Source organism: Engystomops pustulosus, chromosome 8 (assembly GCF_040894005.1).
Source record: "Engystomops pustulosus chromosome 8, aEngPut4.maternal, whole genome shotgun sequence".
NCBI lineage: Eukaryota > Metazoa > Chordata > Amphibia > Anura > Leptodactylidae > Engystomops > Engystomops pustulosus.
The window spans coordinates 73,536,192-73,597,139 of record NC_092418.1 but is presented as its reverse complement, the minus strand read 5'-3'; the positions used below and the strand labels follow the sequence as shown (position 1 = coordinate 73,597,139).

General features: G+C 42.2%; 3 protein-coding genes across 5 annotated transcripts; 2 read left to right on the top strand and 1 right to left on the bottom strand.

Moving 5' to 3' along the window:
• Positions 1-442: 442 nt before the first annotated feature.
• Positions 443-14,940, bottom strand: TMEM41A (transmembrane protein 41A). Of its 3 annotated transcripts, none has more exons than XM_072121244.1 (5): positions 14,718-14,940; positions 9,643-9,796; positions 8,849-9,010; positions 4,920-5,058; positions 443-4,840 (listed from the first exon to the last, which is right to left on the bottom strand). In XM_072121244.1, the coding sequence occupies exons 1-5, from the start codon at positions 14,774-14,776 to the stop codon at positions 4,632-4,634; spliced, it is 723 nt and encodes a 240-aa protein (XP_071977345.1). In that variant the 5' UTR covers positions 14,777-14,940; the 3' UTR covers positions 443-4,631. The 3 variants fall into 3 exon arrangements, with proteins under 3 accessions (XP_071977345.1, XP_071977347.1, XP_071977344.1); XM_072121246.1 differs by having other exon boundaries at positions 14,772-14,936; XM_072121243.1 differs by lacking the exon at positions 14,718-14,940 and adding an exon at positions 14,104-14,467.
• Positions 14,941-16,723: 1,783 nt separating this feature from the next.
• EHHADH (enoyl-CoA hydratase and 3-hydroxyacyl CoA dehydrogenase) lies at positions 16,724-48,698 on the top strand. Its single transcript, XM_072121242.1, has 7 exons — positions 16,724-16,876; positions 25,189-25,292; positions 25,832-26,004; positions 28,972-29,083; positions 29,562-29,666; positions 40,598-40,939; positions 47,149-48,698. Exons 1-7 carry the CDS (start codon positions 16,803-16,805, stop codon positions 48,414-48,416), a joined length of 2,178 nt encoding a protein of 725 aa, XP_071977343.1. The 5' UTR covers positions 16,724-16,802; the 3' UTR covers positions 48,417-48,698.
• Positions 21,381-24,293, top strand: LOC140075404 (uncharacterized). Its single transcript, XM_072121241.1, has one exon. It carries the CDS (start codon positions 21,409-21,411, stop codon positions 23,641-23,643), a length of 2,235 nt encoding a protein of 744 aa, XP_071977342.1. The 5' UTR covers positions 21,381-21,408; the 3' UTR covers positions 23,644-24,293.
• Positions 48,699-60,948: the final 12,250 nt, after the last annotated feature.

Below are 60,948 nucleotides of genomic sequence, written 5' to 3'. Positions count from 1 at the left end.
CAGTAAGGTGGAATTTCTTAAGGCTGCTGTATCTTTTGCCAGTCTTAACAATCCCCCTTCCAGTGCACAACACGCCCATAAAAGTGTCATGGCCATGCACCAGGAATTGTGACTGTGCAATGCCTTGTATGCCATGAAACTGGTTCACAAGGTATAATAAAGGCTCTCCAAGTATTTAGTATATTTCTCAAAGTATCACCAGAATAGTTTGGCAGGTTTAGACAGTACTGAGAATACATAACAGGAAAGAAGCAAAAGAATGTCTGGTGAGACATATTTTAGCGTTATCTCCACCAAGATGTCATGGATTGTATTCTGCCCTCCCTCTCACTGGAGACAGATATAAGCAGTTTAGCAGAAAGAATATAGGGAGCCAACAAGGAGTTATTGCCAAGATTCAGATATTAACTCAAATAATTCTATTACAAAAAAAGTATTTGAAATGAATTATTTATCCCCCTAATTTTCTGATCAACATTTTGGCGATAGTTACACACTTCATCTTCTACGCTTCTTAGGCTTTTTGTATTCCCAAAAAAATTCCCACTTGCATCTTTTAAAGGAACGCTCCAGTCAAAGCCTATTCATTGAATAATGCATGGTGCAGGGTCTGAAGGGAGGAGCAGGACTCATTTTCATTGTATTCCTACAACCTTGCTAGGACCCAAGAGTCACGATCCTTCCTTCAGGCCCTAAACAAGGTATAACACAATGGGGCTTATTAAGTAAGGGTGAGCGGACGCACTTTCATCAGACTTTCCAACTTTTTCGGGTTTTGCTCAGCTGTGACAAGTGTTTAACAGGGGATTGTGTCGCAAGCGATCAAATTTTGGCACAGCTTTCATGCAAAAGAAATCATGGGGGGGGAGGGCTGTGCGACTAATTGAGACAGAGCGAGGGATTTAACTTTCAAATTGTGTCACAAGATCAAGCACTTAAATGCACCAGAAAGAAGAAGGTGAAGGGTAGCGACACATGCAGGATATTGGGCACACCATCTTCTGTGAACTCCTCCGCACGGGTAAGTAAATGAGCACCACTGAATCAGCTGTGACTGGAGTGTTGCTTTAAATCCCTTTCTAAGCAATAACATTTTTTACAACAAAATATTACACACAACCATGGTAACGTACAATGAACATGACTTCACATAAATAGCAGCTGGTTTAACATAAATGTATATGGATTGGGCAGCTTTGTTACAACCCAGCTTTGTTAGCTAGGTTACAATGCCTCCGAGTCACACTTGGTTTATATGTTTGGTGGCTTTAGAATCCAACAGAATTAAAATAGTCTAACATCTTTTATAAAATCTACTAAGGCTGGACAGGCGTACTGTAAAGACTCCATCTATCCCAGTAAAGAAACAGCGACAAGGGACCAGGAATCGGCATGAAAGACGCGGGGGTTGTAAACTTCAGTTTGAATTTTTTTGTCATTTTAAATCTTGTTCTGTGCCTTGTAAGAAATTTTATCCCCTCGTATCCCCTCACAGCAGCGTTCAAGACTGCATTTTCAAGGTCACATTGTGGTTACTATATGAAAGATTTTCTGGAGATGTAGTGTTTTTTTTTAAATAAACGGTTGTTGCAGAAGGTCCACTGCCCCAAGTACTGTCAGAATCCTATGTAACCAGTAAGATTATACAGAAAAAGTACAACATTCAAAAGTAGTAGATTTTGTTAACACTGGAATATTTCAGGTGAATACACACATATTCCCTTATTCCTCCTAGACACATGCCTAGTAAACGTAAAAGGACATTACCTACAGAATAGGAGTCTGATTTCCTCATATGTTATTCCATATAAGAATTATAGAGTTCTCTACGAGACAGTTGCCCATTTGTCCATATGACAGGAGTAAAGTCCTGTGCAGTCTCAAATACATTCTTATTCTGGAATATATTCTAGTTTATTTTCCATACTTTAAGCTGGTTCTGGTTCCTGCAGTACAGAGTTAAAGGACATCTACCACCAGTTTACTAGTTAGACTGCTCGTTCAGTCTATGGCAGTGATGGAGAACCTTTTAGAGACCGAGTGCCCAAACTACAACTAAAATCCACTTATTTAGCGTGAAGTGCCAACATGGAAATTTAAGCAGTAACTTATTGCTACCTGTTCTTCCACATATTTAAATCATATCAGCCCCTGAGGCCACCAATATAGTTGAAAGAAGGATGAAAAATTCTGACTATCATTGTAGCTTCTCTCCAGAGGAAGAATGAAGGGTCCAGCAGGATGACCTCCAAAGATAATGCAGCCCCTTCCACACCTTCTTTTCCCACATATCCAAACAGCCAATGGAGTGTTGCTTTAAAGTAGCGCTGAGAGCAGCATCTCTTAAGTTTCCTGGGACTACAGGAAGATTTGGTGGATTTGTTCCTCTCTGGTGAACTCTGTCCTGGGGTTAGAACCTGAGTGCCCACAGAAATGGCCCTGTGCCATAGGTTCGTCACCACTGGTCTAGGGGGTGGGGGGACCATTTTTAACATGTTTTCTGGCATCTTTATTAATGAAATATGAACTTTATAAAAGTGCCAGAGGCACTCAGGCTGACGGCACCCAAGCACCTCTTGGCTTCCCCCTCTTTTGATATATGCAAGCACCCGAGCAAGCCTTCTCCTGCTCCCAGCTGGGGAAATACGATCTGGCCGGTGACGTCAGTGCCGGAGCGTGGAGAGAGCAGGTTGTGTGCTCTCTCCTAGTTCTCCAGCCGGGAACACGAGGCGGCTTGCAACAGGGGCATGGATATATTAAAAACCAAGAGGTGCTCGGGTGCCGTCAGCCTGAGTGCCTCTGGCACCTTTACAAAGTTCATATTAATAAAGATTCCTGAAAACATGTTAAAAATGGTCCCCCCCCCCATCCTGTAAACTGAACAAGTGTAAACTGGTGGTAGATGTCCTTTAAATATGCTGTATTATGTGTATTACCCAAACCCACTGCTACAGTGTAGAAAACACTTCCACATAAATCACAGGTTTACAACAGCTGAGGGTTAAAAAAAACCGAAAGGTTTCAGTTTTATAAAAAAATATAGCAAAATCTGCCCCACTGTACATAAATATTGTCACACAAATTCCCTTGTATATCCAAGTCTAGAAAGACATCAGATAATTTGTACAATAAATTAACATACACATGAGATCTACAGCTGCAAATCTCATTCACTGTGGAGTCTACAACTATAAGACACTACACTTAAAGAGCATTTGTCACCTGATGCAGGTATTTTAATGCCTTGACCAGGGGCCGGTTATAGTTTAGTGGGTGGAACCTGCAAAGCCATCCCGTGTCTTCTGACGGCAAGACAGTGAAGGCACGTGAGTAATTTTAGTGTGCAGTACAAATCTTCATTACATTAGGGAATCAAAAGATTCTAGGCCTGTTGCAGATTTTTGGGGGTAGTAATTTGTAAAGTAGGAAACTAGACCAAGATGTTCTTAATTACAGGGAACCTGTAAACTGGATAGAGGAACTAAATTGCAAGCATGTTGTTAAGAAACTTAGCAAAGCATGCGCACTGTGCCCAACATGCAGTACTCTGTGATAAACAGGGTGCACCAACTGCACCATCAACAGACACAATGGTCAAGTGCATTCCCTTAAATCTACCATGATTAACCAGGGACATTTACACATCAATCCAGGCACTGTGACTGCGGTAATCATCTTTGAACATGATGCTAATGAGCCAGAGGGGCTACCTTAACCCCTCTGTGATCTGGCTTTTCAAACTGTTACACTGTCTCACCCTCTCCACTGCTTCCTCTACACTTTTCTTCTGTATTCTCAGTGCGGTGGGAGAGGGGACTGACGGTGAGACGTGTAACAGTCTGAAAAGCCAGATCACTGAGGTGCTAAGGTAGCCCCCCAGATTCATAAATATTATTTTAAGAGTTGAAGTTAGTAGGAAGGAGGCCATTGATAACAAATAGAAGAATAATATAACAGTCATGGTGCCTGGATCTATGAGCAAGGATCCTTGGTTTATCATGCTTGAATTTGACATCAGATTTTCTTTAAGCCCCTTAAAGGGGTTGTCCAGAAACAAGGGTTTTTACATTTAGGGCCCGAGGGGTATACAAATAACAATCACAGTACACTCTCCCCTGTCTGTATACATTGGAGGATGTTGGTGATGAACAGTTCCACGCTGAGCTGATGCACCAGATTTTTGTTATTTTTATACCTCCTCTGCCTTTTATGTATACCCCTTGATCCAGGTCAACTTCTTTAACCTCTCTTGCAAACAAGCTGCAAGGTTTCTTGAATTTTCCTCAGGTGACAGATGTTCTTCAAAAATGTATTTTCCATTTTGGCAAACATAGAGTAGATCTCTATAAAATCAATAAGAAATAGATCAGACTATAAACAAGAGGTATAAATACATAGATTCTTACCAAACACTAAATATAAAAGGATTGTTAAAAAGAGACTGGTCACCACCGAGACCTCCAGGTGACTTAAGACTGCACAAGAGAAGATACAAATACCTGACTTTAGACAAAATGATCCAATACTATATCCATATGGTACGAGATGTGCCACCTGCCTACAGATAGAAGAGTTTTATTAGAGTCTCTGAGATACTTTGATATAAGGATTGTGCACGGATGGACAAGTCTTCACGTGGATTTTCTCCCATTCACTATGAGCTCTTTCCCTTCCAGCTTGTTGTGACTAAACCTTTTGACAATGGTGCCAGGGATCAGAGCAACAAGCGCTATTGCCAGTAACTTCAGTAGTGTTCCCCATGAAAACATGTCATCCAGAGATTTGATCTGTGACAAAATGGAACCAGTCTGGACGCAGATGAAGTTATATGGCAGAAGACCTAGGAGTGAAAAAGATTTGGTTCAGTTCTAGGTAGCGCACCTGCACAGCCTATATGGAATATATCATCATTTACATACCGATGAGAACGGAGAAGAAGAACTGTCCTACTGGGACGTTCAGGATGGGAGAGGAAAGGTTCAGGAACCAGTTAGGCGTCATCGGAAACAAACGCAGGAAAAGTAGGAAAAAGAACAGGCCGCTGCGGTTTTCTTCAATCTACAGAAAAAATACAAATGACAAAAACCAACTCCCTTATCTGCATTTCCAATGTAAATCCCATCTTTCAATCTATGGCTTCATTTACATGTTCACTGTGGGACACTGCTTCCTGGTGGCACCATTTACTATTTCATGCAATGTCATTAGAAACTTGTCAAAAATATTCCATATGCAGAAATGTCTGCACTATTCTTCCAGGTTAAGTTTCTATGGCTGTCATTGTCCAAGTGAATTATTGGGGGACATTTATCACAACATACTAGTATAAAAGCCCTGAAATAATCACAATTACTAGTACGGTAATTACCATATTTACTCCCTTACAGCATTCTCCACACCAAATGGGGTCGAGCGTCGACATATGATAATTGTACCTTTTGATCCCATTCAGTCAAATGTTATGGATTACCCAAAATGTTCGTGTTTCTTTATTGTTTTGTACATTTGAGGTTGGGGGGGGGGGGGTTATTAAAAATATTTTTCTTGTACACAAGGCTTTTTTTTTTTTTTTCAATCTATGAATCTACAAATTTGTTAACCCATATGATCATACCGTATCAAAGAATAAAGGAAAGGTGTTATCTGCACAATGAAAGCCCTAAAACAGTGCCCAAAAGAAAATGCTACAAAATTTCACCACTTTTTGTATCTTTTTACCAGTTCCCAGTACATGGCATGGGTTATAAAATAATGACACTAAGAAGTATTTGTTACACAGAAAACAAGCCTCCTACAGTTCTGTACATGGAAAATACAAGTCGCAAATTTTTGAAGTTGAGGAGCAAAAAATGGCAACACAAAAACAAGAAAGTTGTCAGGTTGTAAAGGGGTTAAAGCCTCAATGGGCACCATTTACTGAGCCCTCTCAATAGAGCTTGAATAATATAACACGCATCGTTAAGTGATTCATTATTATTGCACAATATAAACCTTAACATGTACAGTCATACATTGTCTACATAGTATTTCACATGTCTGTGTGTCACCAAAACAGAGCAATATCATATTAATAACTCTCTAGCAGGACTTGAGACACGTATAGTTACGATGACCATTAAGCAAAGATCCCGAAAGACAACCAATCTAAACATCTAACACAGGAACTAGGAAAGAACCAAGACAAGTCACATAGACACAAACAGTAAAGCATAGTCCACATTCACACGGTAGACGCAGAAGGGATACCAAATACAGGTGTAAGCACACCAGAAACAACAGGGATACACAAGAGGGATAAAGATATAAGGAGAACAGCTAACATCCTAGTGGTCAGGACGAAGAATAGATAGTGGCCCCCTGTAAGTATGCACCTGTCAGAATCAACATTCTATTCAGGCTCCAAACTCTTGAGAGCTCCGGAAATCCATCGATTGCGACCAAATTCTAGTGTACCTCAAAATCTGGAGGTCTACCATGCGGTCCATGGCTCTTATCTCCTATATTCGCATTATATGATTAAGTTTTTCCGCCAACTGGGCCTTTGTGGGGCCCGCCGAGGATTTCCATAGTGTGGGAATAATCTGACGCATCGCTCAAAGGCATTGCCTGAAGAAGCCCTTCTTGATGGAGGACATGGAGCTGGAGAGCAAGGCAATCTGATGGGAATGGAGTATGTTATAAAGGATGAACCAGAGATCGCATTAACGCCTCTCCACTTGTCATAGACGCATGATGAGGCGCAATTACCCCCCAAATAATTGCCATGCGTAAAAGTACGCTTGGCAATTATTCCCTGTAGTGCGCAGGTTAAGCGGTTCAGCGCGCGCTGCAAAAGAGGGAAATGTCAGTAGTTTGATCGCAGAGACCCGGAGCGATAGCCCCGGGGGAGACATGTGGGCTGAGGGGCTCCCTGCCTATTTTGCAGCAGCCAATATGATGTCGGAGAGCAGTGTTAGATGAGTGCGAGGCCCACCCGGGGAGTAAGCCACCCACACTGTGCACACTGCACTCTATGTATAGTGAGCGTGCTGTGCGTGTTCTGTGTGTAGTGAGAGTGCCGTGTGTTTTGAGTGTCCGTCCTGTGTAGGGCTTTTTTGTGTGTGCATTGTGCGTACTGTGAGTAGTGAGTGTGTATCGTTTCCAGGCCGCTATATAGGAAGCAGTAGAGGCCTTAGTTCTTTTGTCCATCTGTTCATTTGATCAATGAAATCAAATGGCGAGGCGTTGGTGTAATATTGAGTACGTGTTCTAGCAGTGTCAGATCCCTACACCCAGCCTAGTGAGTGTTTGCAAGGGCCCAAGTGACTCAATAAAGCACCTCCACTGAGAACCATGATTGAAGAGTATCCATTTCCCTACCCTCAAGAGCGTGTCTGACCTGTATGACCCCATCAGCCGTTCGTTGAAAAGTCGATGGATCTTAGTGTGGCAAAGTGGAAGAAGGATTATGTGAGATAGACGAGAACGTGCCTGGGATCGTAGTCAGCTCATATTTGCGCCAAGTTACGTCCCAATTAATCAACAATGTTCTATAGAGAGGTGAAAACAGCGAAGAATTATCACGCGCCCTAGGACATGTACAGTACAATGGGACACCATCAAGGGACAGGGATTAAGGGAGGCCTCCAAGGAGACCCAGAGCCTGGAGGAGGGGCTCCTCATTCCGTCCACCGAGCATGCCAACAGCGATGCTTTATGGTAAAGCAACATAACTAGAAGACCAACTCCCTCCCCCCGCACACTTTTTGATTGTAGTCAATAAGTTATACAACATGCAGGGGCGAGAGGCACCTAAAACAAAAGCCACAGATGAGCCTGCTCAATTTAGCAGAGAAAGCGTCTGGAAGATTTAGTGGAATTGTGTGGAATACATTTAAAATCTTAGGCAGTATATCCATCTTTATTACGTTCATTTTACGGAACCAAGACAATGGTAATTTAGCCCAAGCTAGAAGATCTTTTTCTATACCTTCCACCAAAAGTTTAAAAGTTAAGGCAGAAGAGCTTGGATGGATCTGAAGGCATTTGTAGTCCCAGATATTTAATGGCCCTATAGCCCATTTAAACGAGAAATGTTGTTCTAATGCATATTTTTTTAATTATTGTTTTTCTGCCCCATTATGATCTATGTGATTCACACACACGTATGCATATGGCAGTATGCTGGGATGGGCGCTGTTCAGCCCTTTCTTCTTGTCCTGGTTTACAGTGCAGTACATACCGCCGCCGGATCGCCATAACCGTCTATGGGGATGTACACGTCCCCACGATGGCTGTGGCAATGGGGCCTAAGGAATGAGTAGCATTCAGCCAAAGACCATTTTTTTTTAATGAGAAGATTTTTCGGTGTTACCTGAGCATACCACAATTTTTTTCTGGCTTTACAAATTATGAAAGTATAGCTTTGCACCTATTTATACATGTCTTCATTCAGGGAGGGAGGAGGCAGGCACAAATGCCAAAAGGAGGGGAGAATAATTAGCACACGACGGAGCCAGAAGTGTTTTCTGTGACACACTAGGAGCCCCTGAGACTCATTTGCATAATTAAATTTCTATTTTATTTTTTCTAAAAAACTAAGCTTTTAGAAGCAAAAAAGAAGTACTGGTCCTGTTTCAGAAGACACATACCTGCATGTAAGTGTGCTTTGTTTAGAAGCACTGCACCCATGTGGTAGATTTTCTTTAAAGTCACAATTTGGTAACATTCTGAATTTTTCCCAACACTTTGTCAACTTTTAAAAAATTGATAGGAAAGTGGGTGTAGTTATCCTGTGTAGATGTACGTACAATATATTAATCACATGATATGAAAGGACTTTAAATATCGGAAAGCGAGGGCTAGTCACCTTATTCTGCATCATGGAGACCTTCTCAGGGAAATACAGGATTAAGATCTGTTTGCCAAATGCTTGAGACAGAAAGTAACAGAATGTGGCACCCAGAGAGGTGAGTGTGCAGCAAAGAAACAGGCCTGTCCATGGACCAAACAACGCTCCAGCCAGCAGGTTCTACAAAGACATAAGAAAACTGTAATTACAGGAAATGAGGAAAGCCAAGGCAACACCATGAACACAACTACACTTTGGAATACAGCTGCATTTTAACAACCTGACACTCCTAATATCACATTTCATATATACAAGTTTATATCTGGTGGATATTCCGTGTGGAACATGCAGCACAAATTTGCAGAAAATATGATTGTAAAAGATGCACATTTGCAGAAATTTTCCATATGGAAAAAACATCCTGCAGATATAAAAGTAGCAGCAAGTGTTCGATGTATAGTAATAGAGTGTGTATACTCGGGCTGCACTAGAGACAGTAGAGACTGCCTGAGCAGTAATATGGACAGTAATAGGACCTGCGGCTCGGGCAGTCAGCTCATACACGAGGCTGTGGCCACCCCAGCTGTGTGTATAAGCCCAAAGGAGTGAATTTGTCTGCCAACGGATAACATACAGGCAAAAGTGTTCCAAGAACACTGACTATGCAGATACTTGTAATAACAAATCACTGACAAATCACAACTGGGGATGAGGGAAATAAAAAGTGCCCTCGTTTCCAGTAACAAAGTAACTCTTATTAGAATTTTACAGCACTTCCAAAATACATCCTACGAATACCAGAGCTAAATTACCAGAAAGCTGGATCCAGGGATTGCAAAGGCTTGCTTATATAGGTAAGCGCTACAGAACAGGAGGGTGACATAGGATTGGTGCTCCCTCTTATAATCCTGCAAGAAGTCGGCCAATTCACGGAGTTCATCCAGATCTGAGGGAAACACTAAAGACCTGTAATGGCAACAAAATGAAGACATGCGTAAGATAAGGTACAGCTTTACAAAAGCTAAGAATAAGTAGTTAGTATCAAATAAGAAAATTTTCTCTTTCACTTCTTTCATGATTGAAAATGTTTCCTTGCATAAAGTCTAAAAGCAACTATATTGTGAGACGGCCCATGACATTTACTTGAGAAAAACACATTATTGTCCTTGAACAACAATTTCAAGACCGAGTTTAAGAGTACAGCTACCTCTAGGACTCTGTTCAGATAATGGTGTCAAATTTGTGTCAAGCTGGGAATAGTGCAGCCGTGACATAAATGAGTGGAGACATATTTGTGTCTCGGACACTTCTTAAAGGGCACCTACCACCACAAATCTACCTATAAAGGTAGATTGGGTGGTAGGTGCATCAATGGGATGTGAGGATAGCCCTTTTAAGGGCTAATCCTCACGTCCCCTCACTTTTTTGGTAACTTTTATTCCATATATATTTAAATTTACTTATGTGGCTACCGGGGCATGGAGTAGTCGCATATGAGATTACATGAGGCGGCTACTCCACGCCCCGGTACCCACTTTACCCCTCCTACTCACCCATCATCGGCGCGCAGCTCCGCGTAGCTGCGCGCCCTCGTCCGGCGACCCTGCCGTCTGCGCATGCGCAGAAGAGCAGGCCCGCGCCTGCGCGGTCACTGCTCCGAAACAGGCGCGGGCCTGCTCTTCTGCGCATGCGCAGACGGCAGGGTCGCCGGACGAGGGCGCGCAGCTACGCGGAGCTGCGCGCCGAAGATGGGTGAGTAGGAGGGGTAAAGTGGGTACCGGGGCGTGGAGTAGCCGCCTCATGTAATCTCATATGCGGCTACTCCACGCCCCGGTAGCCACATAAGTAAATTTAAATATATATGGAATAAAAGTTACCAAAAAAGTGAGGGGACGTGAGGATTAGCCCTTAAAAGGTCTATCCTCATGTCCCATTGATGCACCTACCACCCAATCTACCTTTATAGGTAGATTTGTGGTGGTAGGTTTCCTTTAAATACATGTGCAAGCATTTTCCACAAAAAAGAACAAGCAAAGTCAGACAGAAAACTGGTGCAGGGGTTTTAATAAATCTGGACCAATGTGAAAAAAGACCCACATGCCCGATTTTGTGGAAAGAGGGGAAAGAAAAAAATGTTCATGTTCAAGGGGCCTAAGTATGTGTACTGCATGGGGAGAGGGGAGTTACTCCGTTTATAGTGGAGGTAATACACGTCACTCCTCAATTGAAGAAATGTATTTTATTCCGGTATAGACGTTTTAGTCTTAGTAAATCAGACGTTCATCAGGCACGGATTGCAAGGTACATCAGAGTTTTAGTACAGCTCCTGTGACCGCTCAAGCGCAGGTTGATAGGGGAAAGAGTCGGAGCTCCCGCTTTAGAAGAAAGACTGTCACACTGAAGATCTAATTTACCAAGACCGAAACGTTGCATGTGTTATTAGGATTCCCATACCCTGATCATCGGAATAAAATAAAATGTCTTCAATTTTCTCTATTGAGGAGTGCCAAGTTTTTCTTCATTTGAACATCCGTTTATAGTAACTTAGGCTATGCTATCCTGCCAACCAAAAGCATTTGCAATCTGATGGAAAGACATCTAATTCTAGGAATGGACATTTCCCTACACTGAGTCACCGCTGTCTAATGAGACGTAGAAGTGATAGTAAAACAATCTAAGTAGTAAACAGCTTAGCTGTCCAGTCTGCAGACGGCTCCCCTCCCTCCAATACCTAACGTGTAAATAGCTATCTGATTTCACACACACAGGCTCCTACTAAACTTAGCTCTGCCACACCATGTTATCTGCATGGCTTTCAAGCCTAGGGTTATGCTTGTGATCTGATACTTTTATTTTGGGGAGAACGGTGGTACAGATGATCCGAGCAGCGCTTACAATATGACCTCTCTTCATACACTGGATTGCTACCAGATAGGTTTCCCTCCATATGATTTCAAGGGTTTTTCTATAAAAGACATGTACTTGATTCATTCCCAGGATGAGAAGGATAGCCATGTTCAGTCACTTTTCATAAGAGCTCATACAGTTATATGGAACTGTCATGTAGCACTAACAGGTAATTATGGAACCATGCAGTAACTATGTGATTTAGCATATGGTGATACATGCACTAGCACTTGGCAACCACATAGGGTGTTGTTTTCATTACACAAAGGCAGGGGCAGATTAAGACTACCATGGGCCCAGGGCTGTATGAATATTATAGTCCCTACAAATCTGGAAAGCACTTCCTACATGGCATTAGAATGAAGCCTTTGGGGAAATGGAGGATGCTTGCTTTCAATCTGTAGTTTTAGGACCTTTGGAGGACAGGAACAGATGTAAGAGGATTTCATGGGTGAAGGCCCTTCTCTGTATAAAATTTGGTGGGTGGTTTGCGTAGCCATGGGCCACCTAGAACAGTGGTGGCGAACCTATGGCACGGGTGCCAAAGGTGGCACTTGGAGCCCTCTCTGTGGGCACCCAGGCTGTTACCCTAGCACATTGTTCACTAGACAAGACTCAAGGCCTCCTCCTGAAGTCCATGGAAACCTAGGATATGCCGTGCTCAGTACTATTTTCAAACACACATCCTGATCTGCCTGAGACTACTGGAGGAGCGAGAAGGTGTGGACAGCACTGGATTTGCGCCAGGCCCCACCATTCTTCCTGTTCTGGGGATCCTGGAGGGAAGCTACAATGATACATAGAATTTATCCACTTTCTTTCTACTGTATTAGTGTCCTCAGGATGCTGATACAATTGAAAGCTGTGATAGAGCAGTGAGAAATAAGTTACTGCTTAAATTGTGATGTTGGCACTTTTCGGTAAGGAAGCAGGTTATTGCTTTGGCACTCTATAAAAGGTTCGCCATCACTTCCCTAGAAGGTTTGGGCCTCAGGCTTTTGTCCAAACCGCCTCCTACTGCCAAAAGGGTGTTTAAAAGAATGTAAACTGCAATCTCATTGGTTGATATAGGCAAGCACTCAATACAACCTGTTGTTCAGTCATGGCCATAGTGACAGAGGTGGATGTGCTATGCAATACATGACTAAGCATGTCAGGTCAGAGCGCGACGTGAGCTGGAAAACCCTACCAAAACACAGGCCGAGGTTCACAATCTTTGGTGTTTAGAATGCAGACTTTGGAACCTTCTCACAGACTTGATGATGAACTCTGACCACTCTGTGCAGCAGCTCTTGGACACTTGGAAACATTGCCCCTAATCTGGCCACTGTTTCACTATGTTTTAATACTGGGAATTTGTTACATTATCAAATACAAGCAAAAAAAAAGGATGATGTTTCAGATCATCTCTCTGTTCACATCTATATCATGGTTTCCATTTTGAAAGGGAGCCACCAGCTATAAGGATCTGTCTTATGCCACCAATTCCCACTGATTTATAATGGGACCTGTCATGTTCCACGATTCTACAGCTACATGTGAAGAAATCTCTGAGACGGATGAGAAAACATCTATTTATTTAGGTCTGCCCAATATCACACCACATTTATCCTGTAGTGTCTGGGTAACGCTGCCTATGTCTGAGCTTCTGTCACAGGAACTGCGATTTTAGCAATAAAACAACTGACTTTGGTGTAAGGCAATGGAGTCCATGGGGCACATGTAATTTTGTTTTGGCTTTTTCTTACAACTTTCTGTGTAACTCAGATGTATTAAAAAGTCAAAGCTCCTAAGATACACCTGACCAGCAGAAAAGCAGAATAAAAAGCCAAGATAACACAGCCAAAACAAAAGCTACATGTGCCCCCACAAGTAAGTATGAATGAATCCACCACAGTGTTGTGCCTATTGTTATCAATAGAGCCCAAGCACAGGTGTGAACAGAGCCTGACCGTACATTCACATGTTTCATATCACACTGCATGGTAAGAAATGCATTCTGGTGTAATGCTGCAGAATTCCTAAAAACCTGTCAGGTAACTTTTGGTGGTATTATATCATAAAGCAATGGCTCATCACATGGCCAATGACCTTCCTAACCTTATCCCAATGTAATAAATACTTGAACACCAATTCCTAGTAATAGCATCCGTGTATAAACAGGACATTGTCCTGACAGCCTCATGTATGATACATTATAAGGTGGGAGCCATTACTGAATGCACTAGCTCACCCATGACATTACATGACTACCTCACCACTGCCTGCCAGTACCTGAACCTTAGTAACACACAGACAGTGACTGGTATCCTCCACACCTGTCATATACTCCATTACCCCCTAACATAAGTACACGCAGTACCCACCTCTCGGCTTCTCGTCCTCGGCCCGGGCGCAAGCGGGTGCTCAGGACATACAGGTAAAACGTAGCGCAGCCAAACACCAAGAAGAACCCGGCAAGAGAGCGCATGATGCCGGAGAGAAGGAGCGGAACAAGAACACTGCGGAACTAACTACCATGGCCTGCTGCAGGCGGGGACACACAGCTATACAGGACCGGAAGTGAAGGGGCGAGGTACAGTAACTATGGTTACTGTATACGCTGGGAAATAAAGAACGCGAATAAAATATAATGTGATAAATGTAATTTTTCAAATTATTTGCTTATGGAGAAATGTTTCTCTCTATTTCTCTCACTGTCCTGATGTAAACCCGGCATATTTGTAGTGATACACAAGCAGCAGATCTTCCATTGTGGACTCTGGACAGTGTAACAGCCTGACCTCTGCTCCCAGAGCGTGTTGTTTACCTCTGACTGGGAATTTTATAGATCCCCAGGGGTGTAATATGAATTCATGGGGAACAGATAAAAAACACACACACAAATGAATGAAGAAACAAATTCCCTGTCCACACTAGCACAAAACATTACCGAAAACCCACTAAGACAATGTATACATAGTCCTGAGCGGACACGTACCGAAAAATTTCTAGCAAACTTTGCGGGCTCTGGTCCCCTGGATTTGGCCCATACTTCATAAGAACTTTGGGTCCAGATTCAGTTCAACACACCGTTGTGCTGTGACCAATAAGGGGTGTTAACTCTTTAAATGACGCTGGCAAAGTCGCCATAAGCATTTAAGTCGCTGCAGCCATGTGGCACTAACATGCCAGCAGCACAGGGGAGGAACATCGCTTCTCAAAGATGTCATCTGGAGAGCCCACCCTTCCCAAAGTGCTGTCATGTGATAATTTAAATGGCGCTGGTGACTTGCCAATGGCATGTAAAAATTTTGCACCCACCATTGGTGCCAGCACTGATCGTGGGTATTACTGGAGGGGGTCCGGGTTCGGTAACCTGGACCCCAACAGACTTTTAAAATTCGGTTTTGACCAAAACCGAATTTTAATTGGACAGCTCATAACTAATTGAATATCAAAATGACTGTAACACAATAGAGAATCCATTAAAGAGGTATCCCATGGGATAGGGCCAATTTTGCTGATCAGTGGGGGTTTCAGTGCTGAGACCCCCACAGATCTCGAAAACTAGGGATCCGACAGACCCCTCACCGCTCCTCAGACTAATGTAGCAGACAGCAGCACATGACCATTCTGCTCCATTAATCTCTATTGGTGAGCGCTGCGGTGAGACGTTTTCACGATCTGGGGGTCTGACCACTGAGACCCCTACTGATCAACAAGTTAGGCCCTATCGTGGGAAAACCCATTTAACTATGTTCTTTTTCTGTTAATTTGAAAATTAAAAAGCTAATTAGACAATGAAGAAATGTAATGTTTACCCCAAGGAAAACTAAAACTGACAAAAAAAAAACAATAAACATTTTGTTAACTAACTAGCTCCACATGTCACATATACCGGTAGTGTAAATAGTTTTTTTTTTAGATATAAATGTATTACTATAAAGATACTATGGCCCAGATTTGCTAAAGCCCCTCCGCCAGTTTTCTGTCAGACTTTGCATGAACATGTATTTTAGAAGCCCGCGCGGCACCACACCCAACGAGATACAAAATTTTGCACTGAATTGGAGTTTTGGTGTTCAGTCGGACCATGCACCACATTTAGCATGCAAAGTCATACAGAAGTGAGTCGCACGCCCCATGTTCAAGGTGCACCAAAAAAAAAAGGTGCTCACTGTCGAATGAGTGCAGGAAGTGCCAGATTCATGGGCGCTACAAATCATGACTCTGACGCCCTCTGCTCACTACACTGGCAAACTGCACATAGTACAGACTGCATTGTTTTTAGTAAATGTGGGCCTATGTTTACAAATACGATAACAATGCTTGGACATTAATCCCGTAACACCACAGCTCCTTTTCCACATTTGTGTTTCCGTTTTTTACTCCCCACCTTCCAAAAGCTGTCATTTTATTTACTTCCTAGTGTCAGTATTTAAAAGGGTAGTCCCAAAGTTGGAAAAAATTAGGAGCCGGGCTGGGGTGGTCTTTTAAAAAAAAATAAACGTGTACTTACCTCCTGAGTCACCACTGATGTCCCGCGCCGTGTTCCCTCTGATCCGTGCCCCTATTTGATTACTGGGGCATAGGCTGTGGAAACAATGCCCGTGTATATGAGCCCATAAAAATTAATGGGGATGTCAGCTACCCGCTAGCACACTTCCAAAAACAACATTCATGTGTAGAGTAGAATAAGTGATTGTTATTTTGTTATGTTTTGATAGCAAGGGACAGCAGGACAAGGGGCAGTACAGTAGATTAGACTGATGAAGGGGTTAATCATTTATCATATGTGATCCTTTTTGAAAATTAGAAATGAAGCAAAACAAGACCAAAGGGGAAAGAGTGGTTTCCCATGGAAATCAGTTTTGAGCTCTGTCTCCTGTACACACTGCACACAAAAACCTGCATGACACACACAGGACCCGGCTCCAGGGCCACTCCCATCTAACTAGTGATTGGTCTGCTGTCAGAGAAGCTCCTGCAGTGATTGGATGAGGCGGAGGGCTGGATTGTTATGGCTGCCTTTTCACCCTCTTTCTAACCCGTGAACTTTGTTCCTGGGCTGAAGACGGTGAACATGGCAGCGACACGACGTCTGTCCCACTCAGTGGCCGTCATTACCATCAACAACCCACCTGTCAATGCACTAAGGTAACTGCTAGAACTACAACTCCCATCATGCACCCGGGGTCTGAGTTTAGACACCAGCCATACTATTACAACCAGAGCAGTAGGCTAATCTACGTGCTTGCTGGGAGTTGTAGTCACACTACAGGAAACAGATAATGCACCATAAAACATGTTGTTATTAGGATACAGCTATACACTGTGGATTCTGCAGGGGTGACAATATAGGTCGTAGTCTGCAGCTATTATTTTTGAAATCTACAACAAATCTGCACAAGTGTTTGTCCTGGATTACAATGAGATCTATGCAGATCCACATTGTGTATGCCCCATACATTACACTTATATGGGATGAACAAATTATCACCATTAGTATCAGATTGGACCCTGCACTGATCTGATATTGTTGGAACGTCCTGAAGATATGTCATCAGTATGAACATTGTTCCAGGGATCAGAAATTCCCTTTAATTCAGGATAAGATAATGCCTTACACAATTTTCGAAAAACATGATGTGTGTGGTACGAAGAAGAAAAGAGAAGAGAATGGTGCATGCTGCGATTTTTCTTCTGCTCCACAAAACCTTAAAAAAAAATGACATGTGAATAGCCATATAGAAAACAATGGGTTAGTCTGCAGTCTGCACAAATCACATATAGAATACGGACATGAAAAACGCTTGTGAAAATAAACCAGACAGACACCATATGGATCTTTTACAAAACATAATAAGACCTAAAAATGCTCTTTCTTTATTTTAATTATAGTAGTATATTATAAATATTCTCCTCTCCTAACAGCCCCCTAAGTTCCAATGATGGTGGACGTAGAATGGGACATAGGCTGCAATACTGTAGCTGGACATGGCACCATGTAAAGAGCCATCCACATCTGGCTCTGTACATTATGTAGTAGAAAGATCCTCTGGATCCTCTGGTTTCCTCCCACACTCCAAAACATACTGGTAGGTTAATTAGATTGTGAGCCCCATTGGGGACAGGGACCCGATTTGGCAATCTCTGTGCAGTGCTGCGTAATCTGTGTGTATAAATAAAGAAAAATAATAAATAAAGAATTATTTTATGGATAGCCCATTAATTGTCAAAGATTACCCCTTTAAGATTTGTTAGCCAAAATTTGTGTCAAGGAGATATTAATTGTGAATGCATAAGATTGGTTTAACTATAGGGCAATTACAAACTTTGTTTAACCCCTTAAGGACGCAGCCATTTTGTAGCTTAAGGCTCAGCCCGATTTTTTGGATTCTGACCTGCGTCTCTTTATACGGTTATAACTTTTGAACACTGTTACTTATCAAAGCGATTCTGAGATTGTTTTTTCCCCACATGTTGTACTTCATTTTAGTGGTAAATTTTGGCAGATAAGTTTTGCGTTTATTTACAAAAAAAAAGAAAATATGATAAATTTTTGGAAAAATTTGCCATTTTCGAAATTCAAAATCATTGCGTTTTCAGGCAGATCGATTTACCACCTAAATAAGTTGCTGAATAACATTTCCCATTTGTCTACTTTACATTTTCATAATTTCTGAAATGTTTGGATAATTTATTTTGCCGTCACGCGGCTTGCAAATAGAATATCGCTTTTCCGGATTTCCAGAATTGACTATTTTGGGGATAAATACAGTTTTGAATGAAATTTTACATATTTAGCATCAAAACCCCCTATATAACCAACCCATTTTCAAATCTGCACCCCTCAAGCTATCAGAAACAGCTTTTACGAAGATTGTTAACCCCTTGAGATCTTCATAGTAATTGAATCAAAATGGAGGTGAAATTTAGAATGGTCATATTGTTCCCTTATACGTTCATTTAGCCCTAAAATTTACACATTTCCAAAAGATAAAAAGAGAAAACCCACCATACAATTTGTTCTGCAATTTCTCCTGAGTACAAAGACCCCCCACATGTGGCTGTGACTTGTGTTATGGGGGCACAGCGAGGTGCAGAAGGGAAGGAGGGCGCTGCAGCTGCCAGGATTTTAGTTTCCTCATTGGCCCCTTTTGAAGGCTATAAAATTTTCGCTTTTCCGTTATTTGGGCCATGTGATGCCATTTTTTTTGCGGGATGAGATGCTTTTTCCAATGTTACCATTTTGGGGTTTGTATCACCTATTGTTGAAAATTTAGGAACTTTTTTTGAGGACAGGAGTAGAAAAGCATCAATTCTGTACTGGATTTTTTACTTTTTTTTTTTGGTGTTCAGCGTATAGACTAATAATCCTGTTATCTTTATTCTATGGGTTGATACGATTACGGGGATACCAGACATGAATATATTTTCTTACGTTTTACTAAATTTGTCAAACAAAACCCTAATGTGGGAAAAAATCTATCATTTATGTATTGCCGTCTTCCAAGTGGCATAACATTGTTACTTTTTTGGCTACGGAGCTGGTTGATGGCTTGTTTTTTGCGGGACATGTTGTACTTTGCACCAGTATCATGTCGCAGTACATATGGTTTTTTGATCACATTTTATAGCATTTTTTGTGGGATTGAAAAGGTAAAAATCATAATTTTTGGAGGGTTTATAACAGTTTTTTTTTACGGCGTTTATCGTGCGGGTTCAATAATGATTTACTTTTATTCTACGGGTTGTTACGGACGCGGTGATACTATATATGTGGGGTTTGTCTTATGATTTAGACTTTTTTTTTGAGTTATATGTCTCTTTATATGTTTTGGGGATTTGGGGCATTTTTAGTGATTTATGACTTTATTTTTTTATTGAATAACTTTTTTTTTACTTTTTCACTTTTTCCACCATGGGACATGAAGAAGCAATCATCTGATTGCTTCTTCATGATAATATTCTGCAATACTGATGTATTGCAGAGTATTATCAGTGTCAGCCTATACACTTGCATAGGCTGGCACTGTGCCAGTAAGATGACGTCACAGACGCCATCTTACTGGCAATTCTTGCAGGTAACTCTGGGGTCCAGATCGGACCCCAGAGTTACTATAGCAACGATCGGCGCACCCCGAAAACGGTTCGGGGGGGCCGATCGTGGGGGAAAGACCCCCCAGATACATGTTAGATGCCGCGGTCGCGCTGACCGCGGCATTTAACGGGTTAAGCACCCGCGATCGGAGACAACTCCGATCGCGGGTGTTACACTGGGGTGCCGGCTATCAGTCACAGCCGGCACCCCGTCTTTCCCGATGCCGGTTCGGCTCAGATCTTGAGCTGAACCGGCATCAGCTCAGCGTCCGATATATCGGACGCTGAGCGCTAAGTCACTGCGCTCAGCGTCCGATATATCGGACGCTGAGCGTTAAGAGGTTAAATATTTGGCATCTATTGAAGCGTCCAGGCAGCTTTTATGACATCCTGGAGCTTTAACAGCCTGATAACCTCTGAACTGAAGACAGGTCTGTTCAGACCCCAAAGGACATTTGGTCTCCCTACCCCCCCCCCCCCCCCCTCTTCTGCATCAGGATTTGGAAACAAAAGACTGTTTAAATATTCCTGGACTCTCCCCCCTCATTAAAACTTTGCCCAATCGTGAATGACCCTGTGGACTAATTAATGAATGGGAGGTTCGGAAATCTGAACCAAACTGAGAAGTTATAAAACAATATGAAATCCAAGAATTGGTATTCACATTTTGGGGGCTGCTTGACAAGCGGAGTGTGTTCCTTATTTCTCCCACCTCCAGGGATCAGGATTTACTTTAAGTTTGTAAGTTTCTGTTATTTTTCTCCCTTTTTATTTTAGAACTGTTTTGCCGTGTTGTGTGTCATTTTATTTTGTAATTCTTTTGTTTTTAATAATATCTTTTTATGCACTGATCAACTTTTTGTAATTAAAGCTTTTCACTTTAATTTTGGTCCCTGTATGCTCTGTGAACTCATAGCCTTGTGAAGTGTGGTTAGCTGTGTGACTGCTGGAGTGCTGAGTGTGCATGTCTAGTGGTGTGACAAGGTGACTGCCTGAGAAGCAAGAGTTGTTGTACAGTGGGATACTTATTGGTCCCAGTATAAATGCAATAAGTGGTGGCAGCGGTTCTGGTGCTGGATCTGTATGAGGTGTTATTTATGCTCAATTTGTGTCCTGAGTGAAAGGTGAGCGCAAGTTTGAGCAGGCTAAATTAACCCGTACAGTTGCACCCCACGTCACGTGACGAGGCGGCGGCGTCCTCGCCGTGACAAATTGGTGGCAGCGGTGGGATAAATTCATTTTTGTCAGAGCATTAAGTGTTGGGATTAAGTAACTAACCCCTGCACTTAAGGACTAGTGGAATCCTTGCGAGGAGTACCCTAGATTTACACGGACCAAATCAGTGCTGTTCTAAGACACACGTGCAAACAGTTCCCCTTCCCCGTTTTTCTTTTCTATCTTTTATTTGGCAAAGGTTGCACTCAGTGATGGCAACCATCTACAAGAGACAGAGCAAAGAGGCTCTAGTCCACCTCTGTGAGCAGAGAGGTATCAACCCGGCTGACAAGTCCAGAGAGCTGCTGGTTTGTGCTTTGATGGAGCAAGATACAGAGCAAGGATCTGGCACGGCTCAAGGGAGCCAAGATATGGACATTAATCCTGGAAGAGTTTCCCCTGAAGCTACCCACAGCAGGAGCCCTCAGGTAGGCATGGATGTGTCTCTACAAATGGCCCTACAGCAGCTAGGTGAATGTGATCCTAGCCTGCGTCTGCAGCTTATCCTTCAATTTAATCAGGTGGCCGCAGAGCGAGAGAAGGAGAGAGCAGCTGCAGCACGAGAGGAGAGAGGAGCCGCAGAGCAAGAGAAGGAGAGAGCGGCTGCAGAGCGAGAGAAAGAGAGAGAGGCCGCAGAGCGTGAGCGCCAGGCTGATAGAGAATTCAGGCTGGAAATGGCGCGTATTGAAAGGGGTATCAATTCTGTGCAACCCCAATCCCAGGATGTAGACCCCAAAAGACCTCGTCAAGAACGTTTTCCAGTACTGGACAAGGATGGGGACTTGGACATTTTTCTGCGGTCGTTTGAGAAGACCTGCAGACAATACCATCTGCCCCGTGAGCAGTGGGCACAGTATTTAAGCCCAGGGTTAAGAGGCAAAGCCCTGGAAGTATTTGCTGACCTTCCTCTTGAGCTTGATGAGGACTATGATGCTATAAAAGCTGCTTTGATTAAAAAGTACAACCTAACTCCAGAGGTGTACCGCAAGAAATTCCGGAGCGTAAAGAGAGGACCAACCGACAGCTACGCTGATACAGTAGGCAACTTACGGACTACCTTTCTACAGTGGACCCGAGGACTTTCTGTCAACAGCCGTGAGGACCTGGAGGATCTCATGATAAAAGATCAGTTTCTGCACATTTGTCCTGTGGATGTACGACAGTTTGTTTGTGACAAGGAGCCTAAAACTGCGGATGAAGCTGCGCAGATTGCAGACTCCTATACTGCCAACCGGATGCCTGAAGCCAAGAGGGAAACTTCCCCCCAAAGGTCCTCCAGCTGGAAGGAGATACAAGCCAGGACAACATCACAGCCTTCTGTCTCCAAAGTGGGTGAGAACATTACACTGAGGGAGTCTATAAATCAGGGGGATATGCGCAAATGTTTTAATTGTAACAAAGTGGGTCATCTGAGGTCTGCGTGCCCAGAGAGAGGGGCAACTGTCTACTCTACAGTACCAGTAGTCATGCTGCTTTCTGGTGATATGGACAAGTTACAGCACCATATGCAAACTGTGATAGTGGGTGATAGAGTCACCCAGGGATTAAGAGACTCAGGGGCAAGTTATTCTTTAGTTCGCCCTGAGGTCATAAACCCTAAGGACATCATTCCAGAAAAGACTTTGCCTGTGAAGGGGATAACCGGATGCCATCCAGGAGTGCCCGTTGCCAAGGTTTTTATGGACTGGGGTTCTGGTAGAGGTATCAGACAAGTGGGAGTGTCACAAGAATTGCCTGTGGATGTATTGTTGGGAAATGATTTGGGAAAAATGACAACTGTGTATGTGCCTGATGTACAACAATCATATGAGAAAATGGGCAGAAGCCCAAGGGGACTGGTCTGGGAGGGAGGACAGGATAGCAAGAGCAAGGCTATGCCTGCTCCAGAACCAGAGGTGTCCCAGTATGAGGAAGCTACGGGGGAGGGGGTGGTGAATGGGCCCCCAGAGATAACCCTGCAGTCAGCAGATATGGTGAAGGGTGTGAGAGGCTGCCAAGATGGAGTCTCTGAATCTGCACCTCGAAGCTCTAAGGTCCTGAGTGTGGGTCTAGTGGAGGCCATTACTCAAGGAGAGGTCCTAGAGCAGACAAGAGGTGTCAAGATGAGTAAGGCTCAGAACATGAGCCACAAAGATGCCTCTACTCAGACTGGGGAGATGCAGTGTGCCTATGAGCCAAAGACAGCGTGTACACTAGAACCAGTGCTGAGAGAGGAGACTGGGGTCCACAGTGAGGTCGGGTTCCCAGTGATGAGTGTGGCCAGTGCAGTTTTGGGGAGCGATCAGGAAGTGGAGCAGGGGCATAGGGACTCTAAGGAGAGCGTTCAGTCAGTGGTCCAACCTAATCCCTGTAGTATAAATGGTAAAGAGAGGGACCCTAATAGCTGTACAGCTGGAAAACCAAAGCACAATGTAACTGGGTACAGTAGTCCTACACTTAACTCCATTGGCATTTCATCCAGCAGGGAGAGGGTTAACCATTTCACACTTGGGAGAGGGGACACAGAACTTAGTGTTTCTGCAGCACAAAGCCATAAAGTCAGCAGGGGGTCCCAGCACAGCAGTGTACAAGTGACCAGGGGAGATATTACTTGGCCTTATACATAGGACAAAGGATGGTTGATGTGCCCAGGTAATCACATCTTATGGTAATGATTTTTATGGTACTGAACTTCTGCTATGTATTATTGGTAATTGGCTTGGGAAAATTTAAAATGGCGTGGGTCATTTCAAATTTGCCCAATCTTGAAAGGGGGAGGTGTCAAGGAGATATTAATTGTGAATGCATAAGATTGGTTTAACTATAGGGTAATTACAAACTTTGTTTAAATATTTGGCATCTATTGAAGCGTCCAGGCAGCTTTTATGACATCCTGGAGCTTTAACAGCCTGATAACCTCTGAACTGAAGACAGGTCTGTTCAGACCCCAAAGGACATTTGGTCTCCCTACCCCCCCTCTTCTGCATCAGGATTTGGAAACAAAAGACTGTTTAAATATTCCTGGACTCTCCCCCCTCATTAAAACTTTGCCCAATCGTGAATGACCCTGTGGACTAATTAATGAATGGGAGGTTCGGAAATCTGAACCAAACTGAGAAGTTATAAAACAATATGAAATCCAAGAATTGGTATTCACATTTTGGGGGCTGCTTGACAAGCGGAGTGTGTTCCTTATTTCTCCCACCTCCAGGGATCAGGATTTACTTTAAGTTTGTAAGTTTCTGTTATTTTTCTCCCTTTTTATTTTAGAACTGTTTTGCCGTGTTGTGTGTCATTTTATTTTGTAATTCTTTTGTTTTTAATAATATCTTTTTATGCACTGATCAACTTTTTGTAATTAAAGCTTTTCACTTTAATTTTGGTCCCTGTATGCTCTGTGAACTCATAGCCTTGTGAAGTGTGGTTAGCTGTGTGACTGCTGGAGTGCTGAGTGTGCATGTCTAGTGGTGTGACAAGGTGACTGCCTGAGAAGCAAGAGTTGTTGTACAGTGGGATACTTATTGGTCCCAGTATAAATGCAATAAGTGGTGGCAGCGGTTCTGGTGCTGGATCTGTATGAGGTGTTATTTATGCTCAATTTGTGTCCTGAGTGAAAGGTGAGCGCAAGTTTGAGCAGGCTAAATTAACCCGTACAGTTGCACCCCACGTCACGTGACGAGGCGGCGGCGTCCTCGCCGTGACAATTTGCAAAAGAAAATTAACTTACCTCCGCGGTCGCATCCGGCGTCCCACTCTAACGTATCTCAGGTTTATGCCCCATGTAAACAAATATGGAATGGAAGCCAGGCTGCTGTGGAGGCTGGCCATGCTACCCATCCCGCATTATACAGCGCTGGAATAGGGACGGATGGGCGTGGCCGGCGACCTCGGCTGTCCAGGAGCTTAATGCAGCGCAGCTTCCGTGCCCTTGTTTGTTTACATGCGGCACGGACTGGAGAGATGGCAGCTCGGGCTGCCGGGAGGGACGTTGGAGGTAAGTAAACCTTTATTTTTTTTTAACCAGTCGCCTCCCACTGTGATAAATTTTGCACATTTTCATACTGTAAGTTTGTAAGTTTACACAAGTCTTGTATTCTATATGTTATATTAGGCTCCATGCCTTTCAACGTAGTGTTAAACTGGGTTTTCCTTGAATTTTCTTTCTTTTTCAGCTCTTCTGTTCGTCATGGACTAGTAAAGGAATTTGGGGAAGCCTCTAAAGACCCATCTGTAAAGGCAATTGTGCTATCTGGGGCCAGTGGAAAGTTCAGCGCAGGTATGTTCATCTTCACCGTTGGCTAACTATTAAAATCTAATATAAAATAAAGGAAACCTGTCAGCAGAAAAACATACACTCTATCACCCATCCCCAGTTCATATATCAAGGAAAAGTGACTGAGTTTAGTTTAGTTTTATACATTTTTAATGCTGTGCTCCTTTGCCATGATCTCACCTCACAACTCACTGGGAGACAACCAAATAGAATTTTCCTGTGTCTTCAGTGTAAATAAAATAGTGTAATAATAATTTTTCGATTTTCCCCATTAAGCTAAAGGAATGTTGTAATATACAGTAATTGTTAGAGTTGGACAGCGCTGCCCAGTTCCTTATAGTTTACTTATAAATTATACACATTAAGGATTATGAAATTTCTTCTGTGTGTTTGGTCCGAAAACTCTATTATTTACTCTAACTTTATTATTGTCATTTAATATTAGTGTAGGTCCTCCTGATACATTTCTTTCTTTATTGGTAACTTTGCTATCTAAAGTAAGCTGCATGGATTTTACATTGTCATTCTTTGTGAATTCTTAGGGGCTGACATTCGTGAATTTTCCACCTCAGCAATGAAAACCGTGTCCTTAGAAGATATAAATGCGACAATCGAAGCTAGCAGGAAACCTGTAGTGGCTGCTATTGAAGGTGTTGCCCTTGGTGGAGGGCTTGAGTTAGCTCTGGCATGTCACTATAGAGTGGCAAATGCACAGGTAACTATACGGTATATGACTTTCATTTTTGGGATGATAAACTAGGGAATATTTTAGGGAACAGGAGACTGTTTTAGTTTATGAAATCTTTAATGCTGCCACGTGAGTTCACTGCAAAGGCGCACGCAACCCTTTTTGTAGCGCTCTGCGCTAGTTTCCATGCAACACAGATTAGGGGCATGCTGTCGGACTGAGCATGGGATTTAACTTTCAAAGTGTGCCGTAAGCACTAGCCCTAAGATGCACCATTAAAGATATGGTGAATCCTGTCAGACCTGAGCAGGGAAGCGATACATTCATGATTTCGGGCGTGATATCTTAGTGAATGGCCGCACGGTGCATTATAGGCTGACCATGCACTTTCTCCAGTCAACTCCATGTATCGGGGATGTAAATGTGCCCCATTGTGTCCTCACATAGGGCCAATATATATATTATATATATATATATATATATATATACTCCTGTATAAGCCGAGTTTTTCAGCACGAAAAATGTGCTGAACAACCTCACCTCCATTTATACACGAGTCAATTAAAAAAATAAACATACATACTCACCTTGCAGCGCCCCTGATGCTTGGCGGGGCTCCTCTTCTGTCTTCTCTGCGATGCTCTGGTCCCCGCAGCTCCTCTTCTGTCTGCTGTAGCAGCCTGCAGAGATGCGGCCATGCGCTCTGCCGGCCGGCGCACACTATGATGTCATCAGCGGCCGCATCTTAGTGTGTGCCAGCTGGCAGAGCGTATGGCCCCGGCTCTGCTGGCTGCTACAGCAGACAGAAGAGGAGCTGCGGGGACCAGAGCATTGCAGAGAAGACAGAAGAGAAGCCCCGCCAAGCATCGGGACCACCTGAAGGTGAGTATGTAAGTTTATTTTTGGGCAGGGGCTGGCTGGCTACTAAAGGGTGCTGGCTGGATGTATACTACAGGGAGGTGGCTGTATACTAAGGAGTTCTGGCGGGCTATGTACTAAATGGGGATGGCAGGTTATATACGACAGGGACTTGATAGCTATGTACTGGGAGGCTTTGACCAATGCATTTCCCACCCTCGGCTCATACCCAAGTCAATAGTTTTTTCTAGTTTTTGGTGGTAAAATTAGGGGGCTTGGCTTATACTCGGGTCAGCTTATACTCGAGTATACAACTGTATACATTCTAAAACAAATTAGAACCAATTTTTTATGGGGATTTGCACTGGGACTATTTATCTATATAAGGAAAAGCAGAAAGACTGAGCTTTAAATGAATTCTACCATCAAAATCAAGCACGATAAACCAGGGAAACTTACACATACTGTAGATCCAGGCACTGCCCCCCAGGTAATCTTATATTTGTTATTCAAGGCCGACTGCCATCTAAAATCTACTTTTATAATTATGCTAATTAGCCTGAAGGGCTTACTAGAGTCCCTCATTGCTGTAGATTTAGGCTGTTACCATGAGCAGAATATGAATCACCCCCGACACCCTGCTCTCTACCTGCCTGTGTTATCTAAAAGCAACAGGAATGGCAGGGGGTGGGAAACCTCCTCTGCTCATTGTAACAGCGCTACAAGACTGAGGGGCTCTAGAAACACCCACCAGAGACCTTCAGGTTTATTAGAATAATTATAACAGTTGATTTTGGAAAGATATCAAATATAAGTAGATTACCACAGTCACTGTGCCTGGATTTAAGAGCAAGTGTCCCTGGTTTATCATGCTTCATTTTGATGGTAGATTTCCTTTAGGATCACAATATCTGCTTCATTGGTGGCTTATTCTATTGTAACAGCTCTACAGGACTGAGGGGCTCTAGAGACACCCACCAGAGACCTACAGATTTATTAGAATAATTATAACAGTTGATTTTGGAAAGATATCAAATATAAGTAGATTACCACAGTCACTGTGCCTGGATCTAAGAGCAAGTGTCCCAAGTTTATCATGCTTGATTTTGATGGTAGATTTCCTTTAGGATCACAATATCTGCTTCATTGGTGGCTTATTCTATCAAACAGGTGGCATGGGTTATTGTAAGGCTGTGTACTATATTTGGTGATTACCTTGAGTATTAGCAGTTGGAAAGTGGTGGCGAATATATCCTCAGTCCATTGGCAGAAGCGGATAGTAGGGACAGTATACAGACCTTTGTTGTCCTATATCTTATTATAGAACACCTTCTGTACCTAACAATCTATTAGTAACTGCTTGTCATGAAATGAATAGTCTTGATATCCTCATCCTATCTATTAGACAGCAGGAAGCTGCTCCTGATATAAATCGGGATACTTAGAGAGTTGCAGGCTTTACCAAGTGAGCGGCTCCCCTACTCACTAACTACTTATTATAGGTGTCTTTCAGGCCACAGTTATATACTGAGTTCAGACTGGTAAATCCAGGAGGCACATGGCGGGAGTTGGTAGCAACAAACATTCTCTCCTTCTACCTTGACTAACACTGCATGATATTCAACTATTCCCGTGCAGATTAAGAATTGCATTAAAGTGCATCACACGTCCAGATACGTTTAAAATGTGGATATCTGTATATAACACCGGCAAATCTTGTGAAATTACACCCACTAAGTTGTTCTAAATGTTTTTCCCTAGGATAGACCTATGACTAGGTTTCAGTCATCAGTGAGACACCCTAGATTTCCCTCAATATAATGTAAGAATTTTAGGATTAGGTAAAGATAGTTTAAGGCTTGTCAAGTTACTAGTAACCTACCTTCACATCTACCTTAATAGGAAGATTTCTGATGGTAGGTTTCCTTTAGAGCTACTCTAACTCATAGATTATTTTGCTTTTCGCCAAGCAGTTAGACTATAGTTCTCAGAAGGACATAGAGTAATGTGAAACAATAAAGACGCTTGTAATAAACAATGTTGAATATAAATATCTTGACACCTTTAAATAAAAGAAAACAATATTACTGCAGATAACTGTATCTTTCGTTGTTTCATACTGTTCTTTGATTACAGTCCCGGGTGGGTCTTCCTGAAGTACTCATTGGCATTCTGCCTGCAGCCGGAGGAACGCAACGCCTACCCCGATTAATTGGTGTTCCTGCAGCTCTAGATGTGATTGTACGAGGTGATTATTATTATTATTATTTATGCCTATTAAAGAAACAAAAAATAGTGGAATAAAAAATCTCAGATTCTTCTACTAAAAGCTAATAATGTGGATACAATTTATAAGCCACCATCTTGTACATTTCATTATGCAGAATCTTATATTTTCTGGTAAAATAATATTCTGCCATCCCTCGGTATAATTGCAGACCTTTACCTTTTCCCTGCTGGCGGTATCTGCAGGAGCAGGGAGAAAGTAAAGGGCTGAAATAATTTAAAGCCGCTCTTACTCTGCTTCAAAGATGAAGTACATGTGACACCTGTAATTATATACAGTACTGCACCGCATAGAGCGACATTTTAAATTCCAGATTAGACACAAATTTATACTCTTTGGTGTATACACATGATGATTTAAGTGGATTACTGAATATACTCTTAAACATATATCATCTCTGTTCTTCTGTTTTCTTTTCCTGCTGCTTCTTTTCCTGCAGGAAGACACGTTCCTGCTACTGAAGCTTTACAGCTGGGTATCATTGATGAAGTGGTACAGGGTAATGTTGTTGATGCAGCTGTACAGTTGGCTCGGAAGGTTGTGGGTAAGCAGTGTGTATTACCACTCTTGTGTATTAGCTATTTGTCAAGAATTTGACAAGAATTTGTATTATACATTTCGGGCAAAAAATGACTTTACAAGTTTAATGGTTGTTTCCTTCAGCAGCAGGTATCTCAGCTTCACTGTCCGCTTCACAAACTAATATACTTTTCTTTGACCAAATTTAAATCTATTTTATTAAAGTGGGTTTCCACTTTATGCAGAAACCACTGCAGAGATGGGACAATAAAGCTACTTTCCATGGATTACGCTACTTTCCATGCACCAGGTTCACATTACTAACATTTGTCTGGTTGAAACGATTCAAAAAAAATGATCCAGCGCGTTGTGTTGGGAAGAAGCACTCCGGACTTTTTATTTAACTTCCATAAAAGAGATGAACATCACATATATCTTAGCACTGCGTCCGTGTGGTGGACTACAATGTCCAGCCTACGCGTTTCGAGCGTATACACACGCTCTTTGTCAAGGCTCACACATATCTGAGAGGGAGCACCATTATATTAAGAGGAGGAAGAGACGTCAGAGGGAGGGGGACACAAGGTCCGCCTTCATCCATGACGACAGATTCGTTTGGGAGCGCCTCTCTCAGGTGTGTGTTTTGGTATAATAAAACCATGTTTATTTCTATTCTAATTAAAATGAAAAATATTATGTCAACATTTAAAAACAACATGAAAATAAAATATTATACAAAATATGTAGTTTGCACCACAAGGAAAAAGATTTGGATTCAATGCGAACGGACACTGGCAGAAAGCACCCATAAAGTGCATAATATATAGTTACAGTATTCTTCTTTATGTGTCCAACTAGAGGAAAAAGAAAGTCAGTATAGTTAGCACATGTTACATTATGTTGACTCGATTTGCCAGTCATTTATGTATCTACATTGTAGCGAGCTGCCAATTATAATAAAAAATTTGTCTGGTTCACCTGTTGGTAATTCAGTCTGGTTTGTGGTTACATAATCTGAAACAAGAGTGTTAACAAATAGATTTAGCAAGTTATCCTTAAAGATCCAGACTTGCAATAAAAGTGGTTAAAGTACATTTCTGCTTTATATGCCTTGTGCCCTGATAGTACACATTGGCCCTGACAGCATGAAAGTACTTTGGTATGTTGTGATAAATTATAGCACTAGACTGTGTGTATATCAGAAGATTTGTCAGAAGCAATCAAAATTGCATTGAAATTGCCAAAAAAAAATGCGCGTGAAAAACTGAGACACTGAACAAACTCTGACTGAAAACTGATTGAACTCTGATGAAAAATGTCTGTTCGCTCCCTGATCAAACTCTGACGTGATCTGCAACGCAAGTGTTAAAGAGGCCTTCCTACAAACTATGGCCCACATTTACTAAAAACAGTGCAGTTGCGTGTGTAGTGTGCAGAGTGCACCAGATTCAGGATTTCTGACTTGTCCAACTTTTCTTTGGCGCATCTTTGACATGGGACGTGCAACAAACTTCTGTTGGACTTTGCATGTTAAATGTGGCACACTGTCTGACGGAGCACAGGAACGCCCATTTTAGTGCAGAATTTTGCATTAGGTATAGCGCGGCATGCACCACAAATGTGTCTCGGACACTTCTTAAATACATGTGCAAGCAGTTTGCACTGAAAAGAGCCTGCAAAGTCCGCCAGAAAACTGGCGCAAGGACCTTAGTAAATGTTGGCCAAAGTGTGTGAAATTGTGGCCCTGAATCAATGGGCTTGTAGTCTATGTGTCATCGGTATGTGAGCGGACCTCACATAAAAAAATAAAACATTTGTTTGAACCCATATAAGTAAATGGTTAGCTTACAGTCAAAGATCAACGGTCAGAAGTACAATTTGCTACTTTCTTAATTATTTAGGTGCATTTAATACAATCTTTAACTGGTAAAGGACACGGGATGAAATAGATAGTCCTAATCAGCCGGCCTTTGTTGCATTTTGACAATCTATTTCGTCCAATACATGCCAACATAAAGTAGACATTTGGGAAATAAGCTATGAATTAATTTGGTTGCTAGGACTATCTGCTTCAAGTGTAGAGAATTTAGAACTTTGAAAATTAAGAATTTTTCAAAAGTTTTTGCCAAATTTCTGTTTTTTTTAATGACTAAACACAAAAGATATCTTCCGAATTTTTTAACTAATTTGAAGTTCAATGTGTCACGAGAAAACCGTCTCAAAATCCTGTGGATATCTTATAGTGTTCCAAATCTATAACCACTTATAGTGACACAGGACAGACTTAGAAAATGGGGACATGTCCTTGAGGCCAAAATAAGCTGAGAACTGACGGGGTTAAATGATACAGTTATGATTGTGATGGGTTTCTGGCTACAAGTCAAAACATCCTTGTTTGTCCGTCTTGTTTGTACAGTCTAAGATCAAAAAGGGCAGTCAGCTTCTCTTCCATCTTTCTCATTTAAAGTCAATGATTTACAAGTCCTCATTACTATCAATGTGGTTGAATCCTTAATCTATGAAGGGGAATGAGCCTTTGACCTACTGTGACTGTAGAGAATCATTAAACATATACAGCAAATCCTCATTATCACAGATAAACATTGTATCAACTCGACCCATCGCCATGTGATATTACAAGCCACAGGGAACAAAAGAAAATACAGCTAAAAGGAATTTATCATGAAACCAAGTAACCATTAACTTGAATGGCTGCATTTCCTTATGTAAGAAATGGTTAACACAGAATTCTTCCATTTCTATTTTACCTATTTGTATCCGTCTATAACAGAAGTGTGCTTAGGGTCATTGTCTTGTTGGAAGGTGAATCTTCGGCCAAATCTGAGGTCCAGAGCCTTCTGGAAGACGTTTTCATCCATGATGTATTTGTCCACGTTCATCTTTCCTGGTCAAGTTGTGGTCTTCTCACACTTCCACTCAAGGATTATAAAGGCGATCTGTGCCTTGCCACAAGTCTTTATTTGAGCTCCTTGGGCAGTTCGTTAGACCTCATGATTCTCATGTGCTCTGACATGTACTGTGAGCTGGGAGGTCTTATATAGACAGGGGTGTGCCTTTCCTAATCAAGTCCAATAAGTTTAATTAAACGCATCTGGACCTCAATGAATGAGTAGAACCATCACAAGGAGGATCAGTAGGAAATGGACAGCATGTGAGTTAAATATGAGTGTCACAATATACCTATTCCCATTGTAGAGAAAAAGAGTTTCAAGTTTTCTAAAACAATATATCATTTAAGATGGAAAAGAATTAGTCAAGAATTCAACAATTTCAAAATCTGAGTAAAGTTATCCACATAATTACACAAGATTAAAGGGGTGTTCCCATTTAGGCAAATTACTATTATTCAGTTTTCCAATATACTTTATGTATCAATTCCTCTCGGTTTTTCAAATCTCCATGGTTACACAGGTGCACGGCTCGTTAGTATCACAGAGAGTATTCGGAGCTTTGTGTTATAACGAGCCGTGCACCTGTGTGACCATGGTCAGATTTCTGTCCATTGGAGCTTTCTATAGAATGACAGCAAGCAGAGATCTAGAAACCTTAAGGGATTGATACAGAAAGTATATTGGAAGATTGTATAACTTTTCATTATTCAAACAATAGCATTTATTTGCTGAAATGGGAATACCTCTTAATGTCTAGTGCTACATGTTACGAAAATCTAAATCCTCACATAAAGATCCAAGCAAGATGATGTGCTCTTCTAAACAGGAATATAAGCCACCTAGTGGAGCAGCAAGGAGACTTTGTGAAGAAAAAAGGAAGTTAGAAGGACTCCCTTGGTCAGTTTCCCCATCCTAGGCTGTGTTCCTCCTCCAGCTTCACAGCAAAGATGAGACATAACCTTGTCTGGTTTGGAAGGATGGGATCTCTACTGTTAGTGCCCTACCTTATCACTGTAAACAGAAGAGCTCTGACTTATACAGCAGTATACCAGTATGTATATATACCAGTGAGCAGAGTATACTTGTATTGGATTACTGTAATTACCTTATATACTCGAGTATAAGCCTAGTTTTTCAGCACAAAAAATGTGCTGAAAAACCCAAACTCGGCTTATACTCGAGTCAAAAAAATGAATACCCCTGCATATCTTCTGTGCGATCTGTCCGCCAGTTGCAGCAGGCTATATACACTGGGGCAGGGTCTGGCAGGCTATATACACTGGAGCATTGTCTGGCAGGCTATATACACTGGGGCAGGGTCTGGCAGGCTATATACACTGGGGCAGGGTCTGGCAGGCTATATACACTGGGGCAGGGTCTGGCAGGCTATATACACTGGGGCAGGGTCTGGCAGGCTATATACACTGGGGCAGGGTCTGGCAGGCTATATACACTGGGGCAGGGTCTGGCAGGCTATATACACTGGGGCAGGGTCTGGCAGGCTATATACACTGGGGCAGGGTCTGGCAGGCCATATACACTGGGGCAGGGGCTGGCAGGCTATATACACTGGGGCAGGGGCTGGCAGGCTATATACACTGGGGCAGGGTCTGGCAGGCTATATACACTGGGGCAGGGTCTGGCAGGCTATATACACTGGGGCAGGGTCTGGCAGGCCATATACACTGGGGCAGGGGCTGGCAGGCTATATACACTGGGGCAGGGGCTGGCTGGCTATATACACTGGGGCAGGGGCTGGCTGGCTATATACTGGGGAGGCTGTGACCAATGCATTTCCCACCCTCGGCTTATACTTGAGTCAATAGGCTTTCCCTGTATTTTGTGTTAAAATTAGGGGCCTCGGCTTATACTCGGGTCGGCTTATACTCGAGTATATACGGTACCTGTAATTCTAGGATTTTGTAATTCCACTAAATGCCTATAGAGGGCGGTGTGGGACCACTGTTATAGTATTGAGCTGATGTGGAAAATACATTTAATTTTCTGTTATCACTGTTTAGTATGACGTGTACAGTATATAATATTGCTGCAATACTGGATAATGCAGCATTTAAAGAAACTTTCCACTGCTTTCTGATTTTTCTAAATGTTTCTAAATACAGTGAGGGAGGGATTTGCATATAAATTCCCAAATATATCAATGTATCCCCTCATGAGTTGAATAAATATGTTGAGCTGGTGTATCCGGGAAGTCTGCAATACATTTCCCTTTCAGAGGCCTCTGTATAAGAAATGTAGTGTTATATGTAGACACTGAAATGCATTGCTGACCAAGGTATACATGGAAGTCTTGAACCCACGGAGCAGCGCTGCTGTTGCTTATTGGCATGGACTTGTAGAAGGGGGACCTCCTCTAACATCCCTATGGCCTAATAAGGTCTGTGTACACAGGTCCTTGCACTTGTCCCATTTTCTTATGGGCTTTGTATATACGGCTTTCACTGTGTGGTCCAAATGACACCTCTCCTTTGTTCTTTGGGTCGGGACGATCAAGTAATGTCATGTTTTAATACCTTTTACAGAGCTGTAATTTTACCGCTCTAGTTTTCTGAAAAGCAGTGTGGGCTTAATTTTTTTTTTTTTTTTTTGCTAAAAATGGTTTTACACGATAGTTTGCAACTTTTTGTCTAGATTCAAAGATCAATTTTTATTATTAACTTATTAACTAATCCTGTTTTATTTTTGTGATTTATTTTCATGAATGTATAAATTTTTTTAACACAAAGATAAACAATCTCTGCATCTCATAAATGTTTCCTGAAGACTGTCCAGAATCTAAGTGAATATTGTAAAGCTTCTGTAAGCAGTCCCAAGACAATAGATTTCCAGCCAGGACACACTGTAATGGAAGAGATCAGCAGCCATTAACTTTTATATTTATTGCCGTCCTCAACCCATCTGCAAGGAAAATCATTTTTATTGAAAGGTTTACTGTATGTCTAGTAACCATGGAAATGAGATTCTGTCTCCGAAGAAGTGGTTAGATTGTTGGATCTGCAGACTCTTATAACCTATGAGCTGTGAACTATTGTAAGATAATTACCGTACATGGTTTCTGTTTTGCGAAAGTTTAATATGTTTATTTTTATTTGATTTTATTGCAATAAAAATTGTGTCTTAAAGAGGACCTGTCACTTGGAATAAGTGCACTAGGAGCTGCTTACTAGTGCTAAAACAAACGCAGCAGTGTTATACTGTTAGCGTTATCGGAAACTTCCGATAATGCTAACTAACACCGCTGCGATGTGCAGTACAGTACGCCGGACCGATTTGAGAGCGGTCCAGCATTAGTATTGTACATCGCAGCGGTGTTAGTGTTATCAGAGGTTTCCGATAACACTAACAGTATAACACTGCTGCGTTTTGGCACTAGGAGCTGCTTACTTTAGTACGCAGCTCCTAGTGCACTTTATCAGGGTCCTCTTTAAGAAAAAGCAGCATTAGATTCTACATATCTCAACACCTGAGAGCGAACCTGCATATACTGTAATAGAGAAAAGCGAACCGGCACAACAAAAGAAGGTCCACGGCTGTGCTGTGCCAAACTATAGAGGATAATAGTAGAAACAAGACAAAAGCGCTCATAGGGTAGTATTGTTGGGTTATGGGTATTCTGTATGGTTGAGTGATTTGCTCACCTGGTCGAGTTGTGCTCAACAAGGCACAACTCCAGTGTTAGTTTGCGATATCAATGGTCAGTGGCAGCTGGTGCTCCAATGTGTTCTCCAAACACAGGGGACTAGGCCGGTTGGAGTCTGGAAGTCAAATCGGGGAGGGCAGAAGCGATAGGCGCACAACGAGAAGTGGAAGTGGAAGTGGAATGGCTGAGCTGTTCCTGCAGCCTGGACAAGGCAGTGTAATTCACATTTCCAGAGCTGTGTGTCTGCTCATCAGTCCTGCACTGCACAGGTTACATTGTGCGGGAGCTGCAGCTGGAGACAGACAAAGATCAGACGGCACAATAAAAACCCTACAGAAGACACGTCTGCCTTATACATGCCTTTCTCCTTCTAAGATAGTATTATGACATCACCAGATCTCTTCTGAGCAGCAGAAATTGGAGTCAACCACAAGTGAATCATTTTGGAGAAGGTTTGCGCCCGGTCTCGTGGTGCGCCTATCACTTCTGCCCTCCTCGATTTGACTGTGCCAAACTATGCCTGCTTTATTGAGTGACAAAATGCTAAAAACAAACACGAGGAACAATCGGTTAACGCGTTTCGACGAATAACGTCTTAGTCATAACCTGTATGCATTCACTACATGCTCACCTTTTAAATAGGAATAGAAAAAGTCACACGCCCGATAAGGGGTGGAGACATTAAGAGAAAGCTTTTTAACCAAGAGACTTATTGGATTTTTGTCATGGAAAGTAGAGCGCCGCAGGGTCTGAACAAGAGACTTGACCTCATACTTACATACTGAGTAGATAAGTGATGTAATTATAACAGTATGTACATAGAATTGCATGCCCTCATACAGATATGAATATAACAATATTAACTTGCAGACTTTGTTTTACATAATCCAGCAGTATATGATCTGAGAAGTATATGCATAGATGGATGAGGTTGGATGTCATGTTTACATTGCATGGATTCCTGTATAGATCTATACAACAACAAACTAACGAAGTATGTAGTCTTGAGATCTAAGTGTTGCTGTAACGTTTTATGTTTACAATCTTTCAATTTTGTCCCATTGTTACACATGTTTGTATGTATATGCGACTACTGTTATATACCACAGGTGGCAGTAAGGAACAGTTTTATATTTATTTTCAATTTTATACTGTTTCTTGTAATGGTTATACTCACCAGCTACAGCATGACACATCTCCCGATCATGTGACTTGGAGGGGGCGTGTTCCATTTCTCCCCGGATCCTTGAGATCAGGTGATTCATTGTTGGGATTGAAGTTTCTCCCATGGCCCTCCCACTCACATGACCGGAGGGTGGGGAGCTAGATACCACTCAGCTGTTCAGGCTTTTTAAAAGGTGAGCATGTAGTGAATGCATACAGGTTATGACTAAGACGTTTTTCGTTGAAACGCGTTAACCGATTGTTCCTCGTGTTTGTTTTTAGCATTTTGTCACTCAATAAAGCAGGCATAGTTTGGCACAGCACAGCCGTGGACCTTCTTTTGTTGTGCCGGTTCGCTTTTCTCTATTTTCTTCGTTTGTACCAGACGGCTATGGATGGAACTATGTTCGTGCACCAGGAGATGGCCATGAAGTGTGCAGCCCAGAATGACTAGAAGGTTGGGTGAGCTGGCTTTTTTCACTTGTTACTACTGATTGTAGTTGGAGTGGTATTTTTGCATATACTGTAATAGTATATAATAGACCATATACAAAGTTTTCTTCTTCTTTTTACATGGTGTTAGCATAGAAAGTGTCACTATACAAACATTTTTTCATTCTCATGTCTGAGGAAGGGGGCGTTCCCCCCGAAACGTCAGATCATGTGGCTCATACTACCAGCGGTCTTGTGAGCTGGGTCTCTGCCCGAGGTCTGAACTTCAAGTGAGTGTCTACACTATATTTACCTAATTACGCTGTTTTTGTGAATGAAAAAATGTTTGTATAGTGACACTTTGTATAGTGACACTGTATAGTACATGTTAACACCATGTAACAAGCCATCATTGCTATTGTGCATAAAGTCATGAAGATTACTGCAATGGAATTGTAAATAATGTATACCTGTGGATATTGAAGTAAAGAAAATATTTGTTTAAAAGAAGAAAACTTTGTATATGGTCTATTATAGGACACACTTCATAGATGCGTTTTGTGTGAGGCTTTGGAGATCCTCTAGTCCTGGACCAAGTAACTGTTTATTTCCCTCTACGTATCTTTGTCTATTGTTTTTCTGGATTATACTGTAATAGTTACCTACAGTCAAGAATAGTGAAATAGGACATGTCCCCTCTAAAATAACAATTAAGTAACATCTTTTCTTTGAAATCTCAATTTTATAGTTAATGTTTTATTCCTCCTAGAATAAACTAGGAAACCTGGAAGAATTAAAAGATACACTTTTAAAAATTGGTTGATGAAATATTTTATTGGACGAGCTATCTTTCATTTTCTTCTACCTGGCCACCGTGTCAGCTTCTTCCAGCCATAACTAATCTATGCTGATTTAGCAACACAAAAATATTAGGTTCCTCACCTCATCATTATCTCCACCATCTTCTGAGCACAAACTCAATACTGTTCTCTTGCCACTACAATAGGGAATATTTTAACAGTGCTACCGCAGAAGCCAACATATTCACGTGGCCCCACAACTCTCAATGTTGCAACAGTGCCATCACACTAGGGGGCTTCATTATGGGATGGCCATAATTACCCGGTTTGCCCCAACACCCTCCCACCAACACTAACCTTGTTGATATTTCGAAGGCAATTCTATTGGATCATGCAGTGACTAAACTAAACTGTCATTTGCAGAGAGAGGTTTAATTAAATCTGTTCAGTGTACTACAGTGGTGGCATCTGTGATCAGGGATGTCTCAAGCATTACCCGGAGTCACTACAACATGACTAATAGAGGATCCACGACTTCTGCATCATGTATTAATTATATTACATGTACTTCATCAAGGCTTCTCCATCTATTTCTACATTTACTGCAAAGATATGCAGCAGCATTTTCCACTGTGAAATTACCTCTTTAATCACCAACCAAGATTAGGGGTGCGATCCCCGAGGTGCGTTGTCCGACGAGGATGAAGTCCGGCGCGATTCACTAAGAACAGGCGCCAGATATCCTGCATGTGTCGCTTCCCCGCTGAGGTCCGCTGGAGTTCACCTTCTTCTTCCCAGTGCATGTGAGTGCATTGTCTTGCGACACAATTTGAATTTTAAATCCTGCGCTTAGTCTGAATCAGTCGGGCTGTCTGACAGCCACGCCCCCTGATTTGTGTCGTATGAAAGTCGGCGCGATTGCACCAAAATCCGATCGCGTGCGTCAAAAACCCCTGTAAAATGAGGCGCAAATCGTCGGGAAACCCAATGGAAATGCGGTCCGCGTACCCTTCGTAAATGTTCCCCATTGCATCTGTATGAATTGATGTAAAGTTTTAGTTTAAATAAAAAAAGCTGTTAAGACTTGGAGTTTCACAAGAGGAATAATTGTGGAGAACATTAAGAGGTTCCATAGGAAGTTGGCAATGATGAGACAGGCAGCAGATTATGCCACTTATCTAAAAGTACAGCTTACTTAGAAATTTCCCAAATGCAATTGTGTGAATGTGTAAGAAGTATGCGTCTCCTTCTCTGCCAGAGGGGACAGGGAACTAAAGCGCTTCGCAGCTGGTGATAGCTTTTGAGGAACGGACTGAGACCATCTTGTGTGGAACATTTATATTTCCTCAGGACAGGAGATGGAAATAAACTGCTTAGCAACTACCAGCATCCAACCTGCGTGTCTTCCCAGCAGAACATATCTGGAGATGCTGTCATTTTTCTGCTTCCCAAAATTGTAGGAGATGAAAGAGATGTTTCCATCTGTCACCTCCCTGCTTCAGGGGTGAAGGAGCATTCGATTAGCTTGTATTACACCAGTGCTTTATAAAGCCTGCAGCGAGGACTGTGACTAAAGGACCAAGCAAAAGAGGAAATAAGTTAAAAAGTCTATTATACAGAAAAATGAACTCTGTAGACCGCTTGGTTGTGTCTGTATGTAACAGAATGCTTTTCTTACATGTAATATGCTTTGAAGAGGATGTGTTACCAAATATAAAATCCGGAATCATGTACCTAAATTCATTTCCACCATGCCCCTCACATCCAATTTGATGCTTGTTTTTTTTATTTACATCCCATGATCCTGTGATGAAGCACCATGGGGTTGTCAAGAGTCAAGAAATAAATCTAATAATCAGAAAAGAAAGCATCGCAGGGATATAAATGTCTATCATACTCCAATCCTTCAGTTTTATACATTACAATCAGATGAGGTGTGCAGTATGTTGCAAAAACGTAATTATCTCCATTGTTTTCTTTCTATTAGGACGGGATTTGGACAAGCGGAGACTAAGCATTAACCATGTACCATCCAATCCCAACATGGAATACTTCTTGGACACCGCTGTGGAGAAAGCAAAGAAGCAATTTCGTGGGGCACAAGCTCCTATAGCATGTATAGAGGCTGTGAGAGCCTCGGTCCAGAAACCATATCATCATGGCATAGAGAAGGAGAGGCAACTGTTTTTATCTCTTTGGGCCAATGGTCAGCCTCAAGCACAGCAATATGCCTTCTTCTCCGAGAGGAATGTTGGGAAGTGGACACATCCATCAGGTGGTCGATGGGACACTGTCAAGCCAAAACCGGTCCGCAGCGCTGCCGTTATAGGTAGGTTGCAGTCATTATACTGTTCTTCATTTTAGATGAAAATTTCACATTAATTTCATAGTCAGTACCACAAAAATAATGTATGTGACAGACATTTAAATATATTTTGCATTTAAAATATATATCTCGTATGTATATAAGGGTATGAATGTTATTAATGTCCTATCCATAGGCAGGGGTACAACATCCAGCTCTCCTGCTCTTCATCTGCTACTTTACAACACTTTCCTATAAACAGCAGGTTCATTACAAGGTAGGGTGGAGGACCCCTGTTCCGGAGATAGCTGCGGGTCCCAAGGGTAGATCCAGAAGATGTGCCATAAATATTGAGACTGTAAAAATGCCGATACCACGAATATACTCAATAACTATTATTGGCACCTATAGGGGTTTTCTGGCAATTTAGGAAAACTCCAACTAGGTCAGGATAGTCTTAAAGCAAAAACACTGTGTACTCCAGGCTTTAGCCTTGGTAAAGCTGAGCTAGAAGTTTCTAGAACTCCGGACCCACTGCAGCCACAGTGGACTCTGTTGCCTTTATTTTTTAACCCAAGCCTACCTAGACGCTGCTGTGTACCCCCTGACACAGTATCTGTTCTTCATTTAGCTGTTAGCGTGAATAATTAGCAGCCAACGGAGCCAAAAGGGACTTACCCAGGAGTCCCTAGCGCTCATTTGCATATTTTTAAAAATTATTTTTCAAGGGGCAGACACCAGCATTTCCGAGCGCATAGACAGGTGATGGGCGACTAGCGCTACATGGGGAATCGCGGGATATAGAGTTATAACAAAAGAAGTCTCAGGAACTTCTTACTAGGACACATCTACCATCACTAAACTGATGATAGAAGTCCTTTAAGAGTATCTTTATGCTTGGAACATTTGTTGCAGACATTTCTGTTGTTGCTTATCTGAATAAGTTTCTTATGGTGACAATAGTTGAGTATACCTTGCTTTTTATAATGCGTAGGTACTCTGTTAATGTATGTTAGAAATCCTTATCCTTAGGGTGCTATTAGATGGTGCTTTATTGGTCCGTGTTTACACCAATTGAAAACGCATGAGTATTTAAACACATGCATTTTTGTATGTTTACCATGCATTTGGCAGGTTTGAATCTGTTTATCTTCATTTCTAGAAGTTTAGACAGCTTTGAAACACATTAAAGCCAGCCAAACGCATGGTGAATACACAAAAAAGCATGCTTTTTCAGTCTGTTTAAAAACAATCCGATAACGCACTGTGTGACAGCACCCTTACTTGTCAGAAGATCAGAATTTCTACCTGTTCACTGCAGTGTACAGAGATAATAATGAGCCTTCACTTCCAATACTCCAGACCAGGAAAGAGAGCATGATTCTAAATAAAGTGGAGATAATCTATTCTATTCCCATTCTCCCTCTATCTATCAGTCGTCTGGAATAATCCTTTAATAACCTGAGACACATCTGTGAGAATAATTGAGCTGTGGAGAAATCCACCTGTGCTTCATGTGGAGAATCCCCTGTGCAGCCTGAGGATTGTTGGTGGGGATTATTAAACATTATGGAGTATTTATTAGAATGATAGCACATTTTGTTATCTGGATACATGTGTGATCAGAAAATGTTGCCATTATAAATAAGTTGGGCTAGGCAGCTGTTCAGAATATCCAAAGGTTTAAAAAATAAACAAAACGAATCCTAGTCGGATCTTCAAGAGTTTCCTTCTGTACACAGTGTGCCGTGTGATAGGTACAAGCAGTGAGTAAGAAGTTTGGAGTATATGGAAACCTGCAGTCATGATTGCAGCGCATTGATCTTGGGCCATAACATCTTTGTAGACAATCAGTATGTGAAAGCCTTCACTTTAACTAGATTGTTAAAAGTACAGCAGGCTGTGGACGCGGTAGGTGGATTTTCTGCAAACTTGTGCTATATTTATCCAACCTGCACCTCATACAGGAAGGCTCATTTAAACTTTCTGTACTAAAAAAGTATTCAAAAATATTGAATTAAAAATCAATATTACCCCCATTTTATTTTGTACAATGGTTTTGTTTAATAAAATTTCTAATACAGAAATGATTAAACAGAAAACAGAATTGTATAGGGTAAGATGAAAAAGATTACTGTACATTTCCTGGGATCTGTTATTTTTACAAAAAAAAAATAACATCTTTCTATGCTGCTCATCACTTTACAGCACCTACACAATGGGGGTGATTCATCGACCTGTCTGCGCCAGAATTTTGGAGTAATTTCCTCCAAAATTGATGTGTTCCACATTTATTTAGGGTTTTTTGACAATTGTCAGCCAGTTTACCAACTTGTCCAGAAAGAGAGTGACCTTTTGGAAAGGGGTTTGGCCTGATCGGGGCACCCGAAAATTCAGTCTGTGAACCAAAAATGATAAACTAGACCAACTAATAGCTGGTCTACAGCATAACACCATTAAACTACTCCATATACATCATCCAGCATGATTTATGTGGCACAGAATAAGACTGTAGGGTCTAACTCTATTTGTATTAATCTTTGTCAGGCATTCCTGAATAAAAGCTAAAATATAGCATTTTCACCCTGGGTTAATAAAATAACTTTACTTTTTTCATCTAAAGTACGAAGTGTGCATCCAAAACTTGTTGAGGAGAATTTGTCAAGCACTGGCACATCGTTCTCGAGCACGTTATGCTCCCACAGATCACTCCGGATATATGCTGAGGGTGATGGCACAAGTGGTGTTTTGAACGCGTTTTTTATGCCACCCACTTGGCATAGGTGTGGCGTATAAGGGGGAAAAGCTGCAATTCTTGGCCTTGCCCAAAGCCAGGAATTGTGACCGTTTGCAAGCCTTGATAAATCCCCCCTTCTGGTTACTTTTTGATGTCTTATAGAATTAAAAAATAAAAGACGAAAACTGTTGTATCAGCAGCCCAGCCCATTAATTAAGAAGCTAATTTGCATAAAGATTAAATGTAATTTTCTTTAAAATGACGGATCACTGTGGATAAGGAAATGTATACATAGCAAGTGCCCTATACTGATTTTAGTTGTAGGGTTATGTATAGCTTGGAGACTTTCATTTTTCCACCAAGCCATTCTTGTAAAGCACCTTTTGAGCTAGTACAGCCATGAGTCTTCTTGGGAATGATGCAACAAGTTTTCAACAGCAGATTTGGGGATCCTGCAATGCACACTGATGCATGACATTAACCTCAAACCCATGAACAAGTCACATGTGCTGAGAGGCTCTGGAACGGGCACAGGCTTCAGCTATAGATAGTCAGAATTCTTGGCCTTGTGTCAGAAATTGCGACTATATCAAGAACACTAGTACAAGCCTTTATCAATCCCTCCCATAGTGTATCTTCATTAGTCATGTTTGTTATGTAATGGACCTATGCAATGGACTAGCCCTAGAGCAGTGGTGGCAAACCTATGGCACGGGTGCCAGAGGTGGCGCTTGGAGCCTTTTCTGCTGGCACCAAGGTCATCGTCCAAGGGCAGAGTTCACCAAACACTGAATCTTCCTGCAGTCCCAGGCAACTTAAGAGATGATGCTCTCAGTGCTATTTTAAAGCGGCACTTTATTGGCTGTTTGGAACTACGGGGAAAGTGAGAAGGTGTTGACAGAACTGCATTGTCTTTGGAGCTCATCCTGCTGGACCCACTGTTCTTCCTGACAGAGAGGCCCTGGATAGAAGCTACAATGATAGTTTGAATTTGCCTTCCTTATGTAAACTGTATTGGTGGCCTCAGTGGGCCAATACAATTAAAAGATGTGAAAGACCAGGTAACAATACGTTACTGTATAAAATTCCATTCTGGCACTTCAGGTAAATAAGTGGATTTTGGTTGTAGTTTGGGCACTCGCTCTGTAAAAGGTTCTCCATCACTGCCCTAGAGGTTTGTCATTGGAAATCCATTCTTTAAGAGGATAGCGAGACTCCAATGCTAGACTTGTGCACGTTGGGGCCCATTTACTAGATGACTAACCCTACAGAACCTTTTAGGATACTCAATTTATGCCAGAATCTTATTCCAAAAATAGGACACTGAGGCAGGAAGCACATGGGGCTGAGCAACAGGTCTCACATATCAATTATAGAAAGCTGCTCCTGGACCTGCCTCAGTTTCAAGTGACATGTATAGGTAGGACACAGCTATGAATGGTAACTCATTCAAAAACTAATGACACCCTAAATACACAATGGGGCTCATTTACGAAGGGTCCACGGACCGCATTTTCGTCAGGTTTCCTGCCGATTTCCGTGTTGCGCCGCATTTAACAGGGGTTTTTGGCACACGCGATCAGATTTTGGCGCATCGGCCAGCTTTCACGCGACACAAATTGGACAACGCGCGGGATTTAACATTGCAAATTGTGTCGCAAGACATGCACTCACATACACCAGGAAGAAGAAGGTGAACTCTGGCGGACTTGAGCGGGGAAGCGGCACATGCAGGAACTCAGGCACAAGATGTTGGTGAATCACGCCGGACTTCATCTTCGTCGGACCGTCCGGATCGGGGATCGAGACAGGACCGGGTAGGTAAATGTGCCCCACTGACTTAAATTTTTAAATTCGTTGAATAACAGAAGTAAGATGCAGACTATAGCATACAAGTGGTTAATTCGGGATGACCCGCACATCTCCAACAACCTTGTAATTAATTTGCCTCTTATCCCATCAGAACAAATAAGACCTGCAGAAAAGACATGTTTGTTGACACCTGAAAATGGAAAGAAAATCTTCAAGGCAGACTTCTTCCAGATATAATAGAGATATTAATTTTTCATTGACTACGATAAATGAGTTTCCCAGCAATATGTCTGGCCTGTGCAAGGCTTTATGTATATTAATGCGATTAATCACCACATAGCGCTGCCCTGCTCGCTGCCGTAGTCTAAGATTTCATCTTTCTTCAGGCGATGCAAGAGAAAGGAATCTGAGTGCTACAGGGATTCTAGGGTTTCACGGGAAAGTAGTGGATGATATTTTCCCTGGCATGCAGTTTCACTATATTATTTAACACAATACATGCTGGTTCTATCATCTCACCTAAATTTGACTTCATAACTCCTGCATATGGGAGGCTTTACATCGGACCTGGTTGAGAAACACTCAATAAGTATAGTCCTTACCATATAGAGGATTTGTGACTCTGAGTATAATATGCATATACATATATTTCATACATATCTTATAACAGATCCCAGTTCCGGTCAGTTGTGTATTTAGACTTTAGTCTTTTGGCTATTTATTGGCCCTGATAAATATGCCCCATTTAGGGGAATTGATTTTTCACAATGATGAATCTGTTGCAGCACGAGACTAGTGTTGTCGAGCTCTGTACTGTCAGAACTTGGGACACATTAATTAATTCCCCTCACTGTTTGAAAGCAGTCTTACCAAACTGAATTGAGGTTGAATATCCAGATCTTTTAGGAGTTCAGCTTTAATCTCCTCTCCTTATCTATCTGCTGTGGAGAGACTTGAGTTCTGCTTTCAGATATGTTCCTCACTTCTGGGGAAGAGAGGAGGGAAAAAATAGGACAGAGAAGAATTTTTCTTTTAATAAAGTATATTACAAAGTGCATTGTTATCAACTGTACTGTTGATTTACGAAACAAGAAATGGCTTTATAAGTTTAGGTACACTATATTTCCTGTAGTTTTGTTTCTATAGCTCTTTTACAGACCATGCATCACCATGGTAACATACAGCAAAAAAAAAAATTCTTTAGTGCACAGTGCAAACAGTCTCCTACTTTGTGCTAATGTACATTACTTTCACTATCTACATGAATGCACTCGAACATGTCCAGTTGACCCAGTGCTCTCTAGAAATGAAAGGGAACCTGTCACCAGGGACCTCATTTTCACTAAAGACAGGCTGCAAAAGCTAATTTCAGCTGCATTATAAATATGCTTTCTTTAAGCATTGCCATTACCATATAATTGTGTGTTATAACTTACCTTGCACCCTGACAGAATCCTCTGTGCAGTCCCAGGATTTGGGCTTTGGCTTGGATGTATTTCAAAAAACAACATGTGACTTGTCTGTGCTGCCAACTGCTCAGCTCTTGGCCCCCACCTTTGTGCTCCTGTAAAGCTTTCTTTTCTTTTTTTTTTTTTTCTTGATTTATATGTGCAGTAATTGAATATCTTGCACTATTTTGCATTATAATTTTTTTTTAATGATCATTATCTTCTTTTTATATTAGGACTGGGCACAATGGGAAGAGGAATAGTCACATCCTTAGCTAAGGCAAACATTCCAGTGATTGCATTAGAACAAGATGCCCAACAATTGGAGACCGGCAAGAAGGCAGTGAATGTTCTGCTGGAACGTGAAGCTGAGAAGTTAGTAAAGCAGGGGCTAACACCAGCGGCCACACTGGCCTCTGTCCGTTTCACACTTGACTTTGCAGAACTTAGTGCTGTAGATTTAGTTATTGAGGCAGTGTATGAAAACATGAAGCTAAAAAAGGACATTTTTTCTAAACTATCATCTGTATGTAAGCCAGATGCTTTTCTTTGCACCAACACATCAGGCCTGGATATTGATGAAATTGCATCAGTCACAAACCATCCTGACTTGGTGATTGGCACTCACTTTTTTTCCCCTGCCAATATCATGAGGCTCCTAGAAGTGGTAAGAGGTCACCAAACCTCACTTACAACCATTGCAACAGCTATGAACCTAGGCAAGATATTAGGAAAAGTGGCAGTACTTGTTGGAAACTGTCCATTATTTGTTGGAAATCGACTGTTAGGACCATATCTTGAGCAGGCAAATTATCTCTTAGAGGATGGTTGTTATCCGGAAGATGTAGACAAAGTTCTTGAAGATTTTGGTTTTGCAATGGGCCCTTTTCGTATGATGGACCTGGCTGGCTTGGATGTTGGCTGGAGGTCCAGAATGGAAAAGGGTTTAACTGGTAATAAAGTTCCTCCAGGAACTCCAGCAAGACAAAGACAGGGTTATAGGTACAGCCCACTACCTGATATGCTATGTGAGATTGGAAGATATGGACAAAAAGCAGGAAAAGGATGGTACCAATATGAGAAACCTGGAGGCAGATTTGCCCAACCTGATCCTTGGGTAAAAGATTTTCTCCAAAAATATAGAGAAACACACCAAATAAGACAGCGACCAGTGAACCCAGAATTGATTCTTGAACGTTGCCTCTATGCTCTTATTAATGAAGGGTTTCGTGTCTTAGAAGATGGCATAGCCTCTGGTCCAGAGGACATTGATGTCATCTATAACAATGGCTATGGCTTTCCTAAGCACAGAGGAGGTATTATGTATCATGCCTCTACTGTTGGCGTAGCCAAGGTATTGGATGTGCTGGAGACATACTATAAAGAAAATCCTGATGTCCCAAGTATGAAGCCTGCATTTTTACTGAAGAAATTAGCGGCTGTGGGAGGACCTCCATTAAAAGAGTGGAGAACACAGGTTGGAAGTCTTGTGAACAAGCTGTAAAAATTTGCTTCTCAAACATTTTGCATTATAACAACTAAGATATACAAATAAAAAATCACAGACACTATGTAAAGCATAGTGAAACCTAATCTAAAAATCCTGGTGGGACCAAAAATTTATAGAGGATGTTTATATACTGTACTTCTTTTACATTTCAATTGTGATTCTCCAAAGCATTTCAAAACTCAAACATTCCTAATGATATGAAAAATCTTTGTTTTCAATGTTTGGAAAATAATTTTTTTTTCTAAATGACATGTAATAAAGACATTGGAATTACCACTTTATGGGTTCATTATTTGAAAGTTTGATAGTTTTTTCCATTTTCAAAGCACCTTCATTGTTCCTTTCTTTGCTCTTATACATTGTGCTGATCTATATACCCTGTAAAAATACTTTTTATAGCTTCTGGATTCAGAAATGTGTCAGTGTGTCAACTGCTTTCGGACATGTTAAAGAAGATCTTTCACCCCCCTAAAAATCCCAACACTTGTTATTCTTCGGTAGGTTTTATTCCGCTTACTCAGGGGTAGTTAAAATTTTTCAGCTCTCCACTGTCAGATGTACAGTGTCAGGCAGTCTGCTTCAACCCATGAACACCCCATTGATAGGAGAAAGCCTGATGGCATAGATCCAGAGTAGTTTCAGTATTGTAAATGCTAATTAGGCTCGCTAGTGTAAGATTGGTGGTTGTGCCCTCGGAAATGCATTGGTCACAGCCTATACGCAGTATATAGCCAGCAAAAGCCCCCCAGTATATAGCCAGCAGCCCCCAGTATATTACCAGTCACTGCCCCCTAGTATACAGCCAGCAACCCTTGTCCCCTAGTATATAGACAGCCCCCTGCCTCTAATATGTAGCTTGCCCGTAGTATATAGCCAGCAGCCCTCTCCCCCCTATTATATAGCCAGTGCCTGCCCCCTTAGTATACAGCAAGTGCCTGCCCCCTTAGTATATAGCCAGTGACTGCCCACCTATATATAGCCAGTGCCTTCCTTCTCCGTATATAGCCAGTGCCTACCCCCTTAGTATATAGCCAGTGCCGTCCTACCTGTATATAGACAGTACCTGCCCTCCAGTATATAGCCAGTGCCTGCCCCCATGCCAAGCCTATGCCAAGCTAGCATGCCACTGTGCCAAAACTCAGTACATTTCAGACGCCCCCCCCCCAAGGTCCTCTTCTGTCTTCTGAAGTTCCGTCTCCAGGTCCCCATGCGCTGCCATCACATATACCATGACGTCAGCTGCTTGCTGACATCATAGTGTGTGCTTATGGTGGAGCACACACTTTGATGTTGCCAAGCGGCTGAAGTGTGTGTGAAGCAGCAGGGACCCAAAGACTGAGCCGGAAGAGGAACAGCAGGGACAAAGATGAGTACAGAGGGTTTTTTTCCTGGACTCGAATATAAGCTGAGTAAGGTTTTATTAGCACATTTTTTGGGCTGAAATACTCAGCTTATACTCGAGTATATACAGTACATTTTCTGATTAGAAGACACTATACCACACATGGCTTGACCGTGAACCCTCCCTTACCTTCTTTTAGTTGCACCATCACTGTTCTAACTCCTGAAATAAATGAAATATATAATTTTTACCACATGGTGAATGCCATAAAATGAACCTTGTAAAAAAATTACTTGGCTATCTTTTTCCAGTTCCATCCCATTACAATTTTTTCCCTGCTTCCCAATATGGCATATTAGATAGTCCAATTATAAAGTACAATTTGTCCTGAAAAATAGTTCTTCATACATTTTGGAATTGATGAGAAATTTAAATAAAAACACAAATGTTACTCCAGTAAAGTATCAAAACGAAAGACTGGGAAAAGTGAAACGACTGGCACATAAATACACAGACCTCTGCACTGCCACGTTTCTCACTTATGTTGAGGTGATGTGGAACACCCTTGTGGTTCGTGTCCTGAGCTCTTTAACTATAAGGGTAAGTTCATATACTGCAGATTTGCTGCTAAGAATTTGTGGATGCAAGTTCAGAGAAAGTTGTTGACGAGCTGCCATATTATGCAGATTTTGGTGCAAAGGCTACAAGCAAGGCTACGTGCACACACACGTTATTTTGCGGTGTGTTACCGATATTAATACCATAATAATAATGGCTTATCAAATAGGATGAACAACAACATAAATCTCAAGTAATGCAAATGTAACTATGACTAATAGACAACATTCATAATAATTTATAATTGTAGTTAGAAAACTATCTAAAACTTTAGCCAAGTCATATTTCCATAAATAGCCGAACAATATACGTTGTATGTGTTTTATATGTTGAGTCTAAGAATTTATTATAATAATATTTTATACATATTTATACCCTCATTTTCAGTACAGTAAGTTGTTTATGGGTTGTATACTTTGCTACATCAGTGATTATGACATGAGTGTTTTGGAGTCCATGGGTTCCCCAGAGCCACCCAAAAAGGACATTGTAATCTGCTACCGTTATAAATAAAATTCTGCTGTGTATGAATGAGATTGGTTCCGAACTCGTCCACTTAACTTTCTGCGTGGTCCACGACATGTATGTCCCTTTTTTCTATACAATAAAAATGATCTAAATGGAATTACTCTCTTCTTTCTTTCCTTCACTGTTAGGCATAAACATTGAAAAGCCTATAATGAACCCACTCCTCTCATAAAAAAAACATTCATCAATTTCTTTAAAAGGTTGCCAACATTGTATTATAATTCTGTTCATTAAATTTTGGCTAATGTTGAATTGCTGCCCTATATTGGCAGGAGTCAAAGGACGTTACGTGCTGGCTTATAGAAATGGAAGCTAATCATAAATTTGCTTTTAGTCTTCTAAATGATCTATAAAAAGATGTTCAGTGTTCATGTAATTGGTGTCTGTGAGCAATTACCTCTTTTCTATTCATTAGTTTTTATAAATGTGTATTCGGTACTCGCTGTTTCTGTTCCTCATTCTGCGCAACTGCATTGCAAAATAAAAATCCCATACTGTGGGGACCTAAGAGGGTTGAGGTGCTCAACTGGCTCCAGGACATGGTTACTGCCAGTTTAGAGAACTTTAATAAACTAAGATCAGTGACGTCATCATAGTAAAACTTTTCTACCCTACATTTGAATTGGCCTTAGCCCTACACTACTAGACTCCTTGCATTGGTTGATGAAAAGGCAAAAATTATAATGGAATATTTATGATCCCATTAATATCAGAGTTTTATATTTTGTTTTGGTTTTGGATGCTCATCTGGTTATCATAGAACAATGAACCTGATCATGGCCATGGATCGGTAAAGCAAAGTTGTAGGTTGCTTCTAAAAGTGACATCAAAAAATACAACTATATTTGTGATCACCTTCAGGTAATAAAATAAGACACCACCAGAAAATATAAAGAAATATAAGACCACTCCTGAAAATTCTCTGCATAACAAATTGCACTTCATAGTGACAGTATTTAATATTTCATGCCGTGTACTGAGAGGCGAGAAAAAAACTTTTTCATACTTTAGTGTATGGAGCTGTATGTGGTGTCATTTTTTTCAACTTTTGATGATGTTTTTAATGCTACCATTTTTAGGACTGTACCATATTTTTCAAAATGGTAAAAACGTGGCATTTTCAAACTTTAGGCGCTATTTTCCGTTATGGGGTTAAACACTAGGAAAAACGTTATTATATTTTGATTGATATGACATTTTGGGATGTGGCGATACCTAACATGTTTATGATTTTTACTGTTTATTTTTATATCATTTATATGATTGTAATACTGTATATAATTTTTTTAATTTTTAATTTTTTTAATTATTATTTCTTTTTTCAGATTATTTCAGACTATTTTCAGACTTCCTAGGTTGTCTGATTGATCCTACCATATACTGCTATACTACAGTATGGCAGTACATGGGGAACTGAACTTTAGTTACCTATCTAACTTCTGACTTGGTGGTGTTATAACCCTTGGATAGTGCTTCTTCACTCCATTTACCCATACCTCCCAACTGGCCCGGATCCCGATTTTTGAGCTCTGTCCTGCTGTCCAACCCAGCAGGTGGTATGTGCCGGGACATCAGCTTTGTCATTGTCCTGATTGATTCTGCTGGCTTCACTGCTACATAAAGCAAAAGGAAAGGAGTAAGGAACTGCTGCGGAGGAATGAGAAAGGTGAGTATCTGTTTATTTTACTTTGGGGGCACAATAAGAGGGGAAGCTGCTGGGAGGTGCAAAACAAGTGGGGAAGCTGTTGTGGGGCACAATAAGGGGGAATTGCTTGGGGGTTCACAATAAGGGGAAGGTGCTGGGGGGGATAATGGGAGCAGCTGCTGGGAGGACACAGTAAGAGGGTTCTTTAAAATTGGTTGGAGATGGGGGCATAATATAAGAGGGGGAGATGAAGGGCACCAAGTTGAATATTATGCTGTGTAGGGGTGGAGCAAAAGACATGGCTTAGGGCAAAATTTCTGCAGTGTGCTATATTTTGGCCCTCTTTTCTGCATTTGTAAACATATTGCCATAATTCATGCGTTTTACATGTTTCCATGTGTTTGGCTGGTTAGGAAGTGTTTTTTTTTTTTAAATTGCTGGAAGTGTAACCAGCTGTGAAAATTATGACACAGTAGCTTACCATTCCAGCAATATAGAACAATGCTTTGAAACCAACCAAACTCATGGTAAGAGGTATGTGTTTTTGTAATTTATTTAGAAACGCATCACAAACGCCACATGTGACCGCAGCCTCATATGTCGTCATTTCCCAGGGTGTGACTAGAGTGAGTTAAAATGCAGGCCACAACCTCAAATCCAAATTATACAGAAGTGTCCACCCTTGCATATAACCCCCTCACGTGGCTTGTGTCCTTGTGGTTCTGAGACATTTGCAACAAAAAGTCTCAAAAGCCAAAAAGTAGCACCTGCTCGAATAGGAATAACCTTCCGAAAGTCTCAATTATACCAAAAAAAAAAATAACTAACTAGGATACATGCCCCCCTTTGTGTTCTTTTCTAGAATTGTATTTATATGCCCCCTAAACAAGGCAGATAACTTTTCTCACTTCAAATATATATGCTAACTACCAGAATAAGGTAACTGTTAGAAGAATCATTTCCCTTTGAAAATGTTATATTTGCATTCTCTAGGCGTCCCCTTAATCTTTGTATTTTCTGTGTAAGAACTTAACCTCTTATGAAGTATAAGGAGTCTGCTCTCTACCTCAGCCACTAGGAATCTCCAGGAGGTCTCAGGTGCCTTTCAAAGGATCATATATAACAAAATATCTGTGGGACATTCTCAGATCAGGAACTAGTGCAGGTGTATGTACAGTGTGAACAAAGCAGTCAGTCTGATGCTCAGTGCAGTGTAGAATAATGCAGTGCACCTGCCATCACATCCTACAGGTATAATTACAATATGGAATCTGCTCATGCGTCTGTTATCCATGGTTAGGAAGCAGAAGGCACTGATGGGAATAGACTTCCATGTTTATCCTCAATACATATACTTAATTATCCATGTGCTCATTAACAATAAACATCTCATTAGAACAAGATTCCTGTTGGTATTAGCCATTTTTAGTGTCTGTCCGTGTAAGAATGAATAGTAAAATGGGCAGCACGGTGGCTTGGTGGTTAGCATTACAGCTTTGCAGCGCTGGGGACCAGGGTCAACATCTGCAAAGAGTTTGTATATTCTCTTCTTGATTGTGTTTCCTTGGGTTTCCTCCCACAATCCAAAACATACAGGTAGGTTGATTAGATTGTGAGCCCCATTGGGGACAGAGACCGATTTGGCAAGCTCTGTGGAATTACTATTAGTAGTAGTAATTCTCAGTAGTAATTCAACCAACCGCCCACATTATTCTAATCAAAACAAAACTGGTGTCAAAAGTTTGTGCTGGTTTGTGCAGCAAAAATTTGACACCATTTTTGTTTCATTCGGTTAATGTGAAGGGGCGGACTGACCTTTTGACCCTTACAATTTTGTTAATATATTCAAAACAAAAGCGACACAAACGGAAATTTCTGCTGCACAAACCAGCACAAACGTTTCACACCAATTTTGTTTGATTTGAACAAGGTGGGGGGGGGGGCAACTTCACTCAGGTCATTTACTTCTATGGTCTCATCCACAGGTGAGTAGCCAGTCGGGTCGCCAACAACATTGCACGCAATGGCCGATATTAAGAACAGAGCAGTCTGTACTGTGTGCAGTTTGCCTCTATAGTGTGCAGAGTGCGCCAGAATTATGAATTGTGGCGCCCGTTCTTCATTAATCAACTTTTTTTTAGTGCGCTTTAACATAGGTTGTGTGACATAATTCGGTCGGACACTGCATGATAAATGTGGCACGCAATCCGACTGCACCGTAACGTCCCTTTCAGTGCAGCACACATATGTAGCACTGACAATTCTTAAATACATGTACAAGCAGTTTGTACTAAAAAGAATGTACAAAGTCCAAGAGAAAACTGACCTACTGCCACACTGTAGTATGGCAGTATATTGTAGGATCAATCAGACAATCTGGGGTTAAAGTACCCTAGGTATTCTGAAAAATAGTAAATTAAAAATTTTAAAAAAAGTTTTAAAAAATTCATTAAAATTTTTTTTAAATACCCCCCCCCCTTTCCATGATATAAAAACTGAACTGATATAAATATAAATAAATTGTAAAAATCATAAAAATGTTAGGTATCACCGCGCCCCAAAATGCCTGATCAATAAAAATATTAAAAAATTAAAAAATATTAAAATTCTATTAAAAAAGTGATCAGAAAGTCGTATAGTCCCTAAAATGGTAGCATTGAAAACATCCTCAAAGTTCGCAAAAAGTGACACCACACACAGCTTAAAGTATGAAAAATTTAGTTGCGCCAGAGGTTTTTATTTTTTGAAATGAAAACATTCTAAAACCTATACAAATTTGATGATCGCACTGACCCATAGAATAAAGTAGACATGTCATTTGGGGTGCACAGTGAAAGCTGTAAAATCCAAGCCCACAAGAAAATGGCACAAATAAATTTTTTCACCAATTTCTCTGCATTTGGAATTTTTATTCCACTTCCCAGTACACAACATGGAATATTAAATACCTTCACAATGAAGTGCAATTTGTTATGCAGAAACAAGAGCTCAGACAGCTCCTTACATGGAAAAATTAAAAAGTTATAGATTTTTGAAAGTGGGGAGTGAAAAATGGAAATGCAAACTCGAAAAAAAATCTGGTGGTTAATAAAAATGGGCCATTGTGTTCTAGTGGCTGTGCCTGGTGTTACACATTAATTTAAACAGTCAAAACAGAGCTGCAGTAAACTGCAGGAGCACTGATAGACCAAAGAATTTTGGGACATTTTCAATGAATGAAATTACTTTCCAGAAAGAAATATTTTATCAAAATCTGCTGCCTATATATTTGCCTTCTGGGACATCATGCACAGGAAATACTAGTTCTTTTATGACTTTAAAGTAAAATCTTAATATCTCTTCCCTTGGCACAAATCTCATCATTGCTGAGTCCAGAACAAAGTGAATGTATTACTTTACATATCAGGTTGGAGAAGAGAAGAACTTTGTAAAAATTAGTACTTGAGAATTTTGCAGCATAAAGAGGAAGAAAAATGAAATCAGCTTCGGGCATGGGCACAGAATATACATCCCAAAAAACGAGATGATCCAGCAGATCTTGAGACTAAATAGGCAGATTCATGTTTATGACCTAGATATTGGTGTTCTAATTTATCTATGAATATGCAAATTAGCTGCATACTAAATATTCCATTGCAATTCATACATATTGTTCTATTTTCTAAGAAGCATAATGTCAAAATCCACTGAATTCCTGGATGACTTCATTACAAGTTGTTTGGTTTTTGGAATAGTAAGACATCTGCTACTGATAAAGTAACAATCCAATGTTCTCTGGATATTGATTCAAATTTGGAAACTAATGTCACTCCATGATAGCTACAAAATTTGGGGGGCGTGGCCTAGCAATGGAAGAGTGAGAACACGCCATTGCTGAGCTCCTCCGTGCCCCAGCACTATTAGATCACCCCGGGCTCACCAGATATGGGGAAAGGTCTGAAGAAGACCTCACCAACCTCACCTGCCCCCGTGACACCCGCCAAGACCACTATCGGCCACTTCTTCGGGGGTAAACCGCCACTGATGTCCCAGCCAGCGGTCACCACGCAGTCCCAAGATGAACGGCCCCCCCCCCACCCGGCCGTCGGCACCTGAGCCTGCAGCCGCCTCTTCACCTCGCCGCTCGGCAGTGGCACCGAAAGCCGCAGCGGTCACCCGCCATCTTCGGCACAGCACCCGGCACAAGAGACGCGCAGCTCCCCGCGATCGCAGCAGGATCACTGTAGGCCACTGCCTACATCGGCGCTACCACGTTCCTCAGAGCCACAACCTGCCCAGCTGACCCTGCCACCTTCAGCTACCCAGGGGCACAGTGAGTACTATGGGGGACCCCTGTTCATCCCAGGGAGGCCAGGAAACCCCCCCCCCCTCCTGACCCCATAACCTCAACCCCAGCAGGGACCACCACTCAAACCCCTGGCCTGCTGATGTCTGTCCCTGACCCACAGTCCCATGCATATGTGCCCAGCCACATGGGTCAATGGAGCCCTCAATCCCAAGTCTCAACAGCAGGAGCCACTGCACTATCCCCCCAGGAAGACAGAATCCCCACAGTCCAGGACATCAAGGCCCTACTTTCCTCTTTGCCTGCTAAAGAGGATATGTCACAATTTGCTACTCAGATCCTAGCCGAATGCCGACAGGAATTCGCTAGCCTGCGCTCCGATGTTATTTCATTGTCGGCACGGGTAGATGACCTGGATCAGACACAATCCTCTACTACTCTGAGCTTAGAAACCCTGCAAGATACGATTCAACAGCACCACCTACAACTACATGCATTGCAACAGAAGAACAGAAGCAGACGCAACAGAAGCAGACGCAACAACCAGCGTATCAAAGGCCTGCCTGAGTCTATCCAGCCCGAATCTTTGTTCTCCACCATTACTGAAATCCTCAACGGAATCCTGGGCAGACCCCCCACTACATTCATAGAAATTGATAGAGCTCACCGAGCCCTCCGCCCTCCAGATCCTAACGCACAGAATCCGCGAGATGTGGTGTGCCGCATCCACTTCTACTCCCTCAAAGAGCAGATCTTGTTAAAATTGAGAAATCAGAAACAAGTTCTTTTCCAGGGAACCCCGATCAAGATCCTCCCAGACCTTTCCCGGTTTACTCTGGCACAACGAGCCGCCGTGTGACCACTGTTGGAGAGAACATAACCTGCCCTATAGGTTTCCCGTTTTCCCTTCATGTCCGCTCTGGGGGAAAAGATGTAACCCTCCGCTCCCTGGACGATCTGAAACCATTTCTCCACTCACTGCGTCTACCAGCAGTATCCTTAGGCCAATGGCCCACATATCTCCCCCCATCAACACCTCCTTCGGTAGCCTCCTCTGCCAACCTCACCCCACTGGGCCCCCGTAAGAAGGGCCCCCGGAAACGCCAAATTTCCAACAGCAGTGGAGGACCGAGGGGCTCCCCTCACCCACACTCTCCCTGAGAGGCCCCTGACTCCGCAGCAATGATCCCCCCTCAAGAGATCAGCCCTATCCTGGAATGTTGGTAATACCCCTACTTAGTCAGGCCAGCGGGCTAGCCCTCCCCTTATGGTGACTTCCCCCAAACCCCAGTCATGTGCTGGGGTGTCGGTAGTGGCTCTACGAATGTGCAAATAGGCTTAGGGACATCGGCCGAACTGGTTGTTAGACCGACTCCCTTGTTAGCTTCAGCTTTTGGTTCCTGCTGCGGCTCCGATTATAGGTGCTGCTGGTTCATCTTTCTTCCTTGTACTTACTAACTTTTTTGTTTTTGTTATCCTTCTCCCCTCCCCTCCCTACACTTCCCAACTCCCCTTCTTCCCTTACCTCCACCCCCTACCCTTTGATAACTCCCCGGTAGCAGCCGGACGACAAAACCCTCTCATCGATACACCCACCTTCCCAAGATGGCAAAACTGAAGATCGTTTCTTTCAACGCTCAGGAACGACCCATCTAAGCGCTCTCAGGTACTTCACCACTTCCATAAACACAGAACCCAGATTCTATGCTTACAAGAGACTCATTTCAAAACCAATCATGCCCCTACGATTAAACACAAACACTACACCACATTGTTTTACGCCAACAACCCATGGTCACGCTCTAGTGGGGTAGCAATCGCCCTGCACAAATCCCTCACACACACGATAGTAGACTGCACTGCCGACCCCAACGGCAGGTATATCCTCCTTAACATGGACATTGGTGGCCACCCATTCTCAGTCCTTAACGCTTACGTCCCTAACCAAAATCAAGTCCCCTTCCTCACACAAGTCCTGGACAATGTCACTCCTCTCATCAAAGGTACATTAATCCTGGGGGGCGACCTTAACTTGACTCTTGACCCCACTTTGGACAATTCAACATGCAGATCAAGTATACCTTATTCAACCCTAAAGAAGCTTAAACGCTCCCTACTACACCTCCAACTCTTTACAACATCCTTCAGACAAAGACTACAGCTTCTTCTCTGCCCCTCACGTAGTATACAGTAGATTGGACTATATCCTTGTTCAACACAAAGCCCTCCAGTGGCTAATGTCCTCCTCCGTGGGGAACATTGTCTTATCTGACCATGCTCCTGTCTTTTGCTCACTCAAGCTCCCGTTCCTTAATAGGAAAAAATGGGTGTGGAGACTCAATGAGTCCTTGCTCTTAGACCCACTTTGCACTGATGAGGTCACTCGTACCATTGCCCACTTCAGCTATGATCACGAACAGGACCCGACTCCTGCATTGCTAATGTGGGAGACCCTTGAGGGATCCATACGGCAAGTTTTCATCAAACACGGCGCTCGTATTAAACAAGAAAAAGCACACACGCTCTGAAGTGCTCTGGAACGAGTTACCTCTTCGGAACTGCAACATAAACAGGCCCTATCCACCCCGATTCTGCGTGACCTGCAGGCAGCTAGGTTGGAGGTCAAGCACCTATTAGAGAAAGCCTATGGAGGGATGCTTCAGGTGTGTCGTAGTAAATTCTAAGAGTACGGCAATAAATGTGGATGCATGCTCGCTGAGACACCGCATAACGCAATCCTTTATCCCCAACATTAAGTCCTCCCAGAATGGGGTGGTGCACACTACCCCAGAGATTTCGGACACTTTCCCTTCCTTCTACAAATCCCTGTACAACCTCCCAGTCACACCTCAGGACCCGGTCCCTTGTATTACCGCCACACACCCCATTTAACACCCTCTCAGCTAGCTCCAAATCTGAACTGGAGAAGCCATTTACCCCATCGGAAGTTGCCCAGGTGATCAAAAACCTCACAGGAGGCAAAATCCCAGGCCCGGACGGATTTACGGGCAAATTCTTTAAGCATTTTTCAAAAGAATTGAGCCCTATCCTGTCCCAGGCTTTCAACACAGTCAACTTGGACTCCCCCTTCCCGGTACTGTCCACATCTGCTCATATTGCAATCATTCCCAAACCGGGCAAAGACCCACAATTGTGCTCCAACTACCGCCCCATTTCCCTTCTTAACCTAGACCTAAAAATCTTCGCAAAGCTTCTGGCCAACAGACTCAACCCACTACTGCCGACCCTCATTAACAGGGATCAGGTGGGATTTGTGCCAGGCAGAGAGGGTCGAGACAATACCTTAAAAACATTGGACATAATGCACTATGCCCAGTCACACCAGATACCTGCAATGAACCTATCCCTAGAGGACGAAAAGTCCTTTGACAGGATCTTCTGGCCCTCTCTCAAACAGACCCTTTCTAATATAGGCATAGGCCCGAACCTTAAGTCCAAAATCCTTTCCCTCTACCATAATCCCTCAGCTAGATTAAAAATTAATGGCAGTCTCTCTGACCCATTTCCCATCCACAACGGCACTTGCCAAGGATGTCCCCTCTCCCCACTCCTATATGTCCTGGTAATGGAGCATCTCCTGGCGGCGATTCGAAACAATCCTGACATTAGGGGAGTCCGGATCGCTGGGATGGAACATAAGTGTTCGGCCTTTGCGGACGATTTATTGGTTTACTTAACGGATCCTCATTCCTCCCTCCCTGCTCTGATGGCTGAGCTGGACAAGTTCGGCAAATGGTCAAACTTCAAAGTCAATATGACCAAATCTGAAGCTCTTAACCCCTTCCCGACGCGCGCTGTACTAGTACGGCGCGTGCCGGGTCCCGGCGCATGGAGAGGGCTCGCAGGCCGAGCCACACGCTCATCCTCGCTTCCCCCATTCTGCGTTGTGTGGGAGACTGAATTGGGAAAACGCTTCTCCCAATCCCAATGGTTAAAGTGCTTCTGCCTCACTCAGAGGTCTGCTATCACCACCAGACACCTGGAGACGAGTTACAAGATCCTCTCCAGGTGGTACAGAGTGCCCGCTCAGCTGCATCTATGGTATCCAGAGCCCCCTGATGTCTGCTGGCGATGCGGAACAGGGAGC

Bases quoted from the DNA above. Each gene is read 5' to 3' on its own strand.
- LOC140075404 (XM_072121241.1), top strand. From the start codon at position 21,409: ATGGACATTAATCCTGGAAGAGTTTCCCCTGAAGCTACCCACAGCAGG.
- EHHADH (XM_072121242.1), top strand. From the start codon at position 16,803: ATGGCAGCGACACGACGTCTGTCCCACTCAGTGGCCGTCATTACCATC. The intron at 16,877-25,188 runs GTAACTGCTAGA...TTTCTTTTTCAG, and splicing joins CCACCTGTCAATGCACTAAG to CTCTTCTGTTCGTCATGGAC. The intron at 40,940-47,148 runs GTAGGTTGCAGT...TTTTTATATTAG, and splicing joins CCGCAGCGCTGCCGTTATAG to GACTGGGCACAATGGGAAGA.
- TMEM41A (XM_072121243.1), bottom strand. From the start codon at position 14,207: ATGCGCTCTCTTGCCGGGTTCTTCTTGGTGTTTGGCTGCGCTACGTTT. The intron at 9,797-14,103 runs GTGGGTACTGCG...TTGCCATTACAG, and splicing joins CGAGGACGAGAAGCCGAGAG to GTCTTTAGTGTTTCCCTCAG. The intron at 4,841-4,919 runs GTATGTAAATGA...TTTCACTCCTAG, and splicing joins CTTCTTCTCCGTTCTCATCG to GTCTTCTGCCATATAACTTC.